At 45.5% G+C, this 65981-nt stretch overlaps 1 protein-coding gene across 1 annotated transcript; it reads right to left on the bottom strand.

The window, feature by feature from the left end:
• Window positions 1-6913: 6913 nt before the first annotated feature.
• AMOTL1 (angiomotin like 1) lies at window positions 6914-62154 on the bottom strand. The gene is made up of 13 exons (XM_021544968.3): window positions 62079-62154; window positions 51006-51152; window positions 48273-49158; window positions 37636-37912; window positions 32184-32328; window positions 31002-31091; window positions 24250-24395; window positions 18259-18408; window positions 14651-14841; window positions 13222-13347; window positions 11764-11990; window positions 10795-11064; window positions 6914-9871 (listed from the first exon to the last, which is right to left on the bottom strand). Exons 1-13 carry the CDS (start codon window positions 62119-62121, stop codon window positions 9768-9770), a joined length of 2802 nt encoding a protein of 933 aa, XP_021400643.2. The 5' UTR covers window positions 62122-62154; the 3' UTR covers window positions 6914-9767.
• Window positions 62155-65981: the final 3827 nt, after the last annotated feature.

Here is a 65981-nt window from a genome sequence, read left to right as displayed (position 1 = left end):
CCAATTACTCCTCCTAGCAATAGATGGATTCATCACATTTCTCACTGCAACGTTTGTTTTGGGTAGTGCAGCAGTATGATTTATTTTAGAAGGTAAGACTTCATTGGAACTTTGCAGCTCAAAACTTTGAGGGCTGAATTAATTTCATTTGGAGCATAGGTAAGCTGATGGTAACAACAATAAATCATGTTTTCTGAGAGCTATAGAAATTATTCATAGATGTTGAAATCTCTAGCTGTTTTATGCCCACCTCATATTTTAATTTATGCTTGCTTTTCAAACTCCAGCTTTTAAAAATGTATATTCTCTCTTTCAATGCATCCTCTTTTCAAGTGAGAGAAGGAGTAATTTTAGAAAATTCTGGGGCCAAATAATTAAAAAAAAAAAAGCAAGTAAAAGTTCTTTATGCAATATCCCTGTCTACCATTTGTTCCAATAAAGAATAAAAGCCAGATGGTGTTATGTGGGCATTAGAGCAGGGAACTGTAGCCAGGGCTCTGGTGTCTCTTTGCAGCCAAGGTGGTGGCCTGGATTTTATTGCTGTTGATGGACTTGTGTTCCAGAACTTGTTATATTCATGGAGCTGGGCACGAAGCAAAGGGATGAAGCAATGATTTTAGCCGTGCTCTGAGATGGGAGGGAAGCAGGGTTCAGGTTTTTGTTCTGCTTTGGCTTTTGTGAATTTACAGGAGTGCCCCAGACATGTAAACTATTCCAGTGCCAGCCCTGGATGTGAGGAGAGAGCAGGGTGCTGGCATCCCAGCTCTGTTCCTGATGGAAGTGGGTGTACCTTCACCCCTGTGGTGCTGAACCACTTGGAGCAAGACAAGGACCACCTTAGAGCATAAGGTGGTCACAAGAGAGATGCAGAAGCTCTGAGTTAATGTTGCTCACGGCAGGGGACAGCAGGAGAAGTGGTCACTTGGGTAAGTTCACACTTTCCAGGTCAGACTCTTGCAGGAGGATGGAGCTTGGGACATTCCTTTGGCTGCTGAGATGTCTCTTAGCTCAGCTGTAGCTGCAAAGCATGAGAGCATGTCTGGATCCAGAGTGAGAATGCCTTTGGCATGAAATTTCATTAAAATTCCACATTTCCAAAGTCAGTATTTTTCATCAATTAGCAGTGATATGTATCAGAAACATTTTTAATTTTATTCTTCCTTTTAATAGAAAGCTACTAGCAATTGCTGATTGCAAATGGGAGCATGTATGGATAATGCTTTTCTGTTCCCTACTGTTGTAGCCATGCTGGCTCCTCTTCAGCAGTTGTTGGTTTGGAGTGGGTTTGTTATTTAATTTCACCCCTTTTTTCCCCCCAATAATTACTCCTTGCCAAGAGTATAAAATCTGAGAACTGGAGTGAGCGTGTTGCAAGAAAATGGAGAGATGGAGGCAAAGTGTCCTTGGTATAAGGGAATGTGAGGAGGGATTTTACAGAAGACCTGGAGAGTGTTTGGACTGCACTCAACTGGAGGGAAACAGTGCAGAACTGGCAGATGCAGAAAAAAGGCAATAAAATGGTGAAATTAAGTAAAGGGAATAGATACTGAGATTTATAGAGAATAGATCAGAAGGAGTATGATGGATGAACAGGAAAGGTGAGCAGAGTAACATGGACAGAAAGGAGCTCTTCCCACTCCTGCAATGTGGTTTAGACAAAGAGGTGATAACTCACTAACTGTGACCAGGTGGACTCGTTTGTGTGCTCTCCATGGCTCAGCAGCACTTGTTTCAGCTGCCCCAAAAAATGAGTTTCAGACTCAGCACAGATAGTTGCTCTTTTGACAGCCAGTTCAAGAGCCTGTCAAGGGGCCCTCCAAAGGACTCAGTGTCTGCAGGAAAATGCTGAGCAATGTCTGAGATTGTGGTCAGTAAAGAGCCATCTGAAAGGGAGCTGGATGATTTTAAAGCTCTAATTTCTGTCCTAGAATGCTCAAAAAAACAGGGCTCTGAGATGTCAATCCTATAACTGGTTTTATGGCTCTGATTTTATCCCAGTGTTTTACTGCTGGCCATGGTGGAGTTAGTCTTGGTCCTTGCTGTTGTAAATGGGAGAGCAAGACCGAGATTTTTTTTTTTTTTTTTTTTTTTTTTTTTTTTTTTTTTTAGTGAAATACAATTTCTAGAGTGAAAATAACAATAAACCAAAGAGGTTTTTTAATATCCTGGAAATCCTAAGAGTCATCTATGGCTTTTCCTGCCAAGTGCAGGGAGTGTGGTAAGATGAGCCGCCCCTGGCAGCTGCAGGGACAATGAATAATTGAGTGTCAGAGAAGTCAGCTCTAAACCCAAGGTGGCACCTGGGCATAGGAGGGGTGTTTTGATGCTGAATGGCATTGTTATGGACAAACCCAGAAGCTGCTCTTCCTAAGAGATCTGCTAGGAAGCTGAAAATTCCCCACAAGTTTTCTTGGCTGATGCAGCAGAAGCAGAGGAATTATAGGAACAATGGAGTGGGAGCATGAAGGATGCAGTGGGAAAAGCATTGTGTCTACAGCAAAACCAGCTTCTGGAAATGGGGGAGTGAGTCCAGGGCTTGGTCCTTTTGGGTTTTTTCATCCAGCATTCAGTAGGCCAAAATATATTTTTTTTTCAATTTCATTTTGTGGTACTTTATTTCCTTTGTTATCATTTCATTTCTTGATTTCTCATTTCATTTATTTCATGAAATGAAATCTTAAGATTTCAATTAAATAATTTCAAGAAATAAAGAATTTTCATGAAGGAATTAGGTGAAAACAATGAAATAGAATTGGAAAGAAAGGAAGTGCATCAAAATGAAGCTAAAATCGTGAAATAATTTTCATTGAAATCTCAAGATTTTGTTTACTTTCATGAAATGAAGGGTTTTTGTCACAGCAGGGTACCCAGATTACTCACTGTACACTTTTTGAATCCAGCCATGGTGATGTGGCTCTCAGCAGCAGCAATAAGCTGTCATTAGGGCTATAACTACTGTAGCTATAATACTACAGGTATTAGCACCATCATCACATGCTGGACTTGCCCTTCAGACCAAAACCCCCATCGCAGAGCCTTCCCAGTTGAAGGGCCAGGGAAGAGCAGGCAGGATGAGCCAGCAGAGGGAGTGGTTCCTGCCCAGCCGCCGTGTGCCAGCTGGCTGTGCCGGGAGCTGGCCCATGGCTGCTGGAGAATGGCCCGGGGGACCTGCTCTGGTGGATGGGGACAGGGATGATGTGGGCTGGTGGTGCAGTCGTGTTCGGGGTCGGGTGAGGCTTCAGAGCCCTGCAGGCAGAAGAGCCAACACACAGAGCCATCTGGGTAACATGATAAGGCACTCATGGCATCTGAAAAGAAAGGCTTAGCCATCCAAAAAAAGCCCTTTGGTGGGGATGAGGCATTATTTAACACCTTAACTGAGAGGGCTCTGACCTGTGCACCAGATTTAGGCTTGAGAAATGTGAGAGCTGGCATGCAGATAATAATAATGGTCAACAAATACCCTTATTTACAGCTAGAGAGTATGATTTGGGGCTACCACACAAGGCACTGTACAAGCACCTAGATGAGGGTAGCTCATACCTCTTAAGCTGTTCTGTCTTAAAACTGAACAGTAAAATGGCTGGCACATGAGAACCTGACTGCCTGTTTCTGGCAGGGTTGAGCTGGAAGATGTTGAAGGCAGCAGGGTGAGAGGATGCAGCAGAGCAGGGTAGGATATGCACTGAGAGGATGAAAGGCAGAGCTACAGGAGGGATGCTACAAGAAAGCCAGAGAGGGAGTTTTTACAAGGGCATGTAGTGATGGGACAAGGGGTAACAGCTTTAAAGAAGAAAAGTTTAGGTTCTTTTCTTAAAGAAGAAAAGTTTAGTTTAGAATACAAATTCTGCACTGTGCGGGTGGTGAGATAGTGGCATAGGCTGCCCAGAGAAGTTGTTTCCTTATTCCTGGAAACCTTCAAAGCCAGGTTGGATGGGGCTTTGAGCAACTTGGTCTCACAGAAGGTGCCACTGCCCAGGGCAGGCGTGTTGGAACTACATGTAGGTCTTTAAGGTTCCTTCTATGAATTCAGATGGGATTTACACCAAGCAGCAATTTTTTTGCACACCAAATTGCATTGCAGTTTTAATAGCAAGCCTACCAGAAAGGGTCCAAGTAACTGGCCAAGCAAGAGGACCTCCATCTCCTCACACCTTACAACGCTTTTCTCCCTCTTGGAGTTTCCTCCTAGCAGGATTTTTCCTACCTGGGCTGATCAAGGCCCAAACCAGGGACCAGAAGAGCAATGTCAGCTGCCATCACAGTCCCCTCTTCTCATTCTGAGCCCAGCTGTCCTGGAGGAAGCTTCACATGCCTGGAGGGTCACTGGCTGTTCACCCTGCTTCTGCAGGAGACTGAGGGTGCACCCAGGGCACCCAGGCACCAGGGGAGCCATGAACAAGGAGTCAGAGTCCACCAAGCAGCTGGAGAAGCCACCACAATGGTCAGATCAGGTAGTATGTGAGCATGACTTCCCGGAAGGTGGTAGCACTGCTACCCTCCAACTTTTAGCTTGCCAAAAGCTCCACTGCTGCCTCATCATGTGGTACCAGGGAAAAAAGTCCCCTTTCAGCACTAAATTTTGCTGCAGGTCTTCAGCCTCTCACAGGATGGGGGGCCAACACAGACCTGGGTCTCATCTCTTAGTTGCTGCCCTGCTTTGTGTCAGACTGGAGAGCACTTGCACAGGACTGAGTTCTGGATTGCAGCAGGGCCATGCAAGGTTACTCTGGAAAATATGCACACTGATATTTTGTTCATCTAAAGCTGAAGTGGTCAGTATGAAAGAAAATAGCTCATGGTCTTCATACCTCGAGTCAATGAATTCCTGGGCCTTTTATAGCACAGGAATGCTGGGCACCCGTGTTTGGTTTTACAAGGCTTTGGAGCTGCAGCTTAAGGTCTGGATGAACATTAATCACAGCAGCACGATGACAGCTGCTCATGTTTTCACCCCTCTCTCAGGTGGGGCTGCACTGTGGACACTGTGCCCTGTTTTCCCCACTTGCTTTGGTTTGCAGAGAGGGGGTTACTACTTTCAGGCTGACTTACCTGACCCAGAGTGGTCGAGGAACAAGTGGGGTGCTCAAGACCAGCCTGGTTTCTTGGATTGCATCCAGACCCAGACTGGGGATCCTGATGACAAGCAGGATCCTGGCAGCATCCTTCCTGCCAGGGGGTGAAATCTGAACTTTTCACGTTTCACTGCCAGTGTACCTTAAGTCCAGACCTAGAGGGTATTTAAAGATGTCTGAAATCACAGCTTTTCCCCAAGAATGCACCTCATTGCTGTTTGTATGTTTGCCCGTCTCAAATTCTGGGAGGAGAAAGCCCTGAACACGGTAACAAACAAGTGCAGAAGAGATGATACATCTGCACAGTGCACTGAATCCAAGTTAATCCTGAAAAGGTCTTGTCATTTTGGATTGGACTAGATTTTTGAATGCTTCTAAATGGCAATCTTGCTAATATTTTTAGCTCTTCTGAGCTTTCTTTACATAATGCAGGCCTGTTACTTACTTTTGGAATAATGGACTTCAATGTTTAAGCAAACTGACTCCCGAAGTTTACTTCTTTGCATGTTTATTCCTGACATTATTATGCAAAATATATTTAACCTGCAGACAGTGTTACAGTGACATTCTGGTTTTTGGCTGGAGTATCTGTGGTGAAGACACAACCCAAAAGAGGAATAAGCCCCCTCCTTGTTATATCTCAACACAGCTGGCCATGAGGCTTTTCCCATCCTAATATTGGTTTGGCTTCTGTTAGTTTCCTTTTCTTCCATGGCCTTGAAAAACAAGATACATGCCAAATTTTACTGACAAATCTTGAACTGAAGGAAGCAGAATAGCCACAATCTCAGCAATCACCAAACTTTCATTCTTGGCACAAAAAATACTGCCAGCTGCCATATCTCAAAGATGGAGTGATAAATGGGTCAGGCTGACCTCTGCTTGCACGTGGAACACACGGTGCTGGGATCTGGGTCAAGCAAACTTCTCCTCAAGCTTCTGCAACCTCCCTGGATCTTTGCTGACACACTCCTGCTCAGGACAGGTTGGTTTTTTTTATAATGTGTGTAAGGATCTGGGGAGAGAAGATTGGGACAGGAAGAGAATTTGTAGGAAAGAGAGGCCCTTAGTGGCATTCATACCTTTCATGCCTGCAGCTCCCTGGGACCTGATTCAGGAATTTTTTAACAGACACTTTTAAAAGCATGTGAGAGCCCGCTGAGCAAACCTCCTGAACTCAGAGCCAGACACTTGGCTCACTTTTGCTCCCTTCCCCCCATTTATTTCAGTTGCATAAACAAACATAGGAACAGTATTTCCACCAGGCTGGAGTATTCCCCTTGCCAGCACTACAGCATGAAATGGGATCTGATCTTTATTCCTTACTGAGCACAGTATATAATTCAGGAACATCTAGATATAAAAGATATTTAGGTACCTCACTCACACTAATCCAAGGTCTGTCAAATAAAGAAGACCCAGACCCTCAAGAAAAAAAATAGTGGGAGTTCTATGCTTAGCAGGAACATAGGGCTAAAAAATATTCGTATCATCACCAAAGTATCTCATTAAGTTTCCCCTTTCATTTCCTTACAGTGAAGACAATCTCACTAAAACCATCTCTTCTTTAACATCCCTAAAATCTTGCTCTTCTTGCTTGGGCAAGCTCCCAGTTTGATCCTCTGCCTTGAAGACCCACAGATTTCATGCCCACTGGTGTCACCTGCTGTGGGGCCCTTCATTAACACCTCTGAAAAATGGAGAGGATGCAACCTTAAAAGTCCCTGAGGTATCCCCTCATAGTCTTAACACATTGTTTGCAAAGCCTAAACACTTTTTTTAAAGTCCTTTCTTCCAGAGGACTGAATGTATTCACACTGGAAAAGTGAGAAAATAAACATGTTTATACATTTATTATCTACAATAGTAAGGCACAAATTTAAACAGCAAAGAATAAGAAATCTTTGGCTGACCAACAATATCAACATTTGCTGGGGGTGACACATCCTTCATTTCCCCCCCTATGTACAAATAACTCTCCAGCTGTAAAACACTGTACACAAACTTCTCTATACAACCAACAACAATAAAAAATGACAGTATTTTACAACTAGTTATCACTGACATCACCTGGAATGGCTACAACACAGTTTCCCAAAAACACAGAACAGTTCAAAGAGCTGGGAAAGCCAGCACAAATGGAGCTGGGCTGCTCTGCTCAGCGGGGCTGACATATGGCAGTAGTACCCCATCCAAGTCCTGCTAGTGCTTGGGCTGGAGGGAGGCACACAACTCCTCCAGACCTTCCCTCCAGGAAAACCAACATCTCTTGAGTTCAACACAATTGATGAGAATTTGGTTTATTTGAGCTGTTGCCCAAATGAAAGTTGTCTACACACCGTCTCTAACAGTTTCTTATGTGACCATGAATTTGGGGCAGCATCAAGTGTAAAGCCAGCTTTGGATAGCAGAAACTGGAGAGACTGGGGTCTCCTCAAGGAGGAGTGCTGCACTCGAGCTGACTTGGAGAAATCAAGCTGAACCACTACCAAACATAACTAAGAGCTGATCCATGCTGATCCAGCACTGTTTCTCCTGGATGCCTCACTGTCTGCCTGCACACAACTTACTGAAGTTTCAGCAAAATAAATATTACAGCTGGTAACAAAATGCTTAGGAACTTTTAAGCACCTGGGTATCCTTATTTCTTGGATAAAAAGTGATGCAATTAAAAATTCACCAACATTTTACTTGTATTCCCTTGATTTGTTTTTCTCCTGCCCCACTCCTACCACAGATGCTTGAGGAAGGGCCACAAAAGTGGGTCAGTGGTGATGTCACATGCGGTCCCGGCTTTTATGCAAACAACTACAACATTTAAATTAACTTTAGAGGAAAAAATTATATTACAATGCATATATTAAGCTGCATAACATCTTCCAAGGGTTTTACACCTTTGGTTTCACAATGCAAAGCTGCTAATACTTGAAACACACAATTTGCTTCCTGCGCAACCTATCTACCACTACTTTGTTTAACAAGTGCAGAACTCAGAAAGAGGGTGACAACAACATACATCTAATTCTAGGTACACACAAAAATAAGTGCATAGCTTTAACATAGCAATTTTGTTCTTTTTAAAATTAAAAGGTATCAGCCAGGCAATACTGAGCATAAGGCTCTGGCCTGTGAAGGCTTTGAGTTCACAAGGACTTCAGTTTTTGGTGAAAGCAGAGTTTAAAATGCCTGGTGTCCTCAACAGTCAAGGGCTCTGATTTGTCACCTACGGGAAGAGGTGACCTTGAGCCAGCCCTGAGTGCACGATTACTTCTAGCACACATCACTTTTCCATTCTGGGAAGCTTCACATTAGATCCCATTGCTCTTTTTCCCAAAGCCAAGCTCTCCTCAAAGTGCACCACAAGGCTCAGGAACTGCAAAGCCAATACAGAAATGCCTCACAGAGGAAAATTTCCCCATCGGCATGTGCAGTGCACAAAGCCATGAGTAACACAGTGGGTGAGCTGGCTGCCTCTTACTGAATTCAGGGACAAAGCTGAAAATAAGAAATGTTCCACCCTGGGTAAAATAAGGTGAAAAGAAACCGCAGCTCAGCACAGAAAACACATGATGCTCACGTACTGCTTTGCAGTTAAACCCTTCCCTGCCTGCTCCTGCACTCCTTAATGTCTAGTCTCACATCAGCTTTAACAGCAGGTTTGTATGCTCAAAGAAGCTAGGATTTGGCTATAAGAATTGAAAGTAAGGAAAAATCTTGTTCTTACCACAGATACACTGATTCTTCCAATATGATGAACCAGTGCCCAGAAAGGTATCTTCTGGTCTCACATGCAAACTCAGCTTAACTCCTCCAAAAACAAACCCATGCAACTCCCCTCTGAAGGAACTCTATAACACACAGCCCTTTAGGGAGCTGCTGGAGTCCTCCGCCAACTTTCCCTCCTGAAACTTTCCTATGGTTACAACAGGGTTTGCTTCAATAGGATCCCCCCAACCCCTTCTACATTTATGCACCAGGAGAATTCCAGCCAACAACTGCTCCTATCAAAAAAAGAAGTCTCAGTGAGCGCTGAGGTTGCAAGACAGCAATATTTGTACTGCAAATTCAGCTCCAAGAGAAACATTTGTCCAGCCAGGAAAGAGGCACCTGACCTGCCTGCCCAGGAAAGCCACACCAATGCCACTTCAAACAAATACTTACAAGAACCTGCCGTGTACATCTACAGACCAATTATTCACAAAAATTAAGAAGTGAAATTTGTGAGACTGAAACTTTTGAGAAATCCATTGATACTAAGGAAGATGCAAGTTTTTCCTGGATTATTCAGAAACTCTCTCTGACCTCCAAAGAGACAGGTTTTCACTCCCTGTCCTGGTTGCAGAGGCAGGAAAACAGAGCAGCAGCATGCAACCAGTCTGTAACTTCAATACTTTCTCTTGATGCCAGAAAATATAGTTTCCTTTTTCCTCAACACTGCCCTTCTCACACCACTTTCCATTTTCAACGATCCTTTCTGTTCAGAAAATGTCAGACGTTCATTTCATCACTTCTCTTCAGTGCTCTTGACTTCTCGCCTGGTGAAAAGTCTCAACATATCAGACTCTAGCTTCAATTTGGGAATAAACTTTGTCTTTTTTCAGATTCTCAGGGTTAGTTTTCAAGGTTGGCACACCAAAGACCATCTTGGGCCTGGCTGTACACACACAAAACCCCAGAAATGCTGTCCTCTGCTCAGATGAGGACCTCCATCATGTCTGTATCTGGAAACTCAGGCTTGTGGAGCAGGCTGCTCACTCTGCCTTTGCTGTCAGGCAGCTTCCCGTGGCTGGAGTTCTCTGCAATTGAAAGAAGGGAAAGTTGGTCTTTAGTCCAAATTCAAGTTGTTCAAAGCAAATATCAACCCGTTCCTTGAAGCTGGGGCATGTATTACCCTTACACCTTACATACTGAAAGCCATATTTGTTTGGGACACTAAGAATGTGTGATGCTGAATTCCCTGCACAATGACAGCAGGTGTGTCGGTGTGCACAGGCCCTGAGATGATATTTAAGAGATACACACCAAAGAACCTCTTTAGCTAAAACCATAGAATGGTCTGGGTTGGAAGGGATGCTAAAGACCATCTAGTTCTGTCATAGTCAGCCCTGTTAATGATACATAGCATGTTTTTAGAGAGAAAATTTGCTTTTGAGAGAAGATGTGTAAGAAACGGGCTTTTCCAAAATAATGTGCATAAAATAAATGTCTCCTTTGCTTGGGCTGCAAACCAGCAGTTTCCACCTTTCAAAAATAACTAAAATTGTACTTCTTCATCCCCACTAAAGAAAAGATCTCCATTTTCTCCTTACAATTCCCCCCAGCTTTCCTTTAAAAACTAGGGAGAAAATGGTCTTTTAACTAACCATGGTTTCAGTTGAAAAAAAAGAGAAAAGTTTGCATGCAGGTATGGAGTGTTTTCAAGGTGTGAAACTCTACAATTTTGTATCTAGCAGCATAAATAATTCCAAATTCTGCCTGCCACAGACAAATGGAGCTTTACAGAAGCTGCCGAGCACAAAGCTCTGCAAAGCACTCTGGGCAGCCCTAGAAAGTCCTCTCTCCACAATTTTAGTTTCCCTGAAGATACCTCCACCATACCTTACAAACTGGCAGCACCAATACCCACACTATGCCCCCATTAATACTGATGTGTCTCTGGGGATTGCTGATAGCCCCGGGGGTGCTGACATGTTGCACTGACAGATCTGGCAGAGCTCACCCAGTTTCTCACTGGCCACTCGTGTCCCCAGGGGCCGTGGGGCTGGGCTGTGTGATGGGGTGCCACCCAGGCGTCCCCGGCCAGGGAAGGAGGCGGTGGCGGGCCAGAAGAGCTCAGCGGTTTTGTCCGTCTGGGTGCTGCTGTCTTTGCTGCCCGTCTTTGCGTGGGAGGCTGCCGGCACTGGGATGGGCATGCAAGACAAGGAGGGCAGGGGCGGAGGCAGAGAGTGGCCTGATGGGTGGTCATGGTGCTCCTTTCCCAAGAGTAGCCCTAAAAACACATACAGGTCAGTCACATCCTGGCTCAAATGCATGTGCTGTCCCTTGTCCCACCCCAGAGCAAGATGCTGGGAATGGCTCCCGTCATTTAGTTTGGCTTAGCTCTTCCCCTTGATGCTGCTTTTCCTGGCATCCACATGGTACTTTCCTACAAAACAGCTTTTGGAAAGCAGCTTCCCTTCCCTGTCTCCCCTTCTGCACACACATCCCAGTGACACTCCCGACACAGCCTTGCACACCTCCACACCCCATTCCTATGTGGCCCCAAACAACAGTCCTGCACTGATTTTCCCATTGATCTGCCACATCACATCATGCTACCCTATCCAAAGGGATCCTCAGCCTCTTGATTAACTTTATTCAGGCTTTATTTCTAGCCCAAATTTGTTATTCACTCCCACAAAGTTGCAAACATTATGTGCTTGTATCTAGGAGGTCTTCCCTCAAGTATGGCTTTCTATAATCAGTGCAAAATGATTTAATATTATTAAAAATGTACTTAAGATACAATGCAAAATTAAAGAATAACCGGTTTTTGACTTAAGCACAAGGACACACATTCTGCCCACAGAAAGTGCTCTGGAAATGAGCTGTCAGGGCAATGTGTGCCAAGGCACTTCACCTAAGCTCAAGCAGAAGGATTGGCATGAAGTGATGGATGAACCAAAGCTTAAGCAAAAGCTGAACTCACCTATGCTTCCCTTCCAGAGCTTTTCTTCCTTTCTCTCCTCAGCTATCTGGTTGCTGGTGAGCGAGGTCTGGCGCGAATGCGCGCCTGCAGCAGCGGCGATGGAGGGCACGGACCGAGCCGGACGCAGGCTGGCGCTGTCAGCTTTGCCAGGGTCCTTTCGTGACCGCTGCTGAAGGACCTTGATCATAGCATCCTTCTCAATTATTTTGGCATGGAGATTCTTTATTCTGCCAAAACATGAATGCTCTGCTTACAGGAATGGAAGAAACATTCATATGGGCAGATCTCCACACCTGGAGGCAGCAGGGAGGTCCCCAGGCAGATGCCCTATTGCTCTGTCCTCTCTAGTTTTGTATACTCAGGCAAGAGAGCTCCCAGCAGTTCCTCCAAGGATAACCATGCACTTCAAAACAGACAGCATTTCTAGCTATTCAGCCAAAACTTTTCTGCAAGGTTAACTGCACTCACCTATGCTATGGCTTCACTAACCCAGCAGGAGCAGTGGGCAGCATCCTGACCAGGCTGCACAATTCTACCTTTACAATACAAACGCATAGACAATTTTAAACCCTGTAATACACTGGGGCCAAATCTGGAAACTATGCTTTGGCAGACTGAGTTAACCCCAGGATTCAGGTCTGTTGTCAGCTGGAATAAAGATCTGCTGAAGTGAGTTCCTTTTGGTTTCTCTAAGAGGTGGTCTGGGCTCTTCCTTCTCCCTCACTGCTGCAAAAACAATCAGCACATTGTGTTCAAAGCTGAGCAAAGCTTGTTACTTCTCTCATACAAACCCTGAAGACTCTCAAATCACTAAAAAGAATGGGATTATCTGAACTCTTCTCCGGGAATGATTAACACCAAATCATACTAAACAACTACAAAACTGTATTTTTCAAAAACTTGTACACTTTCACAGTCAAATGACTAGCCCGATTGTGCTGTACAATATATAATACAATGCAGGTGTATTTTGTGAAGCAGTGAAAGCATTTGTTTTCATCATCACATGTTTAATTAGCAATTTAAACACAATATGCTAATTATATTTATGAAGGCAATGGCAAAACTCCACTACTTCCTTGGAAGCAGGATTAGCTTACATCTGTATGTGAAAAACAAAACCCAAACCTATAAAAACAATCATTGGTATTTTCTGCAAGCAAACATACCTTTTTTATAAAAGTGCCTGAAAATTTGTGTCTTTGCATGCCAGACTACTTTTAATAGTGGAACAGCCTCTGCTTGGTAAAAATGATGAGTTTGCCGCATAAGGCCTGACAGGAAGGTAGGGAGGAAGTTACCTAATGACAACTCTTTAATCCCTGTTTGAATGCTGAAGAGCAAAACTAAGCCCAAGCCCATCCTTTCCAGGCACGTAGGAAGGAACAGAGCATCCTGGTTGATCTGAACCCAGCCCCAACACCACAACAAGCAGGAATGGCAAGGCATATCCCTTACGTGTATTCCATGTCCTGGCAGCGGCGGTTGGCTTGCATGATCTCCTCCTCCTCCTGCCAGCCCCGCACCTCCAGCGTCGTCTCGCCGTAGCTGCCATTGTGCGAGTGGCTCGGGGCTGAGGCATCCCTGGCAAAGAGGTTCACCATGGTGAGTCAGGCTCCTGAGACTGTGAAGGTGGCTTTTGCAAGTGAGGCTGAAACTTGCAAAGAAAACCCCAAACCCACGTTCAAAGAACAAGCCAGCGATGGTTGTCCGTCAAGCAGATGACTACTTGGCAACAGGGCATCCTGTTGCAGGCTACTCTTGGCTTGGCTTGGGTCATTAATGCCATTAATTTAACTGGGTTAAAGGAACAGAGAGCATGCTGGAATCATCGGTGACCCACACAGGGATAACAGCCACCCAGGATAGGGTCAGACATCAGAGGGACCCACGCACCAGATCCCAAGTCAACAAGACTACATCATGAACAAGTAACAAAGCTCTACACTTTGGAAGTTGAAAAACAGCACAGTAATTGCTGCTTAGACTGGAGTGTAAAAGGAAAGCCCATCCTGAGTCACACATCTAAACACATTTCAAAGGGAAAATTCACTTAAGGATGTTTCCTGGGGATTTGAATCCTAAGAAACTGGGGTGAGAAGTTAACTATCTCATCCTCCTGATCACTGGGAGATGTCACTGCCTTTTGTGCTTTCGGCCATCGCGTTTTGACACAGACGAACTGGAGACAGATAGTCCAGACATATGCAATGTGAATGAGAAAGGGTTTATACCAGGGCATGTCAGGAATGGCTGAGGGGAGGAAGCTAGTTCAGACTAGAGAAAATACAACAGGGAGTATCTGTCTCCCAATATTTACAAGGCTATTTAAACATCAGCAGTGGTCAGTTGTTCATCCTGTATGCCTGGGAAGGACAAGAATCAGTGGAGGTTATTTGCAGTGAAGAAGTTTAGCTTAACATCAGGAAAAACATTTTAGTCTGAACATTAATGAAATGGTGACAAAGGGTTATTTAGGCAACAAAATTTCCCTTATTACAGGTTTTTAAAACTAGGTTAAACAACCTTGTTGCAGGCAAGGGGATGCGTACAGCCATATACCACGTCCCTGCTCACTCCACCATGGGGGAGGAGCTGCCTTACCTGTGCTATGTAATTTGGCACCTTGAGACTGGCAGAGGCCATTGCTTCAATCTGATCCCTAGATGTGATAAAACTTTTGGACCCGGTCAGAAGGTAAGTCCTATCTCAAGCAACTATTCTGTTTCACTGGTATGACACCCAGGAGAAGTGCATTAACCCTGGCAGTGTGACTCAGTAGGGCAAGGCAAGCAGCATCCAGCCTTAAGAGAACACCCACTCTTTTATTATTCTGCCATGTGTCCATGGTGAACAGAGCTGCCTGCTTGCAGCAAGGTCATCTTACCTCTCTGTTGCAGCTGTGGCTGCAGCATTCATGGCAAAGTGCCGGATTGTACTCTCCTCCAGATACTTCTGCTCCCACTTGGTCATGTCAGCTTCTAAGGCCAGGATCCTCTCCTCCTTCTCCCTCACCAGCTCCATGAGGGCTGGGGCATTATGTTCTGGAAGGCTGCTTGTCTGGTAGCTGCCCTGCCTCTGCCAGTGGAAACAGTGACAGATATTCATGCCCGGCTGAGTATGGCATGCTGACCCTTTTTTCCTCAGTTTTCTGGCACATACAAAGACATCCCCATGTCTTCTGACAGGGGCAGGTGTAAATCCCAGGCTAAACCCCTTAGCTTGCAAGAGAACAGGCAAGTTGACCATATGTGCAACCCTAGCACCCCAAGCCAAGGGAAAAAGTAGGAAAAAAAGTTGGTAGGAAAAGAAGCGATGAAACTTTAAAACATATTCTTCTAGCTGGGACTTCATGCCCATAGCTGGACAGTGCTAAGTATGGACACACAGTTATTACCACAGCATTTATATATTAAAGCTGAAAAAAAAAGAAGCATGTGACCTAGCTGCATGTACCCTGTTTAAAGCAGCAGCTGGGAAAATATCCCAGCCATGCATTTAACCTTGTCCCTTCTGGCATATTAGTTCTTTTGTGCCCTCAGGGGATGCCTTCTGTGGTGTAACAGCTAACTTTCTAACTAGAGGGGCAGAAGATTCCCAAACACCTGTGGAGTGGCTCCCATGGGACGCTGACAAACAGCAATGGGTGCATAACTCTTTCCATCTATGCTGCAAGAAAAGTGCTTGTCCAGGCAGGATTTATTCCACACAGTTAGAGCACTTAATTAAGTTACCTAAGCAGCATGGGTAGCTACCCTGTGCTCCTCTCACTGCTGATAGGGAGCGGAGGCAGAGGGAGATCCAGTCCTTGGCTCAGCAGAGGGATGAGGCCACACTGAGGGGAGAAGCATGAAGCTCTGGGAGAACTCAGTAGAAATAAATTTGTTTTTAAATAAAAAATGCAGGAGGTTTGTTACACTCTATGGTGAACAGTATTGTGCTGAAGAGGAAACCACATCTCAGGAACACTGGCTTCTCATTCATGCTGCACCTTGAAGTTCCACTGACAAAGCTATGCCACTGAAACTAGAGATACCAGGAAAGGGTATCTCTAGATACCCTTTTTAGAGGCCTTTGCCTCTGGTACAGTAACAACATGTTTGGAAGATGCTTTCTGGAAATGCAGTATGGAGCACCCCTTGGGAACACAAGCTGTGACTCTGCTCCTGCAAAAATACTGTCAAACCTCTGTCAGGAAGGTAGTATTTTGGAAGTATTGTCCTGTCTACAAATGGTATCTTGGGACATCACAGGAGCTTGTCATTTTCTGAGTCAAAACATCTGCCAGCCCTGCACACTGAGCCTGCAGTGCTGACTGAAAGGGTTTATTTATTGGGCCCAATTTGTGTGCCATTGATAAGGGAGATTTGCCATTTGGACTTAGCTACCAGCAAGCCAGGGACAGAAGAGATTCTGGCTCACTGTCTCTTTGTGTGCTGGGTCCCTTCTACTCACTCTGGTAAAAATGAGAAAAGAAAATCACCTTTTTTTCTCTGCAATAAGAAAATGTTTCAGTAGCTATAACTTTGATTACTCAGAGAAGACAGCTCTGAAGTGAAAAGCTGGGGTATTTTGATGTAAAGTGATTCTCTGCAACACTGTGGCTCATAAACAAACAGTATAGATAAAAATAGTAAATATACCCTGAAGCTGTCTCCCAAAGCTTATAGGTGAGACAAGAAGTTAATAGTACCTTTCCTCTTAAAACTGACTAGATGGAATGGGTGCAGGCATTTGAAAATTATGTCAACCCAACAACCAATTGCTAATTATGGTACCAAAAAAAAATTAAATTAAACAATCTGTAAATTACAGAAGAATTTTCTGCCCAAATGAACGCACATAGCCTGAACTCACAAGACAAGAATTTCTGCAGTTGTCCATCCCTGTTACTTAATATATCAATTTGTCTCTGTACCCAGCCTCAGTTCTAGTTTTACCTTCACTTGAATTTTAACTGTATTTTTCTCTGATGTTCTTTTCTCAAATGGCATTAGCATGTTATATGCTATTTAATTCCTTTGTTAAACTGGAAGAGAGCTGGCTAAGGGGGAACTGAGAAGACCTGAACACCAAGCCCGTGGTGGACTGGGCAAGAAAGACTTAAAATACTTTTATGGCAGCAAGAAAGAGTAGAAATTAATGGGAAGGGTCTGCAGGGAGCAGCAGCAGCAGAGTGATACCTTGGGAGGAGTGCTGGAGGACCTGCCCTGCCCTGGGGCTGCCAGAAGGAAGGGGATGCTCTCAGGTCTGGCTGCCTCATGACTCTGCAAACCCCTGACACTGACCCTGACCGTAGAGCTATTTCCCAATGGCATCCTGCCAGCAGGATCAGCCCCTCTGCTTTCTGGCAGCACAAGCTCTGTGTAACAGCTGCTTTGGTGTCCACTAATGGCTTATAAATAAGGAAAGGTTATAGTAGCAGATGCGTGTGATGACAGATACGAGTGAGTGCTTCAAGAATTCCAAGAGCATCATGCTTTGCCTGTGTTGCTGTTTTTTCCCCAAGCTGTAGTTTGATACATTTAGCATATCTGCTCACTCTCCTCCAGGGCCAATGCCCATGTACTTGGCATTTGGTGCAGGCTGTAGCCTGGAAATTCTCCCTGCAACCTCCTCATTTTTTTTTTTTTTCCTTTTCAAGATGACTGGACTTTGTGACTTACAGATGAAGGTGTTATAACAAAGGAGTAACTGTGCATAAAATACAAGCATAGCAATACCCCTCTAAGGACACAGGGCTGCCGAAAAACAAGGGAACACACACAGAAATTCAAAGCTATACTCCTAGCCCATTCTGGACTGGACTGATATAGAAATAATTTATTGTCTGAAGACGACATCACTTGGCTCCATATCTGTCATGGATTGAAGTTTCTGTGAACCACATACATCAAGCTTCGCACAGAACAAATATGAGCCTAGATCTTGCTCCTACCAGATCCCACATCATCGCACTTGGCCTTTTCAATGAAACATTGGCTAAAATTTTTGGGGTGAATCTCACATGTACCGCACCTTTTCTCCTTCTGTGTGGAGCTGGTTTTTGCACAATCTGTCATTGCTAGGGAGAGAAACATGGAAGGATATTTTCCCCTGCCTGCTGTTGGGCAAGGGAGCCAGGACATCTCAGCCTAGCAGCAGGCAGGGCTCAACTGCATCCAGAGCCCCACAGCAGAATGGCCTCATCCTCTGCTGAAGATCAGGAATAAGAAGGATAGAGTGATTTGTGTTGCAAGGGACCTTCAAAGATCATCTAAATCCAGCCCTCCTGTCACGGGCAGGGAAAACTTCACAAGTTCAAAGCCCCATCCAACATTACTTTGAACACTTCCAGTGATCAACAACCCTGTCCAAAGGAACCGTTTAGGAAGAACGCCCAACAACCCGAATCCAAAGACAAGATGTCACCTGGCAGGGTTGCAAGTGACCATCTGTTCAAATCAAGACCAAAGGCCCCGTGCTGGGGTCCTGCCCATATCACCCCGTCCTCACCTGCTGCATCCTCAGTGAGTCCAGCTCTCGCTCCAGGCGTGTGCGCAGCCGCCGCTCCATCTGCTCCCTCTTCTCGCAGGCCGCCTGCAGCTGTGTCAGCGCCTGCTGCAGCTTTTCCACCTTCTCCACATAGGCCTGCTTCCTGCGCAGCTGTGGGGCACAGGGGTCAGCAGTCTGGAAGGCACTGTACCCCTCCCTGGGCCGCTGGGGCCCCTATGCACTTGCAGGCACACACTGGGCTTGAGCATGGCTTTGGTCATTTGCTTCCAAGAGTTTCTCTAGGGAGAGGATGGTGTCTCTTTGATGGGCAGGGAATGTGCACAGCTGGCACTGCTGGGGCACAGCTAACCTTTTTGGAAGGAATGCTGCCCCAGATCTTCTGCCCACTGGGGATCTGCTAACTATGAACCCCCCAGGCCATTTCTAAGCAAGACTGTCATGTTGGTGGATACTCTTTGGGCAAATACACAGGATGGACCCAGTTAAGAGGAATCCCTGTGGGTTTTATTAACTACTGACACTCAGCACACTGCCTGCACCCAGACAGAGGGGTTCTTTCTTCACACCTGCTCAACACAGGTGGAACAAGCAGAGTGCCAGCAGACAGAAGCACTTCACCTACTCTGTCATGCTCACAGGCTTGTCCATGGTGATCAGTAGATGGGATGTCCTGGCAGCTAAAGCCAGGCCCTCTTTACATCTATAATGCAATTACTGAAGGGCTAAACATGACACAAGGGTTTTGCAATGCAGGGTTTTACAGTCAGAGATTGCTCAAGCAGCATACCCCGAAAGGGGTACAAATTCCTCTTTTGTCACCCTAAATCCATCCATGTCACAGGTGAAGTGAAATACAGGCTTGCTCACAACAAAAGCATAACTTGGTCCAAACAAACCTCCCTAATGCCTGGCACCAACAACTGGCAGAGTGACCTCCTTAGCCCTGTTGCAATCTAGGGTAATGCTTACAGCTCCCTGGGCTTTCCCTGAAAATTAATGAGATTATAAACCCCACTGGTCTCTGGCAGCAGCAGGAGAACTGCATTCCTCAGGAGCTCACGACTTGGCAAGACCCACACAGTAGAGGCTTCTTGCTGAAAGTGCTATTTTGGTAGTAAGAAGGTGTTTGTGTCACCTCCAGCCACACCAGCATGGATAGAGAGGGTTAGGGAGCTTCCCCAGGGTCTCCCTTTGGCAGCAGACCTCATCTGCTCTCCCATGTCCTGCCAGATGCTGCAGGGTCCATCTATATCACAGCAGTCAGAATTTGGCTTTGGAGCAGCCCTCTAGGCCCCAGAGTTCACACTCACACACCTCTGCCCTTGTGGGTGAGGCGATGCTCACATACCCACCACTGCCTTCAAAAACAATTTTGCAGGAGATATGCAATAAGACAGTTCTCACATTCATAAGTTTATAGGGAGGTTCTCAAGCCAATTCTGACTTTTCTATTCTGCATGTAGATTCATAAACAAACAAAAAAAAAATCATCAATGCATTTAAAACACAAATTATAAAATGTTGTCATTCAAATTAATTTGGGTTGCCCAGTGAAGCATGGATCCATAAGGGAGGGATGGCTACAATCAGAGACATGTGACACTAAGCTCCAACACCTCACAGACACACAGACTCCAAAAAACCCCAAAACTGGATAGCAACTGAAGAGGTACCAATCTATCCTTCTGCTGCATAATAGATCAACTGTACATAAAACCTGGCACGTATCTGTATAAGCTGTTTACAGAATCACCCAGGGGTAGGAATTACATGACCTATCCCTGCAAACTACTTCACAGCTTATTTCCCTTTACTGCCAGAAAACTTTTACCCCAATGCCTAATCTGACTTTCTCTTATGCAATTTAAGCAAATTACTTCTTGTTCTGTTTCCAGACTGTGATCTACCAGAGCAAGAAGCATTTAATTAAACAATTCACTTCTTCACTAGATCAGCAAACTTGCCTGAACACTGCCCTTGTCCTGGGGATTAGAAAAACAAAGATGAAGAAGAGCTAAGGCTAAAAGGAGATCATCCAAGCAAATAAATCTGAGTAAAGATAAGTGGGTCTGAGTGGGTTAGAAATGTAACTCCAGTTTGAACAATTGAATTCTACAGATATGAGATTTGAATGAAAGACTGCAAGAGATGAAGAATCCACTATCACTCTAAGTAGATTGTTTCAGTGTTAATTACTCTTAACTATATATTTTCAGCCTGATTTGCTCAGCTTCAGCCTCCAAACACTGCATCTCATTATCTCCTCTTATGTTAAATAGCAATGTTTAATCTCTCTATAGCAATCTCTTCTTCATCCATTCCTGGATCCATCCCTGGATGGATGAAGGGAGAGAAGTGGAGAGAGAAGGGAGAAGTTGTCTACTTCAACTTCAGCAAGGCTCACGATGTTGTCTCTCACAACATGCTCATGGGTAAACTCAGGAACCATGGTTGAGTGGACAGTGAGGAGGATTAAGAATTGGCTGAACAGCAGATCACAGGAGGCAGAGGGTCTGATTGGAGATTGTCCCTAGTGGTGTCCCCCAACGTTCAGTATTGGGCCCAGCTTTGTAAACCTATGAATCAATGACTTGAGTGAAGGCGCAGGTGCCTCCTCAGCAAGTTGCCTGCAGACACAAAGCTGGGAGGAGTTGCCAATACTCCAGAGGGCTGTGCAGCACTCCAAGAAGGACCTCGACAGGCTGGAGAGATGGGCAGAGAGGAACCTTCTGAAATTCATCAGGCGCAAATGCAGAGCCCTGCATCTGGGGAGAAATAACCCCATACTCCAGTACATGATGGGGGCTGACCTGCTGGAAACTAGCTCTGCAGAGAAGGACCTGAGGGTTCTTTACTATGTGGGTGATTGAGCACTGGAACAGATTAACCAGAGAGGCTGTACAGCCTAATCAAGAACCATCTGGACACCATCTTGTGCCATGTACTCTTGGATGATGCTGCTTGAACAAGAAGGTTGGACCAGAAGACCCATCGTCATCCCTTCTAATCGTAACCATTCAGTGATTCATGTTTATGTGCATAGACCAAAGCTCAGACAACTTTTTACTTTAATTCTTCCCAGCAAAGATCAGCTTCTGGATCCCAAGTAAATCCCAAAACAGCTGCTTTCTGAGCCCTCTCCAATTATTCAGTTTTCTATTCAAAGCATGGAACAGACGCACGATTCCAGCAGCCGTCTGCTAAATGACATGAGGTGATAATACCACCTACACACTTTGAATTAAATCCTTCTACTAGCAGGCACTCAGGATAATGCAGATTTATACAGAATTCTATCTTATGTTAATTCAACTTAGCAGCTACTGCTTATTTCTCGAGGCTTGATTTTAAAAGTTGTTAATTACATGCTGGTGGTAGAAGAAATCTGGACAGATTTACAAAGCAGTGTATGAGCTGGAGCTCTGTTAACAATAATAAGTCATTTTGATTTGACTGAATTTGTTTTCCTCAATATATTCTGAATTATAGTAAAAATCCCTGGTTTAAAACAAAGGCTTAACACTGCAGCTTATCTTCTGCTAGTGTCTAATTAAGATCCAGAAACTTTGGAGACTGTTGAAAAGGTGCTCTGATTCAGCCATGAAACAGGACAAAAGGGAAAATGAGTGCTGGAACTTGGGCACATGCTGGCAGCCTCAGATTAACTGCACTTCACCCAAGCTGCCTGACACTGCCTTGAACAATTAAAACACAGCAGCTGGGCTAAAATTCATTTGAACTGCCCCTAGAATGAAAAAAATAAGTTAAAAGGTAGCAGATCAACATGGGTTTGTCAGGTTGAGAACTCTGATATACTCTGGCAAATACCAAGGAATCACTTTCATCTCTGTCACCTCTGAGATCTACCATGCCCAAGGCAGGAGATTAACACCTCTCTGTAATACCTACAGTGCCCCAGGCAGGAATTTACCACCTCCCGTAACTCTTGCCATGCCCCGAGCAGGTTAGGAGCTCCCTAGAGGGGAACATCTAACCTCTCCTCAGCTCTACCAGTCCACAATCCAGGATCCAGCAGAGGCACATTTCTGTTGGATGACTAGACTAAAACCTGACTACTGCCAAGCTCTTAGAGCCCTAAGGCTGCGAACATATTTACTACAACACAGCAGGCACAAGGTGGGTTCTTGAACCACCCACCTGGAGATCACTGTATAAATGCTTCTGCCTTCACTAGTCTCTACTCAGCAAGTCAATATTACCTGCCAGTATCACACTGACAGTCTGTGGACCAGACACAAGTTAAACACTATTTATTCCCATGCCCTGCATGATGCCGTGAGTGTAGAAGCAGGCATTGCCACCTAAACCATTCCTTTATTCAGCCCTTCATAATTAAATGCAAATAGAAAACCTCAGGTTGCCTTTCAGCCAAAGAGTGTCAAGTGAATTATGTACAGATTAAAGATATGCTGGCTCCTGCAGCTACCCCAAAGGGACTGCCTCAAATACACCCAGATGTTGAGCAGGCTTTAGTCTAACTAACAAAGGAGCAGTTAAACTTAATGTGATCCTCTTCTTGCTGCTGAGTGTATCCATCCAAGGAAACTGAGTTTTTAAAATGTTTCTAAACAGGTAGTCAGAATGGGCCACTGGTCAGGTACAAACCAGCAATGTCTTCAACACTCACATATAGCAGTCTAAATCTTCCAGACCCTACGTAAACATTGGTTAGCCTAACAAGCCTCACTCTCATTTTATTGTCAATAAAAAACATTCAAAAATCACAGAGGTCAATTCTCCCTCCATCTTTCCAAGACAATGAATGGCACTTAAGTTAATTGTAAGTATTTGGGAAAGGCTTTCTCTGCTCCCCACAAGATCCCTTGCATCCCCCACTCCCCTGGCCAGCCCTGCAGAGGGTGCAGGTGGAAAATGAGGCTCTGACAGGCAACAGAGCTGCCCAAGATCCTGCCAAGAATCTGAGCCAGAGCCTGACCCTCTACCTAATCTGCTAGGGCAGAGGGTCATCAACAGCCTTCCTGCCACCAGTGATCTGGACACTTAGGTAGTAAACATCACGTTCCTTTTACCTCCCATAAAACATTGTCCCTCTGTTGATCCCAGGGACAGAGATTTTAGAGGTCTGAAAGATCAAAAAGGCCTGTTTCGACAATTTTGCCTGACCTGCTAGAATGCATAGACTTTCTACTAGTTACTAGATCCACACCTTCTGATTTGAAGGTCCTTAAGGAATACAATAAATTGAGACTTTCTTTACCAGTAATGGAGAACTGATAATATCACTCTTAGATATAGTTAAAACTCAGCACTATTTCCACTATCAATTTGCCTAGTTTCAGCTTCCAACTACTAGGTATTGTTCTGTCTGTCAGTTTAAAGAGCACCCTGTGCATGGGATTTCTCTTCCTATCTGAATACCTATTTTCATTATCAGGCTTATATGATTACTTATTAGGATTTTTGCACTTCTTGGGTCTCACAGTATGATAGGTTCTCTTCAACTCTCCAATAAAACCTGTAGCTCTAAATCCTAGTCAGTCAGTCTGCTTCCAGCCAGATCAGCCAGATATTTTAAGACAGGAAGTTACCAAAGTCCTGCACAGCTGTGTTGCTGTGTGCATCTCAAAAGCTTCCTGGTATTCTTTAGTGAAAAATGGGATGCACTAACACCACATGTCTCTATCACAGACCCAGGCCAGCGAGTAGTCTGTTTTTTATTCAATTTTTCTGTTAAATCCTACCATTACCTCAGCCACCAGCTAGTTGAATTTGATCTTGTTCCTGGTTACATGTTGAAGGTTTTGCTCTAGACACATCTATGGTGTCCTTTGCTTGCTTGTTTGACTCAGTATTGTGTAACTACACTTTTTCTCTATAAAAGGGCAAGTGCAAGGGAAACAGGAAGACCCATCACTCTATGGGTAGAAGAGAATCAGGACTTGGATGGAGAAAGGTCTAACCACAAGCCATGTCTATCTTCAGAGCACACAAATATTGTCCATGCCTCACCTCCTCTTCCAGCTTGATAACCTTGGCTTGTGCATTGTTTAGGGCCTGGTCAAGGATTTCAATGTGCCTCCGCTGGTCCTCATTGGCTGAACGCACAGCTGCCAGCTCCATCTCCAACTTCTCCTTCTCCTTCAAGTTCTCTTTGTCTGAAAGAAAGACAAGAGCCACTCCATGAGGACAGCTCACAGGCCCCAGGCCACACACCGGAGCTAAGCTGTCACCTCCCTAGAAAAACCAAAATTATGAAAAGCAGCAGTGAGTAGGGCCTTTACAACAGTGCTGAGACACAGTGGGCAGGGACCTTCTACTGCCAGGGCTCAGCCCCCCAGTGCCCAGCCTTACAGCAGCAGCAGAGACAAGTGGCAGCTTGGGCTGCTTCTGCACCAGCAGAGTTTGTGGCCCTCAGCAGTGCCTCACAGCTTTCCATCCTGCTGAACTGCTAGCACATCCCCTAGAAAAAATTTGGCTTGCACCAACTCCCCCTTTTTTACATGACACCCTACATCAAAACTGCTTATAGCTGCCAGCTTCAATTCTGCTGCCTTCTGTAATGGGCAAGAAACCTCAGCCCCATGGATGTGGGCTGTGCTGTGCCTTGTGCTTTTTACTGGCAAGCATAGAGATCATGAAATACAGAAAATTTGAAGAAGCCAAATACTACACACAAATCTGTGCTGGACAGCCTGAAAATGGAAAGAGGGTAAAACAGTAACAAAGAATATGATAGGAGGCCTCTGTACACACTTCCTCTGACCATGCAGAGAAAAGGAAGGCTCTGGGAGCCATTTCAGGCCTATGGGGGCCCTGGGTGACCTTCCAGACTTGAAGGACTTAAGGATCTAGTGACCAGTGATCCCCTTCTTTTAAGCATCACAAGTGAGACTAAAGCATGTAGATAACCTCTGTGCTGAAAAATCATCCCTTTTTTGGGTAAGATTTAAAACAACATCAAAAAAAAAAAAAAAAACAACTGGCTAAATTCAGTCAACTCTGCTCACATCTTTGTCTTCAGCAACAAATTTCAGGCCCACCACTGATTTTGCTGGCAAGCTGCCTGGGGAAATGCTTGGCTCCATCTGCTTCTCCCCTGACAGTGCTGAGAAGCCATTTCTGGGAACATGAGTGTCACAGGCCAATCACTGGATCCCTGATGCCAGAACACAAACAGTTAACGACTGGAGTGAGCAGAGAATGGAGGTTTCTTTCAATGACATCTGAAATTTCAAAATCTGGCCTTTGTTCTGAATGACAACAAAAATAGATACTTGGAAAGCCTCTAGGAAGGAAATTTTCCTCCAAAAATTTACTTGGTATCAATTAAATGTTGTTTTGATTTTTTATTTTTAAAACATAGCATTACATATTTTATTGTTTTTTAACTGAAGTTAAAAATTGCTTCAAAACCACTGAAACAGGGGAAGTCTGCTCCAAACATCAAGTCCATGCCACCTACATGTGACCACTCAAGCTGGAAGCCCAACTATCCACCTTCCCCCAAGCAGGGTCAGAAAACTCAGAGCCAAAGCCATTCCATGAACTACATCCAGCAGGGTCACATTCTTCCTTAATGTGAGGTGGGATGAGAACAGAATTAGGTTTAATTCACACACCATCAGCAAGTGCCTGCAGCAAGGTGAGATGTACACAAGCTGAGCCATGTGTACAAGGCAAAAGTGGGCAAGGTGAGCCCAAACCCACCCACCTGTCTTCTCATTTATCCTAAAAGGAGGAACTCAGCACCTCATAAAAACTCCTGGCAGCAATACCATCATGCTGTTCACTGCAAAGCCCACAAGCAAAACTCAGTGAATGCTGTGGACACTGCACCACTGACTGCCACCATGAGCCATCTTGGGTTGATGGTGGCTTTCTTCTTCCCTTGTTGGTAAGGGATTTTATAGTAGAGATGCAGACCTCTTCCTTCAATGCAAAAATATTTGCTTCAATCAGATTAGCCAGCAGGAACATTAGTATGTATTGTAGAAAAGTGTAAATCTGGGCAAATTATCAGGGAGCTAATGTCATTAGAGGGTGAGGAAGCTGGAAGACGAATGCTATTTCAGCCTTTCCCTCCACCACCTCATGCTGGGACCACACATACTCTGCTCTGGATTTGAAACCCGTGTTTCACATTACACATGGGGATAACATAGCAAAACAGGACTTGGGATCTTCATTTTCAACTTCCATTCATGGAACTTGGGAAGTCCTCAGCCTACCCTGTTGCTTTCTATCCTGCCAAAAGAGGACAAATTATATAGAAATACACAAAATAATCACCACTAGAAAGCTGGCAAGAAAAATTTCCTGAACGACTCTCAACACTTCTTCATACCAGCTTCATCCTGTAAAATCCTAGAGGTACATTGTGTAAGTTCTTTACTTGCATTAATTTTTAGTGATGAAGGACTTAATTGAACACACCTCAAATTCTCTTTAAGTGCAAACAAAGTATCTTTAAAGTCTGAAAACACTGTTTTACTGCACTACCTTTGCATACACCTTTTTAACTAAAGGACTCTAATAATTATTTCTATGTTCTGCAGGGTCACTACCATAGCCCATTACGAAGAGTTCCCAAAAGGCTTCACTGTTGCAGCTCACAGTTGTAATCTCACAGCTTTCTACAGACTGCCTCTGATTGCTGTACCCCCACACACTGGATATTACACTTGTATTCCCGTTGGGTAAAGGGACTGAAGCAAGGAAGCTGCTTCAGTACTGCTCAAACAGGCTTTCTGACTTGTCAGGCTGGGCAAGTGCATCAAAAGTAGACAAATCTTGAATCTGCTTTGAAATGGAAACTTTAGACAAAAAGATACAGGCATGAGATGACACAGACTGAGTGTAACTCAGATGTGCACCTTAGCACACATTATATCAGAGTATCAACATATTTGACCAATTTAATGACCATCTCAATATATCCCAAGCTGATTTTTGACTTGCTATGATGTTGCAGAATGGTAACATGGACATATTTTAAAGACAATCCTTGCTACTTCAAAATTACCACTGCTGGCAGAAGAAAACATATCAAATTACAGCAGCCGGGGACTCATTTGGCTGCAAGAGATTTCCTGCAAACAAGAGTGCCTCCCATAGCACATCCCTTGCAGCACTTCCAATAATTTCTCTTATGCAGGTTTCCATTTCCCAGTGGCGGCTCTTCACTCACAGCTGTTAATTCCACAAATGCTTTCCAGTGACCATGCCTTTCCTCAGTGAAAACCTGAGGGACTTCTTCAGCCTCTTGTCACTCTTGCAGTTCCTGACATGGCAAGTGTGTGGAGGAGCTCTGCCATCCGCCATCCCTGGTCACGAGTGTATGCCATGGCAGCTGCTGCCAGTCACCCTCAGACCAGCTGATGTACCAGGATGGGGCACAAGAGTCATCTCTTCTGCTCACCTAGATCAAGCCATGTCCCAGCCAACTCCAGTGGCACAATCTTCCCAAACAGCCAAGGCTGTGAGACAGGGGATCAAGAGCAGTATGGGCCCTCATGCTCCAACAACCTCCCCAGACTGACACTGACTGTCAGAAGGAATCTGAAATGAGAACAGGACCTTGTTGCCTGCTCTGAAGACCTTTCAGCAGCTGGTATCCACCCCACAATAATAAGCAAAATAAATGAATAGGTATTTACACCAAGTAGCCAAACAGAAGAAGGTTTTCCACAGCTTTACTAAATCCTCTACACAGTAAATAGGGCCAAGTTGCCAGGCCCAGACATTTCCCTCTAGAGGAGTTGCTCCAGAGCTACTGTCCATCTGTCCAAGCCCCAGTCAGTCCTCTGCAGCTGTGGTTTGATGCTGACAAAGACTGGCCAAGGGAGGCCTGGAGCAGCAATGCAGATTATTTCCTTATTATTTCCGGTCTGGAAATGGGAACATTTCTTTGCCTGGGATATTTGGGACAGAGATATATGCACAGGTTCATGGCACATGAAGTGAACACTCCCACAAAGCATAAGGCTCTATCAATACACTGCTGAAACTGTCCATGTACCCCCACTAACAGATGCAGAGCCATGTGGATGGGCACAGACCTCAGTCTGTCTCAGACACCTGAAAGAACAGTGCTCCCACAGTTCAGAAATCCCCAAAAAACACACTCCACCAAATCTCATTTTTCTCACACTCACACTCCATCAAAACATATTTTTCCCAAGATATGACTGTGTAAGCTTTCTCTCAGCCCTGTGCCCTTGAAACCATCCTCAATCTTCTGCCTCCTCCTTTCCATAGCATCTTTCAGTGTCCTCCAAAGTGTCTCTTCTCTTGCCTGTATGGGCTCATATGCCTTCATCAGTCACTGCTTCATGGCTTTCCTTAAAAAAATCCTTTTCCCTGACAAAACATCACATAATTATCTTTAAACTAATACAGTGTGAGTATTTTCCAGCCCTGCCTATCACTCAGTACTTAGAGGCATGTGGCCTGGCTTTGTCTATTACTATTGCAAAGAATAAGATTTTTTTTTGTCACCTGCAGTCTCCATCTCAGAGTGCATGACTGATCTGCACTGTTGCACTGCTAATGGAAATCTCTGTGAGGAACTGAGAAATGATCCTTGAACATCCTGCCTTGCCAGATTTCTTTCTCAGGGAGTTTTTCCCAGTACTGGAGTTTCACCATTGAAAAATTGGTATGCAGTATTACCAGCCTCAGGAATCTTTCTTTCCTCAGCTCATCACCAGAGTGGCTTAAAAATGACAACTTCTAGAAAACTGCTGATGTCGGAGTCTTCTTATATAACTTGGGTCATATTTCCCATCTGTCTTCCAAAAACATAGGGACTAGAAATCTGCTTTTGCTTTCCTAATGAAAATTAAGATTTGCATTTACTAACCTTCATTTACTTAATAACCTGCTACTCTTAGAAATAAAACCAAAACATCACCTTCAAAACAAACCATTTTCTCTTCTTCTAAAAAGACTATTTCAATCTCAGTGTTAAAATTCAGTTTCCTTATCAGTTTCTTGCCTGTGTGTCCCATTAAAAGACATGAGGAAGATACAAACTGTGCTTGCAAAAACCCTCAGGTCAGCAGTGAAGTACAACCAAACCCCAGTCATGGTCTGCCCCAGTGGAAGACTCAGACACACACAAACATCAGTGTATAAATGCAGTCAGCAACAGAGGATTTCCAAGCAGAACCTTTTATGGGCTCTGAGAGGGGCATTTTAGGTAAGACACTCTGATATCGAGGTCAGTACTGTGCATGTCCCACCAGCCCAAAGAACGTGACTGAAGAGGACCTGCTTTACATGTGCCCATTTTTCTATTCTTGGAAGCACTCTGCATTGCATTAGTAACATTTAGCTCGCTGGCCTAGCCAGGAGACACTCCAAGCATCCAGACCTTATGTGATAGGATCCGAAAGGCTATATTTGTTTGTAAGCTGTGAATTGATTGCAGCAATATGCTGAGTGCACAGCACAGTTTCACTGCTAGATATTTACCACTAGAAGCATGAAGCATGTTTATGTACTGGAAAAGAACTCAAACCGAGTCCATATTGGGGATTTAACTCCTCCTTGTAGCTAATAACATATAGCAACACTGCCAGGCTGTCTCTACATGAAGAGAACAAATCCCAGTCTCCAATTTCTACTGAGCAGCTTATCCCATTTGAACTCTTCCCGAGGATGACAAGATCTATACAGCACTGCCATTCCTTAGGAGATCATCCCATTGGATTTGCAGCAGTACCTACACACCTTTATGCCATCTGCTATTACAGCAAAGCTAAGTGTCATGGAAAAGATCACTGGCTTCTTTTTTGGTTTGTGCAGACATGTACTAAACAATCGGCTGTGCTGGCATCATCACTGCTGGTGGGAGCCAGGAGAAGGCTCTTCAGCATTTGGAGCAGCTGCTGGACATTACAGGGCTGGTGGTGAGGCATGTTGAACAGTACCAAACTCTGCAATGCTAATGAGATGGATGGTTCTCCACTGCAGTCGTAGGTCATCTTCCAAGGAAGCTCTTGATGCGATAAAATAGAAGGATGAGCTGTACACAGCAATGAGCTTCACTAGGATTTCAGCTCACAAGATACTGCACAGCTTCCAGGAGGCCAAGCCCTTCTGGAAGCATGCTGGAGATGTAGGATACAAAAGAAGCCACACACTGCCACATAGCATCCAGCTGCACAGGTTGGATGGTCATACACATATCAGTGCATGGCATGGGAAACCAGCAGTGCTACGGCCAGTCATTATGGGAGCCTACAATGCATTGGAAATGCATGTTTCCATAGCAATAGAAGCTGTAAAATCTTTGTCACTTCAGTCCTTTGTAAAAAGCATGGTTGAGTTCCGCTCTTTCTGCTGTTAGTCAAACAGTCAACTAGTCAGCAGAGCTTGTTCTGTGCTCTTCCCAGCCAAGAGAAGAATCTGGCTTCTCTAAAAAGCATGCATCTTTAGAGATTACCTCTGCAAGCAAGACTTCGCAATTTCAGATAAATATTTATCAAAAATAAGCTAAATTGTGTTACCATTAATTCCCACTGCTTGGTTCTGGTGCTCAGAGAGAAAAAACTCTATCCTAAACAATCCAGTCTGCAGCTTAAACAAGACTGTGTGATGAATTAGCTGAGTAAAACCAAGCCACAAGCAGGATAACAATTAATAGCAAAGTATGCACCTCCACTCCACTATGTATGTAAGTGTGCATGTATATCTGTATATATCTGTATATATATATATATATATGCATTGTCCAAACAGCTCAGCACAGTACTCACTCTGAGCAGCATAAAGGCCCTCTGTTGCCTTATCCTCGTGCCCATCGAAGTCTCTGCTGGCCAGCTGCCTATTGGCTGTCTCCAGTCTTTCTGCAAAAAACAGGAAATACTTCAAGTATAAATATATGTATATAAAATTGTAGGCCAACCAAGAAAATAAGATGCATGCCAGCAGAGAAGTATAAATAGACTCTCTGAAGGAGGATATTAAAATGGAGGCTGACACATACATAAAAGATGAGGCCTTTGACCTCTTCCATGAAGCTGTGTTATTCAGATTCACAGAAACTGGGGGGAAAGTCTCTGACATTCACAGTTGACATGCCCAGGCAATCATCTCTCACACTACTCAAAATGCACAAGGCATCTGCAATCTGAATTACCCAACTGTGTAAGAAGATGTCTGCTTTCCTGCAGTGAAGAGCTGCCTCTTGTGCAGCAAGACATCCTGGGGAAAGGGAGTCCCCAACACAGTGACACCATTCCTTGGGGATGCCCTGGGAAAGAAGGCATTTTCTGCAGCCAAGGACAGCTTCCCCTGTGAAGGTCCTGCCTTCAGAAACTTCTCCCCTTCAAAAGGACAATGTGACCCACTTAGACCATTGCAAAAAACTGTAAGTCAGCTTGAAAAAGGCACCTCACTGCATGAGCAGTGAGTACCAAAGTACCACTCATCAGGAACCTGGATGGGCAATAGTTACCCAACATATCCTCAATTTCCTTTATCAAAAGGATACATGCTCAATTTCAAGTTTTTTAAAAAATATACAACCTTTGGTACTTGGCCTGTGAAGGCACTGACTTTGGAGATTTACAGGTAACACAGCATTGTTCTACATTACAATTTGCTCTTCAGCTCTTTAGGAGTGGGCAGGTGTCTCAGTTTGAGACAACAGGATACTGTGACTGGTGGCCTGGCTATCAAATCCATATTTTCAAGTGCTAAACACAAAGGCACCATCTGGAGCCAATTCTTACACTTTGCTAGAAGGTTTTTTTGCCACCAGGAGGATGACAGCCATTTTGTCTAATGCCAATGAGCAGGACCTTATTTCTCATTATGTGTATCTAAATATTGAATTTAGAGGAGTTTTCACTCCTCTAAAGCCTGCTGCTCTGGAGCTTGTAAGTGAAACACGATGTCAGCCAAAGGGGGAAAAAACCCAAGCAACTGTAACGTACCACGGAGATCCCTGTTGAAGTCATGAAGTCTCCTAATTTCTCCTTCGAGTTTGTTTCTCATTGCTTTGTCCAGGGACTCCCTCTTAGTGGTGGTCTTGACCAAACCCTCATAAGCTTCTGAAATCCTCTGAATCTCAATTTCAAACTGAAAGAAGAGAAAGTTCCTGTTAAAGCCCTGCAGCAATGTTCCAGTGTTTGCCCAGCACATTCCAATAAGGGGTCAGGGCAATGTTCATGTCCAGTATCAAGCCAGCCACCAACTCTGCAATGACTGATCTCCCTGGCAGACAATGGCACAAAGCCCCAGCAATGATGGTGGCTCTTGCACTGGGGACCCCTAAAAACATTCTGTGAGGCAGCTCACCATGTCACAACACCCCAGGACACCCCATTGGCAGCTCCCAAAAAAGCTTGAGGTGGGCTAGACTTGATGGAACTGCTTGGTTGCCTTTAGTCTATGACCAAGGGGACTGCTTTTCTCCAAGAAGAAAAAAAAACAAGAAATAGTGTACTTGTGTGGGCTGTATTCTCTCCTAGAAATGGTGTAGGAGGTATAATTTATTTTTCAACAGGTCCCTGATCCAGAACTTATCTCTGAGCTCTAAATGCCACCAAACTATTTTAGGCTCAGCTCTGGCCTCACGTCACTTTTAAACTACTGTGATCCATTCCTTTCCATTCTTGACTGAAGACTGCTTTATACAAGAGAAACTCCTTATAACAGACAGAACCAATTGTTTTGGGTTTTCAATCTCCTTAACTTCATTTCCTTGAAATGTGGCAAACTGCAGGCACAGTATGCAGAGAAATCCCTTAGTGGTGAACTTGCATCTTAAGACCTAAGCCCAAAAGACTGACAGAAGAATAGTCCTGGGTAGAGTTTTGCTGTTCAGCTCAATCCATCCAACTCTTTTAATAAGCTAATGTCATGTTAAGTGATACAGCTTTGGTAAAATCATTGCTGCAGAGATGACCAACGCTGATGTGGGAATCTGTTCCCACATGCCTGGCCCTTGCGTTTGTGGAGAAAGGCTTGATAATGTGCACAGGCTGGAAAACCAAAAGACATACATAGCCTCCCACATACCTTTCTAAATCTGGTGCTTTTTTAGCCTCTTGAGTCATGAGTGGGGCAAATTCATGATTTTTGAAGCCAGGATGCAAGCTCACCACCACTTGCTGAAGAGTTAGGTCCCTCTCAGTAAGCTTCCATACAAATTCTGGAGCCACTCTGTCAAGATACAGCCCATGGGCAGGCAGCACCTCCAAACCACGCACCAAGGAAAGCCTGGCAGAGCTATGATGGGGAAACCTGATTACCTTCCCTAATTTCTGCTTCCAGCTTGTTCACAACACAAAAGCTGAAACAAGGGGAGATTCAGAGTAGCCATGAGAAAGTGTTTCTTTACTGAGTGGGTGGTCAAGCCCTGGAACAAGTTTCCTAGAGAGGCGGTCAATGCCCCAAGCCTTTCAGTGCTTTAGAGGCATATGAACTATGCCCTTAGCAAGATGCTTTAATTTGGTTCTCTGAATTTTCAGGAAGTTGGTAAGCCACTATCTGCAGGAGAAGATGCTGTCTCCAGACAGCTCCTACCACAGCAAAGCAGATTTGCCAGCACAAAAGTGGCTTTCCACAGCCTAACAGTCTGGCTCAATGCAGCTGGTTACCACAAGGGCTCTGCTTGGCCCTCTATATGCTGGTATTTCCCAAAACACATCACCACACCGCCTGCAGCCCTGGAGGCAAAAACTTGTTGTAGCAAGTGCTTCATCAGCACCGAACAAAATTAAAGGAGAGCAGAACAGCCATAAATTGTGTCGGCGTTTCTCAACAGCTCTGGGATTTCCTTTGCCTTCTTCCATGGAGGAAAAAAAAAACAATTCAGCCTTTTCCCTGGCTGGTAGCTCCTGGAGCCAACCCACTCAAACAACTCACACATGCAGCATGCGAAGAGCCAGCCCAGCCTGGGAATTAAACTTCAGCAAGGTAACACCTCTCAGAAAAGGGAAAATCATCCAAAATGCTCACAACTAAATGCACACAATTCCTCTTACAACTCTTTTTAGGTATGAAAATGAGGCAACTCATCAAAAAGCACAGGGATTCATCACTACCTCTCTAAAAAAATCTTTTCACACACAAATGAGAATGTGACAGCCCTCAGAACTGATCTGTTTGTACAAATACCCAAGGAGTCCTACAAATCAGTCTGACTTTCTCTTTCTTCTCCTATTCTGTAACAAATAAAAGTGATGGAAAGGTGGTCCTACCTAGCATAAAATTGTTACCCACAAACAAGAATTACTCCTTCCTGACCTTTCCACTTGCAACAAGAAGGAAGAGTTTTCACATCCAAAGTACATAATTTAACTCAATCACATTTTCAGAGGCAATGTTTGTGGGAACCAAGGAAGACCTGCCCTGACCTTGTGTTCAAACATAGCAAAAGTAGCATGGGAGGAATACCATGTGTTAGAGATTTAGTTTCCTGAAGAAAGAATGCACTTGAGTATGTGTTTCACTTTAATACTCCGCTTACATTCCCCCAAAGTCAATGGGACTCAAGTCCACACTTTATTGACTGAAGTGAGACTTCAGCCCATGCTTGAATACCTTTCTGTTGGTGTCTGATGCAATAGACTTGCAGGGCATCCAAGATAAAGAGAGAACCATTTCCAAGGGTGAAAGAAACCAGAATATTTATAGGGCATTACACTTAAATACGTTTTACTGAACAACGCAGCTTTTGTAAAATTAATAGCTGGAATATTTCTTTTTGCCCACAAAGGCCACGGGAAGTCAGTATTAAAGGTTTTGCAGATTTCTTCATGAATAGTTAATGTTGTTGCAAAAATTTTAAACTAAGTTTGGGAAATAAATAAAGTCAATAAAATAAATAAAGTCAACTCATCTTGTTGCAGAGAATGAGGCAGAAAGGACAGCAGCTACAAAACACTTGGTCTTTTTTCTAATCTGTTTGAACAGATTGTCAGAATTTTTTCCCAAAGCTGAGGCTGGGACATGGTCTCTGAGAGCTGCTTCTTCTCCTATGAAGGGTGTCTCCAAGAACACTGATCCACACAGTGATCCACACAGTATACAAAAAAATTCAGGTCCTATATAGGCTCCTAAATTTAGAGAGAAAAGATCTGCAGTCTAAGCTCATTTGTGTCTAAGTAGTGGGAAGACATAAATGAAACAGTAGTGCAAGGTCCTAAATAAGTTATTCGGTCTGAGCCCTTGGGAATCAAAGTGAGCAGATGTTGTGGTTTGACACAGGAAAAGAATTTTCTCGGAGGGAAGAAGTCAGTCCAGTCAGGGGTCAGGTTTGGATACTGACACTTGGGGTGACCAATTGAAGGTGGACACGCCTCTGAGAACACAGAGGGGTTAAAAGCAGAACTCCCAGGAGAACTCGCTCTCTTTGGTTCCGGTCATCGGAGGGTGCAAACCTCCCTTGCCCAGCCATGAGGGAAAAGCCATGTGGCCTGGGAAGGTAGGCCAGGGGGTGAAGGATTGGGAACTGAGCTGGGCCAGTTCCTGCGGATGGAAGGGTGGAGAACGTCTGAGATGTCTTTGTTCCCCCCCACCCCCCACAACTTGAGGGAAAGAGATAGAGAGCCTGCAGACACCCGGGAGTTTGCCGGCAGAGGAGAAGGAGGAGGAGGAGGGGGAAGATGCCCAGCGTGGGAGACAGCACAGCGTCCTGGGCTGAGATTTCAGCCATCCAGGGAGTCCAGGAATTTTAACCCTTTCCTGGGAAATGAAGGCTTTGTGAAATATTGCTCCTCCTCAATTTGAAGAAAAGAGAGACAGCCGGGGACCTCAGTTGTTAGGGAAAGAAGGTTGGGGGGAGATGATGGAGTGGCTGTTGGTTGGACTCTTCTTGTTAGCCATAGAGTGAACCAATTTCTCCTCCAAGAGAGACTGCATTTTAGGGGGATGCAATGGTGAGCCAAGAAACTCCACAAGCAACTACCAGTTCAGGAATGAACAGAGGTCAGCGGAGGAGGTGTGAGGATGCCCTCCATCTTCAGAGAAGAAGAGAAGGCAATCTCTGTTCTTGGACCCTCGGCCCCAGGGGAAAATGGGGGGGACTGTAGTCCCAAAGTGAGACACTGGACTGTTGTTCCTGTTGATCCTTGGCAAAGCATCCTTAAAGGAGCCCTATGAGCAGTCTCTGTCCATGCACGGTGGTGAAAGCACTGTGACATGGAGAGTGTCACACTGGCTTGGTGTGTTTGGGCGGTGCCATGTGTGACATGGAAACACAAGAGGTGACAGCTGAGTTTCCTGGGGGTCTGTGGTGCAAGGGAGACTCCTCTCTCCCCTGATGGACTCAGTATTGATTATGTGGAAGGGTGAAGACTGGATTAAGGGTCCAAATGTGTCTCGCTGTGATTTATTGGAGTTGGGTGGTGGGAGGAGGAATGTTTTGAAAGGTTTTCATTTTAAATTTTGTGGGTTTTTTTTTTCCCCTTTATACTAGTAGAAGTAGTAGTAGTAGTGTAGTAGTAGTGTAATAAAGTTTTCCCCTTGTTATTAAGTTTGGCCTGCTTTGCTCTGTTCTCGATCGCATTTCACAGCATTCAAGTGATAGGTTACATTTTCATGGGGGCGCTGGCATTGTGCCAGTGTCAACCCATGACAGCAGATCTGGGGAACATCTCTGATTTGCCTTCAGTGAACCTCTGTTTTGAGCAAGTTCTACTTCATTTGATGCAACTCTTCATCTTCTCATCCCAGGCAGTGCACAAGACATCACCCTCCTGCACTGGAAAAGCCTGTGTATTTATAGAAAAGGGCATGCAGGATGTCTTAGAAAAATGGGTTTCAAGCAAAATCTTTATCAAATGGTTCTTTCAGATAAGGAGACAGTGCTTTTAGAACCAACATGTTTAAATGCATGTCTAACATCAGTTCTTATAAACTCAAGGAGCAATAACTGAAAGCCTCTAAGACAACCCAGTTCATCCATTTCCAAACAATGGACAACCCCACTGGTGGTTGTTACACTCCCGAAGAGTGTGGAGCAACATACAAGCTTATTGTGATGGACAAGACTGCTTGGGACAAATGAGAACATGCTCTTCATGGCTCTCACCTGCATCTCTAACCCCTGTGCAGATGGTGAAGGACCCTGCTGCACGAGGAATATACTACCCATGGGAGACTTCCAGGGAAAGCTCCAGTGAGGCCAGCATGGAAGATGGAAGGGGAAAATATCCAGCTGAGAGATAGCTGATGGACTGCCCTGTTTCATCCTAAAGGCAGTAGAGTCCACAAGGCACAGGATTACCCTTCTGTGAAACCACCATGGAGAGGCAGTGGTTAGAAATGGCCAGTGGTGCATCCTCACTGCAGTGACATAACTATGAAGAACAGCTGCCCAAAGGCAGAAGCACCAAGATGGTTATCCTGGCCAGGCTCCATCCCAGTCTCTACACCTACCTTCTGCAGCTTGTCTGCCTTCTCATAGTACCCCTCCAGCTCCTGCCGCAGCATGTGGTTCTCCTCGGAGAGCATCTCTACCATCTGCTGCGCCCGCTCCACGATGGCAAAGGCATCGGGTGTCAGCTGCTGGCCCGGCAGCGTCGGGGTCTGGGCAGCCACAGGGGCTGGCAGTGGGGGCAAGGAGCCTGGGAGCAGAGGGCCAGCGGTGGCCTGTGACGACATGGGGCTGTGCTGCTGGGCTGGCGGCGGCGGGAAGGGTGGCTGGCATTGTCGGCTGTGGGAAAACACACATGGAGGAAGCGTTAGAGCCGCACACCCTCGGAATGCTTATGGGAGCTTTCACCTAATGACTGCATGGCTTATTAACAGTGTTATAGCTGGACAGTCATGACCCCTAAATACCAACAGTCGCAGCAGAGAACAGGTAAATTGTCTCCTTGCCTGCTCTTGACAGTGACGTACACATCTGGTATGAGCAGATAAAGGAAGCACTGACTCAAGCCCAGCATTTTTGCCTAGGTGTGCGACTAATACTTCAGCAGCCACCAGCCTCTCCCTGCCTCCCCTTCCCAGAAATGCCATGGCTGACAAGCACAAGCTGGCAGGTTTGAATAAAACACAAGGGATGCATTACTCACCCTTCGAACACCACTCCCTGCCCAGAGTAAAACCAGTGGATCAGCTGAGCTGGGAGGTGAGAGGAAGTGATACGAGCAAAGCAGCATCCCTGAGTGACTTTAGCAAGTGGAAGAGGGAAGTGTTGCTGAAGAACAGCTGGAGGCACAGCCCCATTCAATTACAGTGAGCCATGAAAGCCATCTTCCAGTGGGAGACCTCATTGTGTCACTCCCCCATTAAGGGCATCTATGACTCACCAGACTCATATCATTAAAGAGTAGTGGAACTGCTTGTGACCTTGGCTTTAAATACATCCAAATCATAATTTGCAGTGGCTGGAAGATAATCCAGGAGGATGTCTCAGCAGTGAGGGTAAGCCTGCAGCTGACAGCCAGGTGGGATCAGAGTCCCTTACCCAACCCATCTCCATCCCTCAATGCCTCAGCCACGGGAAGGAGCCCCAGGCAAAATCTAACTGTCCACAGGCTGAGCCACTCCTCAGCCCTAATGCCAAAGTTCCGAAATTCCCACACTGATCTTGTTAAAGAGACTCAACCCAGACCACGTGGTACTTCAGTGTCAGGGCCCAGTTTGGGTGGAAAATAAGCTGGGTGCTGGACCCCACCTGAGGTCTGGGATTTGTATTTTAATGTAACTACAAGCTATTAGGCTTGCTGTTGATAACATTACCCTTATTTCTGTACCCTACACAAGGCACAAGATATAATGAACAGATGTATTTACCCCACTGGGCCTCAAAGAACAATTAATGTTTTTTCTTAAACAAACAATTTTGTGCTATTTAAATACATAGTAAGTATGGTTACCATTGTCTTCAGCACCTACACAGCTTCTCAAATCAGAGTTTTCAAAAGCCTTCAGTGTTGGCCTAACTACTGACAATAACTCACCACTTCTTTCAACTGCAGCAAAACAAAGCTGAAAAGGGAAGGCAATTTAAAAATCCTGCCCTAGAAAACGAACAGCACTGCTCTAACAAACTTGTCCCTGCCAAGCCACACGACAGCAAAAAAAGCCAGCAATTCAGCCTTAATCTTCTGTCCAAACTAGAGTGAAAGCAAATCTGCAGGCCCCCAGACACAGCACATACACAGTCCCACACTCTCATCCCAGCTTTGCCCAATGCATCCACTCTGGCACAGAAAGGTACTGAAATGGAGAAAAACACTGAACGCAAGTACACTGCTAACCTGGTCAGAAGTACAGACCAGTGTCCTTGAGAAGATCCCAGCAGAGCTTCCTGCAGCCAGCATTGAGGAAAGCTGAGCTCAGTCTGGCCTTGAGATGGCTTTTACCTGCCTAGCATAGACTTGTTCTAAGGCTGTGTCTCTCCTGTAAATTAAACATCCATGGAGGTGGCTCAAGAGCACAGGAGAGTGGCCATTCCCCATGGGCAGCTCCCAGGGCCAGAAGAGTTTGCTTTCAGTCATATTAGTTCTCCAGCAGAGGTGCAGGCTAGTAACTAAGGAGCTAAATGTCTATTGAAAAGAGGATAAAAATTTCCAAAATACAGGAAGCCAGGGAGGTGCTGTATGACACTTCACAAGAATACACACAGGAATTAATATAATCACAGAATGCCTTGGGTTGGAAGTGATCTTCAAAAGCCATCTAGTCCAACCACCCTGCCACAGGCTCAGACACCTTCCACTAGATGAGGCTTCTCAGGGCTCCAACCAACCTGGCCTTGAATACTTCCCATAATGGAGCATCCAGAACGACTCTGGGCAACCTGTTGCAGTGCCTCATCACCCTCAGTGTAAAAACTATATTCCCTATACTCTAATCCAAACCTACCCTCTTCCAGTTCAAAGCTATTTCCTTTTGTCCCATCTCTACAGGCCCTGGTAGAATGTCCTGCTCCAGCTTTTTTATAAGCCCCCTTTAGAAGGCTGCAGTAGCCTTCTCTACTCTGGAGCCTTCTCTTCTCTGGGCTGAACAACTCCAACTCTCAGTCTGTCTTCATAGAAAAGGTGCTCCAGCCCTCTGATCATGGTTCTCACATCATCTCCACATTCCCTTCTTTCTGATTCTCCAGTGTGCAAACCTGGCAAGGGACATGATGCCCATCGTGGGACTTGAATATTCTTTAGCTCAAAAATCTGAACAATAAATAACATGATGAGTGAGAGATGTCACTCACAGTGCAAAATACGCTCTACAAGTGAATGTGAACTCAGACAAGCATGCAACACCTCCTCAATGCTGCTGACAGACAGTCTGTGCTCACATGTTTTACCACAGCAATTAATCCAGGTAAGGGTGAGCTTGTTTGTCTTTACCAAAAGAAAAGGCACCACTGCTTTTATGCAAGTAAAAGCCCAACTGTCTGGATACAATTACACCCCTGTTTACAAAGACACTTGGTAGAAAGCAGAAAATTTGGAAGATTTGCCGCAGGTACAGATTTTCTCACTTCTTTATGGGAATAGCGTAGAGCAATAGAATTAAATTGATCTCTGAATCTAAACCAGTGGAGATACAGACATTTTTCTTTTTCATTATGAAGTACAGCAATTTTTGTCCCCTTTAGACCCTTGCATGAACTTTTGATGCTGCACTTTTGGGAAATCTTAGCTTTCATCAATTTAATCTCTTCTTGTCACTTTAGTCTGTCTAGCTTTACACTACAGAGGAAGGAAAGACCAGAGAGATCTCTGTTTTCTTGAACTGCAAATGATTTTCTGAGCTACTAAAGATTTACACCCTATAGCAGCTGCCAGCCACCAGAGTCTGCACTGTTTTCCAGCTTGGAAGCTGAACAGGTACAACTGACTTTATACCTCTTGAAGCACAGTTGTTCAACAAAATTAATGTTTCTAACTCTTTTTACTTGTTTAATCTGTCCCAATTTAGTTCTGGCTTAGCCAACTGCAAACTCTCTGAGTACATACACAATAAAATAAACACAGCAATTCACATTAACAAAACATCATTTGCAAAAACAGGAATGTTATAACAGCAGCTTAGTTCCTATCCAAATTCACATGTAAAGCTCCAAAGAAACACAGCAATCAGGATTATCCTGAGGTCCTTTGGGCTTAGTAAAGAATGACATTCTCACAATGCTTTTACTGTATTTTAAATGTTGATCTTACTCTGCATTAGAGCAGGTTAAAATCTTTCAGCCAAACATTCGAGTCAACAATCATCCTTCTTAAAAGCATGCAACAGTGGAACATTATGAGTCTTGGCTATCTCTGCAACATTTCAGCTAGGTTTCTATTAAAAACATATTTTTTGTTGGCATTATTGTAGAAGTAGAACCCCCATAAGCTTCTGCAACGTATTGTAAAGAAGGAAAAAGAGGAAAAGAAATAAGGAAAACAGCTTTTTGAATAAAAAGCACCAGCAGATCATGAGGCTTTCAAGGGCTACTGTGCTGGGGTCACCTGGGTCATCTATTTCACAGATATAGCTTATGATACATGCATAATAGCTTACTACCTATAGCTTGCAATACAATGTCTTCAGCAAAATACTTGACAATGAACCTCACTTTCATAAGAAATTCCTCAAGATTTGGGGTTGCCCAAGCCCCCAAATTTAGGCATGGTCTTAATACTCCTCTTATACTGGACCACCTGGGAGCAAGAATTACCAAGACAGAGAAATTTGAGGAGAATTTGTAACTTTATATATGAATAAGAAACCTGGAAATGAAAATTAATTATAAAGTCCACTTGCTGTTGATGACCAGGAAATCATAAATACAAAAGAGCTGTTGTTGGATAAAGCAGCACAGTATTAGTAAATGAAAATGCCTGTAAATGTTCTGGAAAGGAAATTCCACCTCAGCCTTGCTACAGGTACAGTGAAGGCTCTCCTCTGTTTAGGGATGAAAGGGGGCCAGTGGAGGAAGGGCTTCGTTTCTAACACACTATGGCATTTACATTCATAATTCAAATACCCTCCTCTAACCTATTTAGCTCAATCTTTCTCTGAATGTTCTGCCTTCCTTTACCTCTAGGGCAGACTGGTCTATTTCATATTTCAAAGACTTTCCCAAGGAACTTTATCTCACAACTTCATGCATCTTCTGTGGATGCTCTGGCTGAGTCAGGGATGAGAATAAGGTGTTTCTGGGGTGCAGCTCTTTGAAGTTGCCTTAGGCTTTTACCTCACAATGAGAGTAAAAAAGTGTGTGAAATGTGCTTATTCCTGCCCATTGACTGGGAGCCTTCAGTCTGGATACTAACCTCAGACCAGGTGTCTACCTGATTTCATTATGATTTCTGCAGTCATGAAGCAGACTTCAAACACTACCTTGTCTCACTGTGAATAACATGGAATAAACAGTATTATGACCATGCAGGGAAAAAAACAGGATGCTAGCAATGTCAGCAAGCCCAATCTGATGGTCATGGTGCAAGGAAACACAATTATAGATCCATCACTAAATGGTAATACGGAAAGAAATGGGAGAACATTTGTCAAAGCCCAGACATGGCCCTCATGGCATTTTCTGTCTTACGGAATCAGCAATAGTTGCAGCACCTTGTAAACTCAAGTATTTGTTTCAAAAAACATTCTGCAGACTTGGACTCACATCACTTGAATTTACTATTTTGTTGGTGACATTTGATAGCTCTGAAAAGATTTGGCCCAGCTTCTTTGGCAGGATTATGTGAAGATTCTGCAGGGAAAAATGATAATCTAAAAAGACATATGCTGTATCAAACATATCCTCAATAATTAAGAGAGGGACAGGATATTTTATTTCCTCACAGAGATCCACACTCAGAATAGATTCTCAGCCTAAGGAAAAGGTGCCTTCCTGAACCTCTGCACTTCTAGAGGAACCAGCTGGGATAATAACAGAGAAGGGTAAGGAGAAATGACAAGGCATCACCCAAGCTGTGGAAACAGCTTCATTTCACTTTCATTTATTTTAATGTAAGGCATATTAGACCAGAAGGAAAGGATACAAAGCAAAGCTCTTCTGCAGGGCTGCCAGCATTCACGTCAGATGGAAGTGTAGCCTCCAACCCACGCTCATGCTTGGGCTATCCTTGCACAGAAAAGCCAAGACAAGTCAGTTTGGGTGTAACATCCTTCAGCTTGTCCGTAGTGCCAGCAAACCCGCCTGCCTGGGCTGTCTCAGGGAAGAAAACAAGCTCCTTGTGTCCTGTCAGCAGCCACAGACATGGCTGCATCAGTAGCTATCAACAGGTTGTCTGCAAACAGCAGTAATATGTGTGGGGGAATAAATACACAAATACTGGAGAAGCAGCAGACTATTTCGGCAATTAATTATAGACTTCTACATCCTGGCAGGGTGGAATTTTATGAGGCACATAAAAAATGGGATGTCTTTAAAAACAGCCCAGATTTATTCTTTTCATTGATTCTGCATGCTGACTTTGAAAACGTATGGATTAAATTAGAATTAAAAGGTGCCTGCATTATTGCCTTCTGATTGTACCACAAATTAACTCCCCTCAGTAAGAAGCAGAGTTTCCAGTTCAAGGCTTCATTTGCATTATACATGTTTTTAATTAATAGTGCAGATAAAGAAATCATTCTGAATAAAAGACACCAGGATCTGACAAGAGCCACTGGGATCAGTGAAGAGGATTCATTGCACCAAGTGATCTGTATCACAGTTTAAGCATGACAGAGATAAAATATCAACTTGAGTTGGTCCAGGTTCATCCTTCCAGGAATAAATACAGCAAGCTCAAGGGTGGAAAATACTATCCTGGACTGTGACAATCCTCACACAACTGACTCAATAACGAGCTGTGTGGGGAGATCCAGGGTGCCAACTGCAAGTGTTAATGAGCTACATAAACAAGGAACACTGAGTCAAATCAGAGGTGTTACTACACCTGATTAGCCTCTGGTCCAGCTGGTACTGAACCAGTGTTCAAACTGACTTTCCACAGTGGAAAAAAGGGATTTTGACAACAGTGAAGTAAGTACAGGGCTCCAGGCTCCATCTGTTAAATGTATTAAAGAACTGATAGCACAGGTCTTTCCACTGTATTTGACAAAGATTTTGCAAAATCCCTGGTAACTAGAAAATATAGGCTGAAACTAAAATTGAGATTTTTGCCAGAGATGACAATTAGCTAGTGGAATAAGGCTATAAAATCCATGATGGATTCTCCAGATGGAGACTGTTATACTCACCAGAACTGAATGTTTCACAAACTGGAATTAATTCACGCATTATGCAAAAAAACTAAATTATATTAGTTCCAAGCCCTTTTACCTAACAAGCTGTGACTTTCTGAACCTGCACCTAAGGAAAGTTAGCAAAGATACCATTCAAGAATGGCTGCAACATCTAGGAAAGGAAATGTTTTCTAAAGATTGTTATACTTGGCCAACTTAAAGCATTCAGAAGTTGTGAGTCAGGGCCCCAGACATAAAGCAACTGGCTTAAAAATACTGACATTTTAGAAGGAAAAAATACTCGTTCATTTTTATTTGCCTTCTAGTTGTTTTGTCCTTTAAGCTTCAAGGTTCAAGCTCTGCTCTGCAACTGTGATGTCCATAAAACAGAAGTCACTAAATCTAATTTATATAAATGCTGAGACTACCCCTACATCACATTACTCTAGGATTTCTTCAGTACAACACCAATTAATTATCTTGAAATTTACAATAAATTTCAAGATTTCACTCCAATGATTATAAAGGCAATGTTTCCTTTAAAACCAGTCATGTGCAAAACAAAAAGTCAAACCAAAAAAGGAAACTAAGCAGCAGCTACAGTTATTCGATTATCCTTCAACAGCTCCCAGCCAGCATTGGTCCATTTCCAGCCACATTTCCCTTGTCAAAGAAGGACTGTAGGGAAGTGGGGGTTCAGTGACCCTTTAAGTCCTTTCCATCCCTGGAATCTGAGAGTGCATTTTCTGGATTGATGCACTCTGTTTTTCTCCTCTTTTCTGGAACACAGAACACTCTCACATGGTCCCCGTCCAGAGGATGTCAGGATGGATGGGATGTGGAACTGATATGACCATGACAGAGGGAAGGAGATGCTGGGGTATATGAGAGTCCCATAAGACCAGGAGCAAAGTTCTGTTTCCAACAGCTGCTTTCCCAGACACTCCTGATGAGATGAGAGGGAAATTCCTTACCTCACTTGTTCCTCTAACAGAAAAACCAGCCTCTCCAAACCCTACCCATCCCAGTCAGATGCCTGTCAGTGAGCATCCCCAGAGCCCAAGTAAGGAGAGAAGCAGTGAGCAAGTGCAGAGATCACAGGAAAGTTTATTCTTGGGAGCAATCCAGGAGTGTAACACAGTGCTCCACCTGCACCCAACTCCTCCAGCAGGGCTCAGACAGTGACTGCTGCCCAGGCAAATCCTCTAGTAAAGACAGGGCTGACATCCCTGAAATGCATTTATCCTCTCCAAAGATTGAAATATTTGGAGCAGAGACCACTTTATGAAATTGCATTTTAACCATCCCAGATGTGGGCAAGTCCATCCTGTCATGCAGCCCAAGATGCATGCAAGGATGCACTGGAGCACAGCTGCTGCAGATAGAGAAATGACAAGCGATGAATAAGCACACAGGGACTACAGTTACCTCCTAAATGCTTTTGTCAACCAAATCTTCCTGGGTGACAGGACCATACAGGACCTGGGACCAGTTATAAACTGGGATAAGCACAGAATAAACTAGGTGAGTTTATTTCTGGTTTTTAGTGACAGCAGTTCAAAATAGTTGAGAAAAAGCCCCAGTAATAAATATTTCAGTTTACCAAAGGGAAGTGAAAGGTTGGCATCCCTGTGTTAAAAAATATAGAGAAGCCCGAGATGAGGATGAAAACCATCACTTTGCTGAGACCCAGAGGCCCACTGTCTAACATCTGAACACAGCCAAATGTTCCCCCACTCACTAACAAGAAACCTCCCCAAAATCCAGGCAGTCATGAAGCCAAGAAGAACCTGAAAATGATCACCTGTACAGCAGGATCCAGAAGTATCTTAAATGATGCTCAAGAGATACCATACATCCTAAAGCAAACCCAGCTTTGGTGAAACAAGCCCTGCCAAGCCAACCCCCTAACCTACATATGGACAAGCTATGTACAGCCAGTGGGGATATATGCAGACTGAGAAGTAATAAGGCCCTTGCTGAGTTACAAGAAAGATACCACTGAAGATTTTTTTAGTAAGTGTGCAAAACTTGGCAGCCCTGCTCTGTCACAATGCCAGTCCTGAGCTGCACTGCATATCCCTCCCTGTGGTGCCCACATACCTGACAGGAGGGACATTTCTCCAGCACCATGCAAAGAAAACACACAGGGGTAGCAGACATCTCCCCTGTCACCCTGTTCTTTTAAAAGTTTTAAAGTTCTTTTAAAGTTTTCTATGCCTTCTGATGTTTACATATTTCTACTAGAGCTTCTCACGCACTGTTCATGTAAATAATGATTGTTTTACATTCTTCTTTGTAGGAGAAGAAAATTGATAGACTACTGGTTTAACCAGTGTGGTTGGAGAGGTAGCAATTTCATCCTCCAATCCACTGTCACTTTTAGAATTCTATATATTGCAAGGTCAGAAATAAAAGTTCCTTCCTTCTGTTCTTTATATTTTAGAATGAGCGCATGAGTTATTTTGTGTCATAGTGCGACATCCCCTGCTGTGTGATTTGGGGGTAAAGGATGCTGCCTTGCCAGGAACGAGCAGTGACCACCATCAGGAGCCAGTGGATCTCTCCCCACAGCTGATGGGGTGATCCAGCCTTTGCTAAGACTGGCATGGAAATCTGCCTGAATCGAGGTTTCTCAGCATTGACCTTGCTGATCAGGAAACTGGGAAAAGCTCTGGAAGTGGTCCCAAAGAGTCTTTAATTTGACCCCACTGACATTCCCAGTTAGCTGAAGCAGTGCATGCAGCACCCAGACTTGCACAGACTCAGAAAACTCTGTGGCTATTGAACCAGCATTTTCCAAGAGTGTTAAAAATACTCAAACCAGTTCTTTTTCTGTGGGGATGAATCTGATTGGTGCTGGAGATGTTTGTTAGCACCACAAACAACGCTAGGAAAGAATGGCCCTAGTTGCCCTCACATCCACTCTTTGAATGAACAGGCATTTTTTCTGAGGTCCTAAAAATACCATCTTGCTCTGAAAAAATTGCATAAACTCCGCACAATGGCCATACACATATCTGTAGAAAGACTCAGTGCAGGCCTACTGCTTGTCAAAGCCATTTTGCCCCTGTCACTGAAGCTACACTTTGAGTTTCTACCTGTCTTTAACACAAAACCCTTTAACACAAAACATCTTTTCTGCAAACATGGAGGAGCAGAGCATTCCCTCCTTCATTTCATGCCTTACACATTTTGGACAGAAAGAGCCACCTTTTCTTTGTGCCTGTGCTGTGGTAAAATAACTGTGTGCAACTTGAAGTGATGCCAACAAAATCTTTGGGGATTCTGGGATCAGTAAAGACCAAGTGAGGCAGCTTGTAACATGGAAACTGCTCACATTCACACCAAACAACTTTAGACTTCCAAACCCAACAAAATAACTAAGAGGTCAAAGATACAGGGATGAGACAGACAAACACTCACATTTAGGTACAGCAAGGAAAAGGAGCCCTTAACACACCACTTCATCTCTGAAGACAGGACCTGCACCACTCGCAGGGATCAGCACACAGCCAGCAAACACTGGATTATTTTTAATGCGCTTGGAATAAACCTGTGCTCACAGGGAGGCCTGGCATGAGGGGCCCAGTACCATGAAAGCCCCACATGAGCTCTGTGGGAAGGCTGAAGCAGCACATAAGTGGACTATCAGCTTTACAGAGTCCTCTGGGAGATGCAGGTCCCTCCACCCGCCAGGCGTGCCATCCCTTTACAGCATGGTATGTCCCCACTGCAGGCTGTGACGTCCCCACCGTGTGCGTGGAGCTACAGCTCACTCTGGCCGTGTCCACACGGCCAAGCCCCCCAGACACCGGCTCCTCCGAGGCGGGCAGGAGCAGGGGACCCTGCAGAGCCACCCCGCTGGCCATTACCTGCTGAGCCCGTACTCGGGGGGCGGCTGGTAGCGGACGAGGGCCAGCTCTGCCCGGGCGGGCTGGGGGGCGGCGTAGGCGGCCTTGAGGACATCTTGTGATGACTGGTCGCCGTAGAAGAGCCCGTGCTCCTGCGCCTTGCCGCCTGGGGCTGCCGCCTTGCCTTTGTAGGGGTACTCGGGAGGCGGGCCCCGTGGGTCCGTGGCCTTGCTGGGTTGTGGGGCTGCCTTGAAACCCTTCCCACCCCCTGGGGCTGGGGGGTGCTGCTTGGCCCCGTTCCTCTCCAGCGAGAGCTGCATGATCCTCTCGCTCAGCGAGCGGACGTGGCCCTGCTTCAGCTCCTTCAGCGCCTCATCCTTATGCGCCTGCCCGCTGTTGGCCCGGTTCACCGTCGGCCTCCCCTCTGTCCTGGACTTTTGGCTGGAGGAGCCGTAAAAACCCGGTGTGGCGGCGGTGGCTGGTGCTGCGGGCTGGCCACGGAAAAACTGAGACTGGGCCTTGGCCTCCTCGTAGGTGGGGAGCTCCTCGGTGCCGTGCGGGGGCTGCGGGGCCCGAGGCTGCTTCTCCATGGCAGCACCGTCCCCCTGGTGCTCCTGCCCCTGTGGTTCCTGCCGCCCTGACGGCTGGACCATTGGCAGGTCTTCGGGAGCGAGGTTTTCTGCGGAAGAGAGAGTGCTGGCAGTGCTGTTGGAGGGGCCGGCGCTGCCCGTCGCCTGGTGCTGGATGGCCAGCAGGTTCATGTTCTCGCTGGGGCTGCCATACCTCAGCCGCTCCTGGATCAGGCGCTGCAGGACGGTGCCGGCTGCCACCTCCTCCGCCCCTCGCATCTCCGCCTCTGGCACACGGCGGAAGCTGGGCGGGCGCAGGGTGCAGAGGGTCTCTTCGGCTGGGCAAGGAGAGAAAGGTGGCCATTAGCTCTGCTGTCCAGGAGGTCTAATTCCCCCTGCTGTTTCTTCCCTTCCTGCATCCCACAGTGGTGACCCCATGCCCAGGATGCACCACATGGGCAGCATCCTGCAGGATTCCCCTCGAAACACAGGGGACGTGGCTGGAAGCCAACAAAGGAGGCAGAGCATTGCCCCCTGCTCTTCCTCCACCCCTAATTCTGTTTGGCAGTAACCCCCAGGAACACATTCCAGTCCCCTCCTTGGCCTTCCCCTCCATAATATTCCACATGTCCAGTGCCCACAGCTCTGAATCTCCCTCTAAGTCAACAAGGGACATTCCATGTCACAGGGAAATTTGGTATTTTCTAACTGGGATGGGATGGGATGGGATGGGATGGGATGGGATGGGATGGGATGGGATGGGATGGGATGGGATGGGATGGGATGGGATGGGATGGGAGCCTACAATGGTTATCTCATCCCACTGCTTGGCCAGTTCAAAGCTCAGAAAAAAATTAAAGCATTTTATTAAGGGCTTTGTCCAAATGCCTTTTTAAACACTGGCTTTGGGCATTGACCACCTCTCTAGGAAGCCTGTTCCGGTGTTTGACCTCTCCCCGGAGATGGCTTGCACAACTTACAGAGGCAGCCTGCATGGCAATACAAACTTGTTGTATTTTTGATGGCCAAAGGTGTTAAATGTACTGTGTGCCATGACAAAAAAAAATATAAAATGTGTCACAGAAAACCTGTGAAATGGAACTGTGAAAATGAAACGATCCTAAAGGTCTGAGAATAATCTGTGCTCCGGCATCTTCCTCTAAAACTGCAATTTCCCTTCTGGCTGAAAACAGTATTTCTAAGGGAATCAATACTAACTGTGGTAATTTTGTTGGGTCAACACAAGGAAGGTGTTATGGTTATAGATGTAATGCCAGCATGTAAAAAAATAGCACAGACAGATTAGCTACACAACCCTAACACAGGCTGCTGAAGTCATTCAGAGTCAATGGCACCATGTTTGCATTACATATGCAGTGGAGCTTGCCTGGAACTAAGCATCTAGAAGCATTTGGACAAAGCTCTCAGACACATGGTGTGATTCTTGGGGTGTCTGGCATAGGGCTACGAGTTGGATTTGATGATCCCAATTGGTCCCTTTCAACTCAGCATATTCCATGATTTAACCACAGCTGAGACCTCTGGAATCCCTCCCTCCTGGAGGCCCCCTTGCACCCCAAAAGTGCTGTAAGATGTCTATCTGAACACTGTCTGAGCTCAGAGGAATGTTCCTGAAAGACTCCAGTGCAGACGAAAGTGCGAAGAGTCTTCCAATGACCCTAGGCAAGAAGGAGGTGCTTTCTGCAGTTTGGTTTCTTCAGGTCACTCTTGGCAACTTTCTCTCTCCTGCTTCTCAATTCTCAGAGGAGTTTGTCAGGACTTCCACTTCTGTGCTAGTCATGTTATCATCCTTGTATCTGAAAGGTGTACTTTAAATTGCCTATTATTGAAGTCCAGAAGGATTGACCACAGTGAGCTTTCCACAGTACCTATGGTTGTGTTCCATCAGCAAAAGAGCCATGGAAATTGGTCCAGCTGTGCAGTGAAAAGCAACCATGTCCTGAAGGACAAGTGGAAATAATATACCCTCCACAAATACAGGTGACAAGTGAGGGTGGGGTCACAATACACAAGTCAAAGGTAATTTTGACTCTACAAAGAATGAGAAGCTGGCCTTCAACTCTCTAAATATTACTTGTAAATGGTTTGATTCTCAATTTATATTTTGGGAAAAACATGGAAGTAAATGCAGTGGGCTCATACAGAAGTGTGGCCATGCACTTACCAGCTTTTTCTTTGGCACTGATCACGTCAGCCGTTAGTGGGGACACTTCATGCCTGCCAGCAAACAACTGGTGATCCTGGTAGAGAAAGCCAGAGTCTTCCAGTACCTGGACTGGGCTGGTAGGCTTGTAACAAACAGATGTGGAGCCTGTAAGAAAGAACAGAATGCCAGTAAAGAAACCGCATGAATGACAAAATGTGAAGCCATGATTTATGACAGTAGTCCAAAAAAATTTCTTGAGCATGGCTAGGTGCTGAGAAGCCCTTCTGAGCCCAATGAGCAAACCATCTCTTCAGCCTGCACTTCCCAAATGACACATCAGCTCTGAGGAACAAGAGGCAAAACACCAAGTCACCAGTGCTGTTTCATGCACTGACCCAGCCTGGCCTACAAGCTCCTCAGTCCAGGTACAGAGAAAGGTTTTTAAGAGCTAACAGTGAAAAGTCACAAGCTCACAAATCAAGGCATAGCTCCAGGATATGAAATCAACAGAGCCATCATAAAACTGAACAAGGGAGTGAGTAAAAAGAAGGAAAGGTGAGGACATGGCCACACATTAAATAGGACTATAGTCTGGGAAAGGTCTTACCACAAAATCTGCTCATGAGTAATAGCTTAGCAATACAGAAAATTGCTGAGACATAAAATACAACCAGTGCTATCAAGGGAGAGAGTTTATAAATCCATTTTGTCCAGATGTTCTTAATACGGTAAGGAGCAGACATAGTTGGAGGACCATGGGAATTTGTCCTGCAGACCAACTGCACGGGAGCTGCATGTCCCAGCCCCAGCATCCCACAGACACAGATGGCTGGACTGCACTGGTTTTGGCCAGGACAGAGTTAATTTTCTTCTCAGTAGCTAGTGTGGGGCTATGTTTTTGATTTGTGCTGGAAACGTTGTTGATAACACAGGGATGTTTTAGTCTCTGCTGAGCAGCACTTAGACAGCGTTAGGGCCTTTTCTGCCTGCAACTTGGCAAACAACAAGGCTCATCCTAAATCTGTTCTCAAGGGCGCTTGTTTTAACAAACTGATACAGAACGCACCACAGCAGTGTTAAGCCAGGAATGACATTGGCTTGACCCTATATTTCAAGCTACAAATTACATTGGAATAATCCTACAATTCAAGAAAGACTGTACAGGATCCAAAGGAGGGCTGCAAAAATCATCAGTGGGCTGTAGAACCTGTTCTGAGAGGAAAGGCTGAAGGAGTTAGGTCCTTTCTCACCAGAGAAGAGGAGGCTGTGAGGGAGCTCTCATTACAGTCTAGCAGCATTTAAATGGAGGCTACAGAGAGGAAAGAGGCTCTCTTTTCACAAGGAGCTACAGTGAGAAGGGACAGCAAGCACAAGTAGCACTAAGAGATGTTTTATCTTGACAGAAGGATGAAACCTTTTACATGAAAACAATCACTCACTGAACAACCTCCCCAGGGATGTGGCAGACTCCCCATCACTGGAGGTTTTCAGTATGCAATTAGACACTGTCCTAGAAAATCTCATCTAAATTGTCTCCTTCCCTCAAAAGGTTAGACCAGGTGATCTGTGAGGTCACTTCCAACCTGGTCTGTTCTACTCTTTTGTGATTTCTCATTTTTCTGAGAACTTACTCATTTTGTAAAGAGAGGCTCCTTGAGGTTCAACCCTTGGAAATAAGCATCTCCTGGCTGCAAGTACCCTGGCACAACAGGCACACAGCAGGCTCACTCTCCACTCACCCCACTGGTTTTAGGCTAAGGGAATGGTCATCAACCTCTAGCACCAGCCACTGCCAAGGACTTGCTCGAGCAGGAGGCAGAGTACTCAAAGTGGCACCAGTGATGCATCTGGCCATCCCTGTGGGGCAGGAAGCCCACAGGCACAGGGATCCTCAGCACACCGCTCTGCAGGAAAAACAGTCATCCACAAATGACCTGGATTTATTAATCCTGACTGCTTGGTTTGTGTTCAGCTAACTGCATGCTGCCTGCATATATTACACAGGTCATCACTAACCCCATGCAACCGCATGGAGCAAGGCAGCAGGGGGATGACAAGGGGGTAGCATCCAGCCTGTCATTTCTACAGGCATGCAGATACTATTTTCTTCTGTGCCAAGAGGAGAGGAAATAGGCATTTCTGCAAAATGTTAATGAATTCATCACTTTACCATTCATATTATGCATGAATGTGTGTGGCAGTTATCTATATTTAGAGAGCAAGAGAGAAAGATTGCTTGAGTAGGTCTTAGCCATATAAGTATGTGAAAACAAGCATAGGAGACTAGTCTGTAAATTGTGCTGATGCTGACACAGACCCAAGAAAAATCTCAAGTACACTAATTTCCAAAATTATTGGCCTATTCTGGTAGAGAATAGGATTAAAGACACTCTTCGTTGCTCTGACACACACACAGTCCTGCCCTGGAATTTGGAATCCTGTATGTAACCAGTGCATTTCAAACCCAAGCTTGTTTTAGGAATAAAAAGTATATTGAGGTGAAGCAAAGAAAACCTGCACACCCAAGGAAGAAGACAAGTAGCTTCAAGCACTACAGGCAACCTGGGCAGCCAGCACATACTGGCTTGGCCCCACCACTTACCAAAGAGAATTAAAAAAAAATTTGTTACTAAAATTATATCCTCACCTTCTGCATTTTGAGTCTATAGGCACCCTTTGGTAATGGTTTCAAATTTTACCACATGGAGAACAAAGACTTGTCTTTAACAGGAGCAGAAGCTCTCACCTAACCACTTGTCCCTGGTTGTCATGGCAGAGCAATATTCTACTAAAATCAGGATTGGCAAATGCCAGCATCTGCCAAACTGCTCAGCTTCTGATCTCTGTTTTATCACAGTCAAAATCATGTAGCCCCAGTCCAGGCAGAAAACTGCTGGACTGTGCTGTACCCCTGTTGATGTTTTATCATCATAAAATGATGTCATGATGTTTTATGATGTTAAAAATGATGTAACAATATTTTATGTTCGTTCACAGTAGGTTTTAATAAAATGTCAGCTGTAACTGACGCAGAAAACCAGTTTCTGTGTAACACAGAAAACAGTTGCCAATAGATCAGCACTTGGCACACAGCCACAATCCAGATCATGGGCAATAAGGCACCACTTGAAAGCTTAGTGGAACCTCACAAGCCATTTGGAGCAAGGCACAAACTTTACTTCTTTCTCCCCTTGCTGTCACTGGAGCCTTCCAAAACCCAGCTCCCCTCTCTGAAGGGAAAGGCTTTACTACATCCAGCTCTGACATGGTGCAAGGCACCCATCCAATGATCAGGCACATGTTCCTTTCCCAGACCTCCTCATTCCTCTACAATGCTCACCAGAAGAGCAATTTTCATCCCTATAACTGATTCCTAGCGCCAGAGCAGTGGTGCCCAGCAGCCAGGAATTAAGAAGCCAGTTGAGGGCAACCTAGGATGAAGATCATCACCCTGCCAGGGGTACATCCCTGGGGAATGGCTTTTTACCCATATCTAGCCCAAGCAAGCCACAAACCACAGCTGCTGCAGCTGCTGCCCCATGTTTTGTGACAGCCACTGCCAAGAAGAACTGACCTCATCATGCCTGTAGGTGCCTGTAGGCAGCTGCCAGCTGTGCTGTGCCCTCTGCTCTCCCCCTCCCAAGCCAGCCCCCTCAGCCCCAGAAAGCTAGCATGCAGCCCAGTCCACAGACATCATGTCTTCAAATGCCATGTATCTAGTGTCTCTTATAGCTATCTCTCTAAGACATGACCATATTTCTGGCCCAGTTCAGCCCTTGCTAAATTGGGTGGCTGCTCCAGGCCTTCATTTCTACATCTCTACCAACTCTCCTACATCTAGTGACCGCCTGACATCAATTCATTTGTTTTCCTTTACTTTTAGATAAACATGCATTCCACTGTACAGAAGCAGACATATTATCCTAGAGGTTACTGCACAGCAGTGCAATTCATTTGAAGATTCAGAACTATTCAAATGAATCAGTTGCTAAGATTAACATCAGACAGTCAGCCAGGACCCAGAGACAGTGGAGCAACACATAAATATTTTCTGTTTCTGATGTGGCTTCAGTCTGGTTTTGAAAAGGATCTAAAGCAAACCACATAGGAAGCTGTGACATGAGAAGAAAGCCATGTTTTTAAAGCAGTAACAGCATCCCCAAGAAACAAATTTACAAAAACAGTCAGAGAAGATGGTTATCTTACAGCCAAACTGTACTACTACTCTCGTCTTCAATAAAACACCAGAAGATGCCAGTTGTGAAAACACAGTTTGCTGCTATTTAGAGGCAACACCTCAAGGCAGAGGTGTTGAGGTAATGAGTTTCTGTATCACACCCACTGCCCACCCAGTTAACATAATGTGGCTGCCCACAGCACAGCCCATGCTGCTGGCACTTATGACGATTCTTCTACCACACAAAAGCCATCCAGCCAACCAAAACCACAGAGCTGACCTCCAAAAATTCCTCTTTCAATCTGTACCCTACTGACCAAGTGGTTCAAAAGAAACTGAGGTCTTTCAAATATGATCCTAAGCAATCATCTGAAATTAAAAAGTAAGTAAGGTAGCTTTACACTTTCCTATAAACTCTGCCACAGTATGTAAGGGAAGTCCAAAAAGACAAGAGAAAAAGTACATAATTTCCAAGCCCACATCTGTCCCTCTGTATCACAGCCATGCCAAAAAGGAGTATAAATACCTTATTTGACATTTAAAATATTTTCTCTGCCCTGCTGCTGCATAAAAATTTCAGATCAAAAAAGGAAGATAATTCTTTAAGGGAAATAACAAAAGGACACTAAAGCACTCCAAGGTCCCAGGGGCTGCACAAAGGCTATGCCATGAATTTCCCAATCAGTCCCTGCAGTGGGTCACAGGGACCCTCTGTTGAGGCTGAACACCTTCCATGTGCATCCTGGCTCATGAACTCTACTTCCTCTCCTAAGCATTGGCCCAATCATGAGAGCAGGGATTGCCATACCCCAGCCACACAGCCATGCCACTCTCCCAAAGCTGGGAGAAAGATCTGAGTTTCCTTCAGCACAGAAAAAAATAACTCACATACCTCGCTTCTTGGTTTAAGTATGAAAATTGGACTCCTAACAATGTCCCAAGGGATGTTTTTGGTACCTCCAACAGCGCTGGGATTCTTTTGCAGCCACAGCTCCGATGAGGTGCAGGGGCTCAGGCACCCACTGGTGATTGTTTTGCATCAGCAGCTCCCCAGTCAATGCACAAGTTTTCTAGGTCACTTGTGGGGTGGCTGACTCATCCTCACACCCCATAATTTTGCTTGTGAACCTCGCATCCACTGCCAGGGCTCCTGAGCCCTGTGAGGACTGAACAAGCACCACCAGTATTATTTTCACAGGAGAAGAGCAATATCTTGCAGGACAAACATCCAACACACATAATGCACACCAGATGTGGGTGAGCAGCACCTCTCATTTCCCACATGAAAGTAAAAGAAGCTGCACCCCTGTGCCTGGCAGGATTATCAGACTGAGCTACACCTCCGCAACTCACTGCTCTGGGGAAAGAGATCCTCATCCCAGTATCAGCTCCAGGATATACATTGTGCTATCCCCCTGCTCAAGAAGAGTTTCTAGAGTCACCCATCCTTGGGACTGTCATTTCACTCTCCAGGAAGTGAATTGTCCAAGTAAGCACGAGCAAGACTAACGGGAATAGGCAATGGAGTCAGCCAAACCCCGTCTCTCCCAAAGAATTGTGCTAATATGTCCAAATTTAACTGCCTACAAGGATGAACATTCTCCATGAAACTTCAGCCTCACATGCTTATTTTCATATATGCTTCCCTTCAGCAAAAACCAAAGCAGAGGAGAAAAAAACCTATGAGAGAAGCAAAGCAAATGTGCTTTGAAAGCAGCTCCCAAACCTGGCACGAGATCAGATGGATACAGGAGAGAGTGGAGCCAAGCCTGCCTCCCCGGGAGATCCCCTCGGATGCCCGCACTTCTCCACCTTCCCAATGGAAATCAGGTATGATGGTGTGTAGGGGCAAACAGTGCCCATCACCACTGTTTCATCTCAGGTGGCAACAGGTTTTATAGTGCTAGATAACATGCTGGTTTTTCCCCCCTCGACCCAGGCTCAGCCCAGAGGAGAGGCAGGATACAGGCAGAGTATTCTCATCACACCTCCAGGTGCCAAACATTACCTGGGCATTAACCTGATGGAGGAAGAGATGCATATTCCTTAGGCAGCTGTGCTAGGCTTTGCAAAAATATGTGCATTTTTAAGGTCTCTCTATATTATAAGCTACACATTTGCCTTCACAGCTATAATGCCAAGTCTACAAATACAGCCAGCCCAAATTTATTCAAAGAATTGAATCAATAATTGAAACTCCTGCTTTCATCAAAGTGCCAGTGGCACAATGACAACTCATGTCAGCATTGCTGCTCTGAGATGAAAGGATAAATATTATTCAGACCTGAAAGTAGGGGAAGAAACTCCAGTAAAAGTGGAATACAAAGGCTGACATGGAGCTCACGAGTGAGACAACACTTCTGCTATATTCACACCACTTGTCAGCCCAGTAACTGTCTGCAGACATTTTCACTACACAATAAATTCTGATTTCCAAGCAATAAAAAAACCTCAAGATAAAAATTCATCACATAAATTCTCAGGGAAAGAAAGCTTCTTCCACTGGGGGGAAAAAGCAAAATCATCAATCAGCTACAACATACAGACAAGACACTTGTAGAGCAGGAGTTTAAGCCATGATAAATTTTGCTGTACTTACTGCCTTTAAAAATGATCACGTTACAGAAAGCACTGGCATGATCCGTGTCACTCCGATATTTAAGCCGTTCCATTAATTAACCAGAAGTGAAATAGGATCTAGGTCTGTGGACCATTCAGTCTTAGTTCCTTGTTACTTCAGGCAACTATGTTACAAAATTCCCTTCTTGAAGTGAATAAACAGCATCCTGAAGAAGAGGAATTTTTTTCACCCCATTTGGAGGAGGTTTTGGGATCTCTCTTCCTCAGACACACAGAAATATTCCTCTTGGTTCCCACTCACAGTCATGGACATTGCTCTTTATCCATTTATGTTTTTTTTGCCAGTGGTGTCCTTTAGGTTAAATAGCTTTCTCCCTGAGTCATTCCCACAAGCTTGCAGTGTACAAAGGAGCCTGGGATAAGGACAGAACAAAAATAGTACAAAGGCTGTTCAGTACTCTCTAACTGAAAAGGCGGGCATTGAACTCTATCGTATGTATTTCTAGAGTTTTTCCATTTTTTTTTAACACAAGCAACAAACCATCCTAAGGATCCACTTCTTCACTTGATCTGTGTGAAAAACTGCTTGTTCTTCACTAAGATAACCCTACACTACGCACAGTCTTTGCACAATTCTTAAGTGTCATAACTTGAAGCAAAAAGAAATTAAACCTTCTTCCCACCAGAATATATGCTACAATTATGATCCTTCCATTATTAAAACATTACATGCAATTTGTATTCAGCCACCTATAAAATGCAGAAATTGAATATAGGTGTTATATGTAGAAGTGCTAACAAGATAATTGCCTGTAGTTCTTGCTCCCAGATGGCTCAGCTCAGATTTAGAACAGGGAAAATCACAGCAACAGCCACCAGTACAGAGCCATCATACCAAAGCCAGCCTCAAAATGGTGCTGGTCACAAGCAGAAGGACACATCCCAAGGAATGGGACATGTCGCTAGCAGGGACCACTCTCTGTCCATCCCAGGTAGCCATCAGAGGGAGGAATTTCACCAAAAACATTTAAAATCATTAAATTAAATTAAATTAACAATGTCATTATATTCCAGTCTGACACTTGATCACTGGAGTTACTGTTGTCTAAAGACATTTATATTTGTGTTAACCAACATGGTCAGAGCAGATAATCCCAAGTGCTACTCAATTATTTAACCCCATGCTACATGTCCTTGAGACATGCCATGGCCCTGCAGATCACCCCTCTCCTCGGCTGGTGCTGCCTTGACACGTGCTGGCTGCCACTGCCTGGTTTGCACAAAAAGTGACGTGCTACAGCTTCAAGGTGTGGGACAGACATGCATCAGGAAAACCACAGCCACACACCATGGTGGGACACATCTGACTTGGATAAGGCTACGGAGAGCCAGCAAATGCTGCAGGACCTCCTGCCACTAATGGGATACACCTTACTGTGTGGCCAAACTGCTCTCACATGCACCAATCAAAACCTGGAGCAGTTTCACTGGCTTCTACAGATTTACCTGAAATTTACACCCACAGTAGCATCTTACCTACTCAAAAAGCCACTAAAATGACCAAAAATGACATACATTTTTCCTAAATGCCACATTTCAACAGAAAAGTTGCCCTAAGAATTAATTTTTTTAGAGGTAATGTTGTTCTTGTTACTATTATTTTCTACTTCCATCTATTCCTACTTCTGCTCTGAGTGGAAGGCAGGCCATTCCATTTAAAAATTCAGGACATAAATGGGGACCAGATTACATCTACACCAAAGCTGCCAAAAAGCAATTGCTATATGAAACCAAAAATCCTCCTGGGATTTTTCTCAAATCCGCAAAATATTCCCGAGCACTAAACTTTCCACTGGGACTATTACATTAGCAGATAGTCTGTGTGTGAAAATCCAAGTATGCAGCTGTCCTCCTAATGGTTTCCAGGACCAGAAGGCTGCACAGGGCACACACTCCTGCCTTAGCACCAAATAACATTTACACCAGACCTGGCCTTTAAAGCGAGTTACGCGCCTATGAGTGAGAAAAAAAGGTACTGTGGACTCAGGCTTTCATTTCCTGAAGGAAAGGTGCAATGGTCAGCAGTAACATCTCCACATAATCCTGAAACACTCATGTGCACAGAGTCTGGTTGTGCCTGACCCTCCCCAGGCTGCTGCTGGGATCCCTTCCAACCCCTTAGGTGTGTCTTTGCTGGAGAAACGCAAAGCCTTTGGCTCTGTGCTGGCGTTTCCTCACAGAGGAGCTCTTGCAAGGAGCACCAGAGCTGTATCCGTGCATCCATCCCTCCATCCAGGGACTAATGTGCAGAGACTTGGTCCAGATCACCGTGGGAGGCCAGGATTTGGAAACTGCCCTCACCCTGTCACCAATCCTGCAGACATCTGGGCTTAGGAGAGGCCAGACGTGCCTCTATGGATTGAAGCTGCCCTCCTCCAGCAGCTGAGCGCCTTCCAAAAGAAGAGGGAAAGTAAAGTTTCCCCTGCCAAATGTTGACAGAGGGAAAACGGGGGGCAACGAACATCAGGACAGATGAGAATGGACATGCAGGTGATTGGGGGGTCCCAGTGGCCCCCACACAGCCTGGGGAAACTGAGAAGCCCAACCCCAGCAACACTGTGGGGCACATACCTCCCCTGTTTAACAACCTAAAACCAGCCTCCCCAAATTCATCCCCTCACACCACTGCTCTAGTCATGGCTGGGGATGAGGAAGGCTGGGCAGGACATTGACCCTCCATGGAGGGCCATGCCATGCACCCAGCACAGCCCCAGAGAGGGCTCTACTATGGGCTCTTGCCAATCCAATATTCCCTGCCCCCACCACTTGGACATTTCTTGATAATGTATTTGTAGAACCCTTGGAAATGCTTTTCTGGCCATTAGAAATGACTATGTATATATACACACATATATGTTGTTGTTGTTTGTATAAAAGTAAATATATACACATGGTCTATATTTTATTTATATACAATATATGCAGACATATATGTCTATATATATATGTAAAAATATAAAAATACAGAAACATACATCTAAATATATTTAGATATATATTTAATATCTATATATAAACTATATACATGCACACCTGTTAGCAGGAATGGCGCTGCCAGATAGCTGTGCTCAGGAAAATTCATAGGACTCATGTTCACTGCCACCATTCTTTCAGGAAGCTTTTAGGCTTATTTCTATACATAAAAAGGCATAACCCAAACTCAGTGGATGCACAAAAAGGGTCTTGCAGACTCTCAGTCACCAGATCCTCGTCTCTTACAGCAGCTGCCCACAGCTCCTGGGATGCTCTCACAGCACCAGGAAAGAAAAAAAAAAACCTCTTTCCATCGAAAGAGGAAAAAGCCCAAGCAGCGACCTTCCTGTACTTAAAGCTATGAATCATAAAACCTGGCAGGAGGATTCGGGTTAAATTCACGTCGTGGTTTTTTGGGTTTTTTTTTTTTCCTTTCAATGCTGACTTTTTTTTTTTTTTTTTTAACCGGAGTTTATCTTTGTTCCCTGCATAGGTAGTAAGGTTAAATACAAAAAAAGTTCCCTCTCGCCATCCCCCTATAACAACACCGTGAGAAAGCGCTCTCCCGGCGTGGGAGGCCCCTGCTGCGTGTCCCCTGCGGCCGGCGCTGCCGCCCGCTGCACCCGCGGGACGGGACGGGACGGGACGGGGCCGGTGTCCCGGTGGGCGCTGCGGGGCCGCTCCGAGTGACCGCCCGGCGCTGGGGACCCGCGGGGACGCTGCGATCGCTGCTGCGGAAACGGGAAACACTCCCCGCGCTCCCGGCCGGCGCTTCGCTCCTCCCGGGAGCGCCGGGGCGGCGGACCCCCGGCGCGTTCCTCCCGCAGAATATACTGCAGACACCCCGCTCCGACTGTTCCGGGGCTCGCCCCGCGCCGCTCTGCCTTCCCGGAGCGGGGAAGATTCCCGGGGAGGACTCCGGGAGCGGAGGAGCGGGAGCAGCGGCGGCCGCCGGGCCGGCGGCTCGGGTCTACCGGAGCGTCGGGCCGGCTTAGCACGGACGCGGCCCCGCTCCCGCACCCACGCAGCCCGGGGAGCAGCGGGTGCGCTGGGTCCGGCAGCCGGCGGAAGGCTGCTCAGGCCTTCCCGCATCCTCCCGGGAGGGCGGCGGGCACGGCAGCACTCACGGGTGGGCACGAGAAGCGCCATCCCGCCGCGGCACCCACGCACAGCGCGGCGCGCTCCCCGGCACACACGTGCGCCCGCACCCCCACGCACAGACACACGTGTGCGCGAACATGTACGCACGGACACGCAGCCGTGCGGGGACACCCGGACACCGGCTCCTTCCCCGCCATTACCTCCGGCTCCGCGCCCCGCCGTCCCCGGCAGCACCGCTGCCATCCGCGCCGCTCCCCGCCGCCGCCGGGCGCGCTCCGCCGGCCGCCGCGGGCCGGGCCGGGCCGGGCGGGGCCGCCGGGGGCGGGGGCAGCCGACGGGGCGGGCCCGGGGGCGGTCCGGCACCTCCCGGCGCGGGGCGGCCGCTGCCCGCCCCTCCCGCCCCTCCTGTCGGGGATGTGGGGGAGGCAGGGTCGGGGGAGCTTCGCGCCCCAGGTTGGAGACTCGCGGCCCCACCCGGAGCCAATGGAGGCACCTGGGTACGCCCGGGGGGAGCCTGTGTGGCACCACGGCTGCCCCGCCTTGTGTCTGGGGATGCCCGGGATCTAAATCCCGACCTAGAGACCGCCACAGACTCCCTGGTCCCTTGCGGGACAAGTGGTGAAGGTTACGCCGAGTCCGAAGCCCGTGAATTAACCCTGGGCATCCTCCTTGTCTCCCAGACCTCTAGCTTCTCCCTGTCCATGGAGGAGTGGATGGCTGTTCGGGGATTGACTGGGAATACCATTTCATTCCTAAACTCACCGCCCCATTCCTGAGCTCAGCCCCTTGCCCTGCTGCCCACCTGCTCCACCAGATGTCTTTGTGGTTTGGCACACCAGCTGCACGGGATGAGCATTCATTAGGGCTGGAGTGACCCACCGCTCCATCTCCCCAGACCACTCCAGCCCTGCTGCCAACGGTTTTGACAGAGGGTACATGGCAGAAGAGCTCCCCTGATGTTTGCACAGCACTTCATTCCCATCCCTGCAGCCATGTGGGCAAAGACTGGGTTGTGCAGTCCCAACACACCCTATTCCCAGCACTGCCCCGTAGGGTAGGCGTCTTTTGGGATAAGTGGCACTGCCAGGATACTGCTTGTGTTTCCCCATCTCAGTGCTTCAACCTCTTTCAGTCCAGAAAGTTGCCCAGTGATGCCTGGACTGTCCATTGTATTTGTACTTCTTTCTTCTAGGGACTGATGGTGGCTTCTTCCTCCTCAATACTGTGCCAAATAGATAAAGACAGGTAGGAAGAAATGCAGCAACAGGCTGAAGAAACCATTCACTGTGCTCACAGCCCCATAAAGGCTCACAGCAAGAGAGGACCTGACCCAGTGCCATGGCCACAGGACTGGATGGATGCAGAGAAGACTCCCAGCAGCTCCAGGCACTGGGAGAGTGCTGTGGTTCACAGCAGTCTAAGGCATCGCAATTTTTGCATCACAAAATCCAGCTTTGCTCAGAGTTTGGGTTTTGCTCAGAGGGAAGCTATAGGATATGGGAACATGCAAAGAAGGAAAAAATATTCAGTGGTGAAATCAGGTTCCTCGGTTCCTGCATCTGAGCATCTCCTATGACAGAAGTTACCCCAGAACAATATTTGCCATGTGAGATGGGCATCCTCAGAGGTGCCCTTCCCTCCATGCCTGTGTGCAAGGCAAGATGCCAGTCAGGTGCTGCAATGTCTCTCTGAAGCTTTGAAACTCAAACATCTCTTACCTGTCTCCATTAAATCACCTAATACAGGCTAGGGTTATGCTCAAACAGGGGAGCAGCGAATGGCAAATATGCTGCTTTTTGAGGTGGGGGGCAAGGGGAACCATCACATCATTGACCACTTCAGGAAAATAACTACAGGCTTAGGGTACCCTAGACTTGGATTAGAGATGGATGTTCCATTCCATTGTCATCTGCAGATGCCCTGAGTATGTGGGAGAAGATTAAGCCCAAATTAAGGTTTTTGAATGCCTAAATCCTCTGCAAAATCATGGAGAACCTTGAAAATAGAGTTAGACACCTCGGTCCACAAGAGGAATTTGCCTTGGATTTTTCAGATTTTCCTACCTCCCACAGAGAGTTTAGCTTTGCATATAAGCACAGGTGACCCATGAACCAGGTCAGTTGTAAAATGAAGGTGAAATTTTGCCCTTGCTTGTTAAATGCCTGTTCACTGTGGCAGATGAAGTGGAATGAGGGCCCTGCTGTCCAGTGAGTCCACTGAGTCCAGTTCAAAGTGCCAATTCAAGCACTACTTTTTGTCATGTTCCAACAGGATCATTTGGTTGGGCAACATGGGACACATTATTTTGGTTATTCTGCTTCCCGGTCTGTGTCATGGGGGTCTGGGCACAATCTGGCTGTACTGCCCTTGGCCAAGCAGATCCAACCTGTTCAAGGGCTTATTTTTGTTTCTCATTCTGGCCCCAGGGTTTGTGCTCCCCTTTCACCTAGTGCTACATGGTAATCATGGTGATTTTGGTGCTAGAAGAACAAATATATCAAGGAAAAAAACGTATCTGCCAGCTTGTCTTTCAGTAGACTTGCAAGTGGTGAACCATGCTGTTACATTCCAAAGGAAAAGACTCCTTTCTTTATGCTGAAGTAAAAGTATGGTTTCAATTTTCTCTCATGTTATTCATTTTCTGGTGTGTATTTCCACATGATTTCCAAAATCTTTTCTCCTGTTCAATTCCATTCTGATTTGATAAACCAGTAAGTGGCAAAAAAGGATGGCAGATTGGAGAGGGAGTTCTCTAACCCCTTGTGGTTTGATACATCTGATAACCTCTGGGGAACTGTGTCTGCCCAGGAAGGCAAGGCAACTGCTACCCAAGCTTCTCCCCTTTTCAGCTCCAATATTTTAATAAATTTCATATGTACTTAGTAATTTGTTTATTTATATATTTTATTAAAATTCCCTCAATTTGGGAATAGCTCCAATATTTTAATATTTCTTTGTGTGTTTGTCTGTTTTATGTAATTTTTCTAAGGAATTCAGGGGAGGAAATAAGTTACTTTTTCACCCCTTTTGGTTCTAACCTGCTCAACCAGGACCAAGTGCCACCAGAACTCCAGTTGTAAGGTCAACAGATATGATATGACAGTGATATATCTTTTCAGGATATGACAGTGACATCTCTTTTCACTGCCGCCCTCCTGCTTCTTCCTGGTAGCCATGGATTCGGGAGACCTGCATTATCCACACATCTCATGTCTCTTATACCCTGCTAGGGAAAACATACACCTCTCATGGCTGTCCCAAGCATTTTGGTGAGCTACCTGGGAAGGCAGAAGCATTTCCAAGTGCCACCACGGCTTGGTCCTTAGCAGCCCCCTGCATCACTTAGCATCTCTGCTGCATCCCAGACACCTGCTGGCTGGGGAGCTCTGAGCAATTGCTACTGACAGACCTGGGGCTGGAGCCCTGAGGCCCTGCAGCAGGGATGTAGCCATCCCAAACCACGAGCACACACGGGTATTGATGCTCGTTACATTTGCAGCCAACCATGCGTGTAATCCCACAGATTCCAAATGCTGCAAGCAAACAAATAATTGTCCCGCTCCGCCTGACACTGTGGCAACCCCAAATGCCTGCACACAATTCCACTTCTTGCTGTCTCTGCTGCTTTTACCAGTGGCTGATGGGCAGACTGAGGGGTCCAGCCCTGTTAACACCACCTCTGGGGATGGCACAAATAGCCTCCCTGCAATGCAGAGCCCACAGCAACAGCTGAATCAAGAAATCAGAATACACTGCATAGAAACTTTCACCCAGGCAAATTTAGTAAATAAAAGCCACAAAGCCTTTGACATAAAAGATGTTCTTACCATATCTCAGGTGGAGAATACCCTCTCTTCTTGATAGCTACAGGTTTTACCTGCCCTGCAGAGACTTCTAGTTACTGGGCAGAGGCAGATCCTCTTGCAGCATTGGAGCACCACTTTCTAAATCACATCTGCAGAAGTTTTTCAAGTAATCTTGTAACCTGGCAGCCAGTAAACTCAGCTCCAGTAAACCTGGAGCCCCAAAGGAACCCATCCTGCTAAATAATTAGCCACTGTTGAGATTTCTACCACAACAACTGCACGCATTTATCAGATCGC

The sequence above is a fragment of the Lonchura striata genome, chromosome 2, assembly GCF_046129695.1.
Source record: "Lonchura striata isolate bLonStr1 chromosome 2, bLonStr1.mat, whole genome shotgun sequence".
NCBI lineage: Eukaryota > Metazoa > Chordata > Aves > Passeriformes > Estrildidae > Lonchura > Lonchura striata.
This window is presented reverse-complemented; position numbering and strand designations above follow the sequence as displayed.

Coding starts and splice junctions, on each gene's coding strand:
- AMOTL1 (XM_021544968.3), bottom strand. CDS start 62,121: ATGGCAGCGGTGCTGCCGGGGACGGCGGGGCGCGGAGCCGGAG. Junction 32,329..37,635: donor AGGCAGACAAGCTGCAGAAG/GTAGGTGTAGAG, acceptor CTCTTCTTTCAG/TTTGAAATTGAGATTCAGAG. Junction 31,092..32,183: donor CTTCAACAGGGATCTCCGTG/GTACGTTACAGT, acceptor TGTTTTTTGCAG/AAAGACTGGAGACAGCCAAT.